The sequence below is a fragment of the Canis lupus genome, chromosome 20 (genome assembly GCF_011100685.1).
Source record: "Canis lupus familiaris isolate Mischka breed German Shepherd chromosome 20, alternate assembly UU_Cfam_GSD_1.0, whole genome shotgun sequence".
Classification (NCBI taxonomy): domain Eukaryota; kingdom Metazoa; phylum Chordata; class Mammalia; order Carnivora; family Canidae; genus Canis; species Canis lupus.
Genome location: NC_049241.1, coordinates 46867823 through 46939911, shown reverse-complemented (window position 1 = coordinate 46939911; position 72089 = coordinate 46867823). Strand labels below are relative to the sequence as shown.

The following is a 72089-nucleotide window of genomic DNA, read 5'->3' as shown; positions in this document are numbered from 1 at the left end:
ACATCTGCTTCCAGCTCCAATATCTGGTCCCACCATTGAGTAATAGTGCAGATCCACAGTAGGTTCTCTTCTTGATCCTCAGATATAAGCTTTTCCACAACCCCACATGGGAATCAGACAGACAGAACGTTTCGTGTGACCCCTTCATTCAGGTGTTGTATGACCTGCACCAACATTTCTCACCTGCATGATAGGGGTATCCATACTCTTGACCCCTTTTGTGCCGTTTGAGATAGCACTGTGCCTACAACACATCCCCCAGATAGATTCAAGGAAACACAGGAATGAGGACTTGATGATTTCCTGAAAGTAATGTGGAGAAGAAGGGAATGCGATTTCCATAAGAAGTCAGGAAGCAACACACCTTTAATATTCTGTATGTTCTTGTCCCAACACGGAGCCCTCTCCTCCCTCTGCTTTTTCCCTCTCCCTCCCTCCCTCCCTCCCTCCCTCCCTCCCTCCCTCCCTCCCTCCCTCCCTCCCTCTTTCTCTTTACTTCACATTGAGACATCCTTCACTCAACTCAGACCAACACAGAAATTTCCTTAGGGTTTACCTTCTCCAAAGACAGCAGGAACTATACAAGAGTCAGTCATATTCTTGGAGAGTAAGAGTTTATTTTCTCTTGTGCATTTGTTATAATAAAAGATAATACTTATACAGTGCTGGACACAGTACCTGATAAGAAAAGCCCCAATGCTGGTGGCATTTATTATTATGATTATTTTTGTTTACCCTTACCGTGGAAGAGGAGTGTCTGCCCTCCTTGCCTATGCAAGAAGAGCCCAGTGTATCAGTGTCTAGACACATCCATATGATGGTCCCCACGGCCTATTAGTAGATAACACATTCTTAGACAAAGCTTATGGGGTGCACTTCATCACATGGTTCAAGAATGAGGGAGGATGATCAAAAGAGCGGCAACCAAATTGAAAGAAAAAAACACCTACGATGCATCTACCACCTATAGATCATCCAACAATACCTATTCAGTATTTTTATATACTAAATTTCTACAACAGTCTTAGGTAGAGTCATTATTATTCCAGTCCTGCTATCATATTTCCTTACCACCAAACAAACATACTATCAGGAGCCTAGGGGACTGAATTTTCTCTGGAAGCTTTTCTTTATGGCATTCTTGAGCTCCTTATTCCTGAGGCTGAAAATGATTGGGCTGAGAAATGGGGTGAAGACTGTATAGGTGGTGGCTATCAGGGTGTTACTGTCCATAGAGCTCCTGGGCTTGAGGTAGATAATGGAGGCAAAACCATAGTGCACAATGACCACAGTGAGGTGGGAGACACACGTGGAGAAGGTCTTGGTTCTGCCCTCAGCAGAGGGGATCCTTAATATGGCAGCCACGATGAAAACATAAGAGAGGACGATGAGGAATAAACAGCCCATCAGAGCTGAGACACACACGAGGATCACACCCAATGTAACCGAGGATGTCTCCTTCCCACAGGCCAACTTTAAGAGGGAAAACACATGGCAGCCAAAATGGTAGATCATATTAGACCCACAGAAGGTGAGGTGAAAAACTATCAGGGTCACCATCATCCCCATGACTGAGCCACTAGCCCAGGTCCAGGACACCAAACGGGCACAGGTGCGGATGCTCATGAGCACGTTGTAGCGTAGGGGGTGGCAGATGGCCACGTAGCGGTCATAACCCATGATCATAAGCAAGAAGGAATGGGTGAAGCCGAACATGAAGGAGAAGAACATCTGGGTGGCACAGGCCACAAAGGTGATGGAGTGGTGGCTGGAGAGCATGTCAACCAGCATGCGGGGGGTGACGGCAACAGTGAACAGAATCTCAGAGGTGGACAGGGCACACAGGAAGAGGTACATGGGCGTGTGCAGGCTGCGCTCACTCCAGACAGTAGCCATGATGAGCAGGTTCCCCAGCAGCGTGAACAGGTACATCAGCAAGTAGAACAGAAAGAAGGCAGGCAGGAGATGCTGTGGGAAGGTGGAGAAGCCCACGAGGATGAATTCAGACACCATGCTATAGTTCTGGCCAGCCACGGATGCTGCATCTGCTGAGATCACAGAGGGAATGAGGGGACCGGCAGAAAGATCATGAATCTATATAACAATATTGTGTTTGAACAATAGGAAATATGTGAAATGGGTAAACATTAGATGCATTGTGTTAGGACTGGGCTGGGTGAATGACAAGGGTACTCACTGTTTCTGCTGTTCTTTAGCATGGAACCGAAAGCTGTGAGCGGTGTTATAAGGAAAGAAAGAGAAAGTAGGTGTGTAACCATTGGAAGGGAAGAGACCTGCTCATCCATCTAGAAAAGGAAAAGAATAAAGACATAACATATCACAGCAAGAGAGAGCACAGAGCTGCAAATATTAGATCCACTTCCAAAAACCAGTTATTTCTCATAGAATTACAACAGTAGTAATCATTCAGAATATGAATTTTAAGTAAGGAAGATACCATTCCCAATAGTGACACAAAGTATAAAGAAACATTCTCTAGCATTTGGTCTGGCAATATCTTTGTACTCAAGAAAATTTGAGCCTCTAATGAACTTTTGTTTGGGTGCATTATCACTCCCCATGTTTACCATCTTAGAAATTAACCCTGAGATTCTCTGAAAATATGCGATTTTAGGTGCAGTCAAGCTGGCTGGCTGGAACACAAGACAATGTTTATATGTACTCAGCCTGTGGCAACACGGGATTTTAGTTGAAGGATATGACAAAAATACATCCTCATCTTCATTGGAAAACTGAGGACCTGATGGTCCCCAGAAAGGATCTCTGGGACGACAGGGTCCTCCCTCACACTTTGGAAGTCTCTGTTATAAAATATCTAGGATTCAATCAATCACATACAGTACTTCCAAATTCAGAAAATTTAACCATTAATAAAAATTTAGAAGTTGATTTGAATACATGGAGAAAAATCTATACTCTCAGATGTGGTCAGCGAATATGGTAATGATGACACTTCTTCCTCAAATTATATCATCAGGCAGCTGCCTTTACAGTTCCAGGGAATCAAGTGTACATTTCACAAAAGTTTCCTTAAATTCCTTCTGAAAAGCAAAGTTACTGCAAAACTATACTACTCTTCTAAAAATGAAGTCAATGGGAGAGAAATGTTCTGGCAGATATAAGACTCATTACAGGCATTATACACATCATAGTCATCTCTCAGTGTGACCCTGAAACAGAAAAGACACTGACCAAATTGATTGGATACTCAGAAAATATCCCTGCATGATTCACAGCTTAACATGTGATAAAGGTGGGAGCACAGATCAAAGGGAATAGGTGGACTGTCTAGGAGTTTGTGGTGGGAAAACTGTCCTTTCATGAAGCAAAGTCAATCTGAACTTCTGCCTAAGACCACACACAAACAAGGATTCCAGGATTCAAGAATGAATTTGAAATAGGACTGAGAAGTTAATAGGAGAAGGTGTAGGAAAATCATTTTGATGACCTAGGAGTGGAGATGACATCTTAAACTTAAGAAGCACAAACACTGGTTGATTGTGAAAGAACAAAAACACCAACACAAAGAGTTTTTGTTCAACGAAAGATACCCTGGATTCAGTTAACAGGAGATGGAAAGGTGGGGAAAGATCATTTTAATGGTCCACAATTGACCAGGGAATGTGATGTAGAAGAAGCCAGTTACCTCTACAAGTAGGAAGCTCAATACAGAAATGAGCAAAGGTGTGAGCAGAGAACTCACAGAGGGTGTAGCACAGGCAAAGAAAACACGCTAATAAGAAAAAAAAAGAGAGGGAGGAAAGGAATGAGAGAAAGAAAGGGAAATGCAGTGGGAATTCAGTGTAGACCTATTCAATGCCCCAAATTAGAAAGTGCCCAGTGCTGATCAGGATCTGGGGAGAAAGCAATATTTGTGCACTGCCTGTGAGAGCCAGGTGGGGAAAATTAACAGTTCATCTGCTAAGTGCACCAGCACAGGGCTCCAGCATCTATCTCCATTGCTCACATCTGTCAGAAGGGACCTATCAGAGGATGGTTCCGTAACTGCCTGTAGTGGAGAAATGGACAAGGCTGCTTGGGCACCATAACTGGGAAGATGGCAGGTCACATGGGCTGGAGCAAACCCTGGAGCCCCAGGTACTAGTTTCATGCACTCGCAGCAGCATAAATGACTCTTTAAAAAAATAATAAATTTATTTTTTTATTGGTGTTCAATTTGCCAACATACAGAATAACACCCAGTGCTCATCCCGTCAAGTGCCCCCCTCAGTGCCCGCCACCCAGTCACCCCCACCCCCCGCCCTCCTCCCCTTCCACCACCTTTAGTTCGTTTCCCAGAGTTAGGAGTCTTCCATGCTCTGTCTCCCTTTCTGATATTTCCTACCTATTTCTTCTCCCTTCCCTTATATTCCCTTTCACTATTATTTATATTCCCCAAATGAATGAGACCATAAATGACTCTTAAAATAATAGTGAGTGAATGAAGCAAAAACCAGATGAGTGCTCTAGCATAATTCTACTTGGGCACATGGAATATAGAGCACCTGAAACTATTCTGGATGATGCTGCAACAGTATATGCATGTCACTATACATTTGTCAAAATCTACAGAATGTGCGACACAGTCAGCTAAAATAACCTGTGGGCTGAGTTCATAATAATGTATCCATATTGGTTCCCAACTGGGACAAATGCACCACAGTAACACAAAAGGTAAAAGAGGAAGCAGTATGCAGGGAAAAGGAGGTATGTGTTTTTCGGTCAACCTAAAACTTTTCTATAAGATCCAAAATTAACCAATTTTCTATGAAAGTAAAAAAGGAAGAAGAGAATTTACAACATACAGATGCACAGAGAAACAACACCTCTCTACAAGAGCATATACCTATCAAAGAGCGTGCTTTCAGTGTGTTAGAATGGTTGTTGAAACTAGAGGGAAACAGGGTGGCATAAATAGCTGCCCCTGGGCCCTGCTTCTCTCCATCTGTGTGGCTCCACCTCCCTCCCCTGCACTGCTCACTTCCCCGGGCTCCTCCTCTGCTCCCACTCCACTTGGGCTTCCAGAGACAATTGTCTAAAACACGCACCCAGTGTGCAGTCATCAGAGCGAGGCTTCAAGTACCAGCTTTTCTGTGTGTTTCTGAGAAAGAAGGTTCCAGCTCTGAGCCTCCTCTCCTTAAATGAAACATGGGAGTAAGCGGAGCCCTGTCTTTAGAAGGTCCACGAGGATTCACAGAAGGGGCCCCATGTTTACCTAATCTGAGTAGTTATCACTGAATTTGACATCTTTTCCAAGGTGCGTGGATGTCATCCATCTGTTCCACGTGACACCAGTTGGCTCCATTCTAAACTCATGGTCTCTGGCCCCAGAGGAGCCCTTACTACCTCTGGTAACCTGACAACACAATTCCAGGAATGGTTGGTCCAACATCCACCCTCTCACCTAGCCCCTGCCTCACCCTTAGAGTCTGTCTTCCCACGTCCTGCTCGGCAGAGTGGCAGCAGTGCTCTGCGCTGGCTCCCCCATCTCCTCTGACAGGTGCAGGAGACAGTTCTGTCTTCTCTGGTGTCACAGAGGATGGCTCACACACAGGGGCTGATGGCTCACACACAGGGGCTGAGCTCACACACAGGTGTGCATCCACTGCACTCACTCTTGTGCCTCCCCACAAGGATACTCTCCAGGTCAGCAAATGCCACCTTCACCTAAGTCAGGACACAATAGCACAGACAAGATACACACCAGGAGCAATATTTTTGATCTTCAGTATTTGTATACATGCTGCATTTGGACCAGATCATTCTCTGGGGATGATGGCTGTCCTGTGCATTTAACAATGGTCAACAGCATCCCTGGCCTCATCCCACCAGATGCCAGTACACCCGTACCCCACCTGAGTCATGACAACCAAAACTGTCTCCAGTGATGTGCACATGTTTCCTGTAGTACATGTTCAGCCTGGGCTAAGAGCCATTGATATAGAGGCTGCAAGGACACTAGGCTAGGTGAAGAACTCAAGACCCAGAGTGGGCACCCTGAGAAGATGTCCCAACAGCCCTAGACTAAGATCCTGTCTTCTGTCCTTTGTCCCACATCCTGTCTCCTCCCCCAGTTTGGGTCTGAATCCCCACGACTGTCGAAGTATTACAACCTACCCTTTGCTTCCTGGTCCCCCTCAGCCTGGGCTGCCTCTTCCAGGAAGCAGCCAGCAGGGAAGAATAGAAAAGCTCTCCTGCCTGATGCTGTCAGCAGCACACAGGGGCAGGTGTGGGGCCAGACCTCAGGGCTCCTGGAACTGATGCTGTGTGCTTTAACCTGGCTGTAGCTTCCCAGCAGGCTGCTCCCCAGGGGATCTCTGGGACACCAACCTGCAAGGGCTGCCCTCAGGGTCTGGAGAGGCCAGAAGGATCATCACAAGGCCTCCAGGGACCTGCTGCCTGTACACCTTCCTCCAACACTCCAACACAGCCAAGGTTCCCTGCTGTCTCTCTCTGCCCAGAGGATTAGAGACTAGGGACTCTCAGTCTTGGGGGAGGTAGAGGTGGATTAGATGCTGGATTAGTCCCCCTTGGGTCAAGGCAGGGTCAGAGGGAAGGCAGGAGCTGAGCATCCCAGAGTGAGAAACCAGGACTCTGCCCTGAGGTCAAGGCAGCTGGAAGGCTTCCCGCAATAAGGGCAGTTTAGAGCTGGGTCTCAGAGAGTGGTGTCTCTTGCTCAATGGAAGTGGCCAAACAGTCCAGTCCCGCCTCTCCTTGTGGTCAGTTCTTCCCTATCCCTGTTGGCCTGGTGGTCCAAGCCAGAGAGCCCACATTAGTCTGTTCATCCTTGGGCTATAACAAAACACTTGGTCTTAGTCCAGTTCCTGAGACACAGCCCCTGAGCCCTTGACTCAGGAGTGATAATAGTGGCTTTTGTATTCTAATGAGATGAGAGGTGGCTGGGAGCCCAGGATAATTTTAGAAAGGAGGCTGCTCACCAGATCTAACAAGGAGTGATTAGGAGGGGAGAGGGACTACAGATCAATATTCAAAACTCATGACCAATGATTTAATCAATTACATCTGTGTAATAAAACCTCTATAAAAAAACTCCCTGAAGATGGAATTCAGAGACCTTAGCAGTTGCTGAACACATGGAGGTGCTAGGAGGGTGGCATGTCCAAAGAGGGCATGGAGATTCCTCACTCCTTCCTCTATACCTTGCAGGATGCATCTCTCTTCTGGCCGTTCCTGAGTTGTCTTTCATAATAAACCTGAGAGAGTAAGTGTGACATTTTCCTGATTTCTGTAACGCATTCTAGTCAAGTATCCAAACTGAAAGAGGGAATTTGGAAATCCTCACATTTGTATCCATTTCAGACAGAAGTGCAAGTACCCTGGGCACCCAATACTTGTGACTGGCATCTCGAGGTAGTAAGTGTCAGTATTGAACAGAATTATAGGACACCAAGGTGGTGTCTGGGTAGCTGGAGATTTGGTCATTGCTTTGGAAAGAACTCATCCACTTGGTGTTTTGAGAGTTAGAAGTAGACACAGCTCACTTCCTGTCTCCCTCTGTCCAGTCAACAACACTGTTCATTCTACCTCTGAAGTCAACCTCAGGATGCCATCCAGGGTGCCCCAACACCTCTCCCCATCTCTTCCTGCATCTGCCCACCTTACCTGCTCTCAGCAGCCTGCATCCCTCACCAGACGGGGCGGGGGTGTCTATACAAACAGGAGTCTGACCATGCTGACTATGACTAAAATGTACCTCTTGGTACAAACACTTTGGAAAACTGTGTGGAGGTATTTATTCAAGCTGAACATAGGTATGCCCTATGAGTTGGTATTTACACAGCTAACTACAGTCCCAACATAACACATAAGTATTAATCCACTAAAAGACAAGGACTACATGTCATAAGAGCACCATTCACAGGAAGCCCCAACAGGAAACATTCTTAACTATGTTCATACAGTGGAATACAGATCTTTCTTCCATGCATTTAAAAAACATTTAGGGGTCCCCATGGCCCTTAGAACAAACTCCTCAAGTGGACACAATGGTCTTGCATGCTCTTGCCCTTCCTACTTGTCTGCCTTCATATTACAGACCTGCCTCAGCCACCTACCCTCTCTAGGGCACACTGAACATATCATTGTGCCAAATGCACCATATCTCTGTCACCCTGAGCCTTTGTTCTGCTCTCCCACCTGTCTGCAAATGTCTCTTCCACCTGCCTATCTCACCTGAAGCATACCTACTCAACCTCCAGATTTTCCTGCAGACACCACCAATTTCAAAGTCTCCTAATCCCAGGTTGTGTCTGTGACCCACACTTAGCTTTTCCAGATCCCTAGGCTGTCCCCAAACACCTGTGACCACTCTGCTATCATCTTGGTTATATGACAGCTTCCCTTAGTGGACCATAGCATAGATAGGAGAGGACAGAGATCTAGCCTTTGGTATTGCTGGATCCCAGCACCTAGAATATTTCCATATAAAATAAGTCTTCAAAACATTTCTTGACTATATGAATGAGTAAATGACGGCAAAGTGCTATGAGGACGTATAGCACTCCTTTCTGTTCATAACCATGGGCAATGATCAGCATGTGGCCATCTGCCACCCAGAGCACCACAACATGCTCATGAGTCCTCATGGCTGTGCCATTGTGTGTTCTGATGTTGGGCTGGTGGCTCAATCATGGGGATGATGGTGACCCTGACAGGTTTTCACCTCACCTTCTGTTGGTCTAATGTGATCCACCATTTTTCCAGCTTCATGCTTTCCCTCCTAAAGTTGGCCTGTGGGAAGGAGACATCATCTGTCACCTTGGGAGTGGCCCTGGTGTGTGTCACAGCCGTGATGGGCTGTTTATGCCTCATTGTCCTCTCCTGTGTCTTCATCGTGCCCATGGTATTTAGGACTCCGTCTGCTGAGGGCAGGCATAAGACCATCTCCACTTGTGTCTCCCACCTCACTGTGGTCATTGTGCAATATGTTTTTGCCTCCACTATCTAGCTCCAGCCCGTGGACCCATTTCTATGGACAGTAACACTCTGATGGCCACCACCTACAGTCTTCACCCCCTTTCTCAGCCCAATGTTTTTCAGCCTTCAATATAAGGAGCTCTAGTATGCCTTAAAGAAATCATCCAGAGAAAATTCGATCTCCTAATCACCTAACAGTTGGAGGAATTATGATGGTGAGGAAATGTGACTGAACTCCTGTGTCCCTCGGACTGTTCCAGGGTTTCAAGTATATGAAAATATCCACACCCACAAGAGATGGTTGCATGCTTGGTGTTTGTTTTCCTCCAAATTGTTTGCCCTCCTTACATGGGATAGTTGTCATGATCTCTTGTTCTTGACCCCGTATGATGAAGTCCATCCCATTAGCTCCATCACAGGACATGTTATCTACCTGAGGACTGGAGGGCAGCATCACGTGGGCTTGTCTTGTTAATGATGCACAGGGTTCCTCTTGAATGGACAAGCAATGGAAGACTTTCCTCTCTTTCACCATAAGGATAAACAAAAATAAGCATAATGGGTTTTTTTGTATATTTTTTATTGGAGTTCGATTTGCCAACATATAGCAAAATACCCAGTGCTCATACCATCAAGTGCCCCCCTCAGTGCCCGTCACCCAGGCACCCCATACCCCGCCCGCTCCCCCTTCCACTACCTCTTATTCATTTCCCAGAGTTAGGTGTCTCTCATGTTTTGTCACCCTCATTGATATTACCCACTCATTTTCTCTCCTTTCCCCTTTATTCCCTTTCACTATTTTTTATATTCCCTGAATGAATGAGACCATATAATGTTTGTCCTTCTCCGATTGGCTTACTTCACTCAGCATAATACCCTCCAGTTCCATCCACGTCAAAGCAAATGGTGGGTATTTGTCCTTTCTTTCTTTCTTTCTTTCTTTCTTTCTTCTGGGAGGGAGGAGGGAGCTTCGTTCTTTAGGGGGAGGAGGGAGGGATCTTTATGTCGGGGAGGGGGAGGGAGGGAGGGGGGGGATGCTTTTTTCTTTCTTGGGATTTATTTCTTTCTTTCTTTCGTCTGGATTTCGTTATTTCTTTCTTTCTTTCTTTTTCTTTCTTCTTTCGCTTCCTTTCCTTTTCTCTTCTTTTTTTTTTAGGTTTTATTTATTCATGCAGGGAGAGAGAGAGAGAGAGAGAGAGAGAGACAGAGACACAGGCAGAGGGAGAAGCAGGCTCCATGCAGGGAGCCCGATGAGGGACTCGAACCCGGGTCTCCAGGATTACGCCCTGGGCTGAAGGTGGCACTAAACCACAGAGCCACCCGGGGTGCCTGATTTGTCATTTCTAATGGCTGAGTAATATTCCATTGTTTATATGGACCACATCTTCTTTATCCATTCATCTTTCAATGGACACCGAGGCTCCTTCCACAGTTTGGCTATTGTGGACACTGCAGCTATAAACATTGGGGTGCAGGTGTCCCGGCGTTTCACTGCATCTGTATCTTTGGGATAAATCTCCAGCAGAAAAATAAGCATAATTTTAAATGCCACAAGCATTGGCCCTTTTCTTATTAAACACTGTATCCAGTGTTTCATAGTACTGTGTTTTAAATTATAATAAAGTATTTGTCTCATAGAAGATGGTTTGTTCTTTATAATTCCTCCCTGATTTGGGAGGGATAGACCCTAAGGGAGGTTTTCTATGTTAAGAGTTTAGAAGGTGAAGGAGAGAGAGAGAAAGAGAACTGTTCATTTAATTGATATGAACAGAAACTGCCTAAAATTGGATATGGGGCAAAATCTGGGAAAGGAATGAAGAAGGACAAGGAGGTTGGTAACAGGGCAATTTTCACAAAAGAAAAGGGAAGAGTCAATGAGAGAGGAAGGGATGAGAGATAGAAGGATAGAGACAGAAATGACAGCTGGAAGGGAGAAGGGGTTCACGCTTGCTTTAGAACTTAAAGGATGGTAAAGAGGTGTTGCTGTCTGACATCTTATGGATATCCTTTACTCTTCCCCCCATATTACTTTCAGGAAAGCATCAATTCTCATTCCTGTGTTTTACTTGAACTTATCTGGGGCATGTATTGTGGGCACAATGATATCTCAAGATGGCACAAGAGAGGTCAAGGTTGTAGGTACCCTTATCATGCAGATGAGATCTGTTGGTGGAGGTTACACAACACATGAGGGAAGGGGTCCCATGGAAATTTAGTTCTGGGTGACTCTGAGGCTGGGGTTTGCAAAAGCATCTGTCTGAGGATCAGGAAGGGGGCCTTGTATGGATCCAAACTATTACTCAAGGTGAGACCAGATATTGGAGTTGGAGGCAGATGTGTTGTTTCGTTAAGGCCACAGGCACTAGTCATCTCAGGAGCATACAAAGACTCTCTGATCAGATGGTCATTAAACAGAGACAACACATAGACCAAAATGTGTTTAATTACATCCCAGAGAGGCATATGTTAATGTGGACTCTCCGGCTTGGACCACCAGGCCAACAGGGATAGGGAAGAACTGACCACAAGGAGAGATGGGGCTGGACTGTTTGGCCACTTCCATTGAGCAAGAGACACCACTCTCTGAGACCCAGCTCTAAACTGCCCTTATTGTGGGAAGCCTTCTAGGGACCTTGACCTCAGGGCAGAGCCCTGGTTTCTCACTCTGGGATGCTCAGCTCTTGCCTTCCCTCTGACCCTACCTTGACCCAAGGGGTACTAATCCAGCATCTAATCCACCCCTATCTCCCCCAAGACTGAGAGTCCCTAGTCTCTAATCCTCTGGGCAGAGAGACAGCAGGGAACCTTGGTTGTGTTGGAGTGTTGGAGGAAGGTGTACAGGCAACAGGTCCCCGGAGGCCCTCTGATGATCTTTCTCCTCTCCAGACCCTGAGGGCAGCCCTTGCAGGTTGATGTCCCAGGGAGCCCCTGGGGAGCAGCCTGCTGGGAAGCTACAGCCAGGTTAAAGCACACAGCATCAGTTCCAGGAGCCCTGAGGTCTGGCCCCACACCTGCCCCTGTGTGCTGCTGACAGCATCAGGCAGGAGAGCTTTTCTATTCTTCCCTGCTGACTGCTTCCTGGAAGAGGCAGCTCAGGCTGAGGAGAACCAGGAGGAACAGGGTAAGTTTTAATATTTGACAGTTGTGGGGAGCAAGGCCGAGACAGGATGGGGACAAGTCCTGGGAGAATGATCATAGGACAGGCTCTTAGATTGGGAGTCTCTTCAGGTAGCGCATTCTGGGTCTTGGGTTCTTCACTCAACCTAGTGTCTTTCGCACCTTCTAAGTCTTCTTGTTGGAGGCTGATTCTGTCCCCTATATAATGTTTGTACATGTGTGGAGGCCCTTTTGGTTTTCACAGCTCTTAGGGAGAGATGGGATGCTACTGGCATCTAGGGGGTGGAGGCTTGAGTTGCTGCTAAAGACTGTCCAATCTGGTATTCATGTGGTTCATTTGTCCCAGTTGGTGAACTAATATAAATTCATTATTATTAACTCAGCTCACAGGTTACATTAGGATTCACGTTCTGTATTGCACTTTCTACACGTTTTGACAGATGTAGAGTGACTTATATATACCATTACAGCATCATCTACAATAGTTCCCAGTGCTCTGTGTTTCATGTACCCAAATGAGTTATGCTAGAGTGTTCATCTGCTTTTGCTTCATTCACTCAAGATCCTTTTACAGGTTTATTTATGCTACTGTGTGTGCATGGAACTGGTGTCTGGCACTCCAGTGTTTGCATCCAGCCCCTGTGACCTGCTCTCTTCCCTGTTATAGTGCCCAAGTAGGCTTGTTTATAACCCCACTACAATGCTACTGAAACATCCTGTGACAGCTCCCTCAGACAGCTGTGAGCATTCAAGATAGATGGTCAGGAGCTCTGTGCTGGTACATATAGCTTGTAAAGTCTATCCTTCTCCATTCTTGGTTCTTGCCAACAGGCCCAAGGCTTAAGTGCTTTCTCCCATATTTTGACCCTCATTGGGCACTCTCTAGTCTAGGGAAATGAATGGGTGTACAGTGAAAGTGCAGGGTCATTTCCTCCACCCTCTCCTTGCCTTAAAACCATCCTTTCATGTGTCTGTGCACCTCCTCCTGTGACTTCTCTGCTCATATCCTTGTCTCATTTCTGTATTGAAGTCTCTCCTCCTTAATATAACTGGTTTCTTATTTATTCTAGACAATATTCCTTGGTCAATTTTCTGCAGTGCAAACCTCAATAACTAAATATTTCAAAGACTCTCCAGTTTAATAACTGACTGGAGAGTTACAACTTACTCAAACAAAAGCACTGTAAGGGGCTCAATAGTTTTTTAGCATAAAGAAATCCCGGGTCAAAATGTGTAAGAGCTGTCTTGTTATAGTTGGTATCACTAATGGTCATGTTATCTTACTTTTTCCTTAAATTGTATGTTTTGCATGATTACTATGGGTGTAATTCTACAGGACATATTATGAGTTTGGGATGTTGATCTAATCTTCTGCAGCTTGAGTTCTATGTTTGCTCAAATATATTCCACCTTCACCCTTTCTTCTTTCTAGGTAGATGATCACATCTCTTCCCTTCTGATCCTGATCATCCTTCTTTTCTTACCATCCTCAAGTACCATTCCAGACTATCAGTTCCCAGCTAATGACCAGCAGAGACAGTGAGTCTTGTTCAACAAGACTTGGCTTGTTCCTGATTCTAAAATTATGCATTGTTAGTTTCCCACTTCATGTACTATTTGCCAGTTTTGTGGTATATATTCTTAGCTAGCCAAAAAAGTCTCAGTCAGTTTTGGGTTGAGAAGAAGCTAACTCTCAAAACAGCAAATGGGTGAGTTCTTTCCAAAGCAATGACCAAATCTCCAGCTACCCAGACACCACCTTGGTGTCCTATAATTCAGCTCAATGCTGACACTAACTACCTCGAGATGCCAGTCACAAGTATTGGGTGCCCAGGGTACCTGCACTTCTGTCTGAAATGGATACAAATGTGAGGATTTCCAAATTCCCCCTTTAAGTTTGGATACTTGACTAGAATGAGTTATAGAAATCAGGAAAATGCCACACTTACTGTCTCAGGTTTATTATGAAAGACAACTCAGGAACAGCCATAAAAGAGATGCATCCTGCAAGGTATAGAGGAAGGAGTGAGGAATCTCCATGCCCTCTCTGGACTTGCCACCCTCTTAGTACCTCCATGGGTTCATCAACTGCTATGATCTCTGAAATCTTTCGTTTAGGAAGTTTTTATGGAGGTTAATACATGGTCATGATTGATTAAATAATTGATCATCACTACTAGAGTATCAATCTGTAACCCCTTTCTCCTCCCTGGTGGTTCCAAGTCTCTGATCACTGCGTGGTAGCTCTGGAGAGCAGCCTCCTTCCTAAAGTTATCCTGGGCTACCAGCCACCACCCAATTCACTAAAAATCAAAAGCCCCTATATAAAACATAGTGAAAGGGATTATAGGGGAAAGGAGAGAAAATGGGTGGGAAAAATTAGAGAGGGTGACAAAACATGAGAGTCTCCTAATTCTGGGAAATGAACAAGGGGTGATGGAAGGGGAGGTGGACAGAGAGATGGGGTAACGGGATGACAGACACTGAAGGGGGCACTTACGAGATGAACACTGGGTGTTATACTATATGTTGGCAAATCAAACTCCAATACAAAATATATGAATATTACATATATATTTAAAAAGCCACTAGTATCACTCCAGAGACAAGGGCTTAAGGGCTGTGTCTCAGGGACTGGACAAAGACCAAATGTGTTATTATAAACCAAGGATGAACAGACTAATGTAGACTCTCTGGCTTGGACCACCAGGCCACCAGGGATAGGGAAAAACTGACCACAGGGAGGGGTGGGGCTGGCCAATTGGCCAGAAGACACTGAACGCTTCCATTGACCAAAAGTCACCACTCTCTGAGACCCAGCTCTAAACTACCCTTATTGTGGGAAGCCTTCCAGATGCCTAGACCTCAGGGCAGAGTCCTGGATTCTGACTCTGGGGTGCTCAGCTCCTGTCCTCCCTCTGACCCTGCCTTGACCCAAGGGGGACTAATCCAGCATCTAATCCAGTCCTGTCTTCACCAAGACTGGGAGTCCCTAGTCCCTAGTCCTCTGGGCAGAGAGAGACAGCAGGGAACCTTGGTTGTGTTGGAGTGTTGGAGGAAGGTATACAGGCAGCAGGTCCCTGGAGGCCTTGTGATGATCCTTCTGGCCTCTCCAGACCCTGAGGGCAGCCCTTGCAGGTTGGTGTCCCAGGGAGCCCCTGGGGAGCAGCCTGCTGGGAAGCTACAGCCAGGTTAAAGCACACAGCATCAGTTCCAGGAGCCCTGAGGTCTGGCCCCACGCCTGCCCCTGTGTGCTGCTGACAGCATCAGGCAGGAGAGCTTTTCTATTCTTCCCTGCTGGCTGCTTCCTGGAAGAGGCAGCCCAGGCTGAGGGGGAACAGGAAGAATAGGGTAGGCTGTAATATTTGACAGTTGTGGAGAGCAAGGCCAAGAGAGGGTGGGGACAGGTCCTGGGAGAAGAATCATAGGACAGGCTCTCAGCCTCGGGCAATTGTTGGGAGTCTTTTCAGGTTGTCCATTTAGGGTCTTCTTCACCCAGCCTAGTGTCCTACTGCTTCTAAATCAGCATTCTTGTTTGGGGCTGAATCTACCTTCTCCCTCCTGAAATGTTTCTATATGCCTGGAGGAACTTTTGGTTGTGACAGCTTATGGAGAGGGAAGAAATTCTACTGGCATCTAGTGGGTTGAGGCCTGGGTGGCTGCTAAAAGTTGTCCAATCTGGTATTCTTGGGGTGCATTTGTCCCAGTTGGTGAACCAATATTGATTCGTTATTATTAACTTGGCTCACAGGTTACATTAGGGTTCACTCTCTTTGTTGCGCATTCTATGAATTTTGACAGCTGTAGAGTGACATGTATGCACCATTAATATCATCCAGAATAGTTTCAGGTGCTGTATTTTTCATGTGCCTAAGTAGAATTATGCTACAGTGTTCATGTGCTTTTGCTTCATTCACTCAAGACCGTTTTACAGGTTTATTTATGCTGCTGTGGGTGCATTGAACTGCTGCCAGGGCTCCAGGGTTTGCTCCAGCCCATGTGACCTGCCATCTTCCCAGTTATGGTGCCCAAGCAGCCTTGTCCATTTCTCCACTACAGGCAGTTACGGAACCATCCTCTGATAGGTCCCTTCTGACAGATGTGAGCAATGGAGATAGATGCTGGAGCCCTGTGCTGGTGCACTTAGCAGATGAACTGTTAATTTTCCCCACCTGGCTCTCACAGGCAGTGCACAAATATTGCTTTCTCCCCAGATCCTGATCAGCACTGGGCACTTTCTAATTTGGGGCATTGAATAGGTCTACACTGAATTCCCACTGCATTTCCCTTTCTTTCTCTCATTCCTTTCCTCCCTCTCTCTTTTTTTTTTCTTATTAGCGTGTTTTCCTTGACTGTGCTACACCCTCTGTGAGTTCTCTGCTCACACCTTTGCTCATTTCTGTATTGAGCTTCCTACTTGTAGAGGTAACTGGCTTCTTCTACATCACATTCCCTGGTCAATTGTGGACCATTAAAATGATCTTTCCCCACCTTTCCATCTCCTGTTAACTGGATCCAGGATATCTTTTGTTGAACAAAAACTCTTTGTGTTGGTGTTTTTGTTCCTTCACAATCAACCAGTGTTTGTGCTTCTTAAGTTTAAGATGTCGTCTCCACTCCTAGGTCATCAAAATGATTCTCCTACACCTTCTCCTATTAACTTCTCAGTCCTATTTCAAATTCATTCTTGAATCCTGGAATCCCTGTTTGTGTGTGGTCTTACGCAGAAGTTCAGATTGACTTTGCTTCATGAAAGGACCAGTTTTCCCACCACAAACTCCTAGACAGTCCACCTTTTCCCTTTGATCTGTGCTCCCACCACCTTTATCACATGTTAAGCTGTGAATCATGCAGGGATATTTTCTGAGTATCCAATCAATTTGATCAGTGTCTTTTTCTTTTTTTTTTTTTAATTTATTTTTTATTGGTGTTCAATTTACTAACATACAGAATAACCCCCAATGCCCGTCACCCATTCACTCCCACCCCCCGCCCTCCTCCCCTTCCACCACCCCTAGTTCGTTTCCCAGAGTTAGCAGTCTTTACGTTCTGTCTCCCTTTCTGATATTTCCCACACATTTCTTCCCCCTTCCCTTATATTCCCTTTCACTATTATTTATATTCCCCAAATGAATGAGAACATATAATGTTTGTCCTTCTCCGACTGGCTTACTTCACTCAGCATGATACCCTCCAGTTCCATCCACGTTGAAGCAAATGGTGGGTATTTGTCATTTCTAATAGCTGAGTAATATTCCATTGTATACATAAACCACATCTTCTTTATCCATTCCTCTTTCGTTGGACACCGAGGCTCCTTCCACAGTTTGGCTATCGTGGCCATTGCTGCTATAAACATCGGGGTGCAGGTGTCCCGGCGTTTCATTGCATTTGTATCTTTGGGGTAAATCCCCAACAGTGCAATTGCTGGGTCGTAGGGCAGGTATATTTTTAACTGTTTGAGGAACCTCCACACAGTTTTCCAGAGTGGCTGCACCAGTTCACATTCCCACCAACAGTGTATGAGGGTTCCCTTTTCTCCGCATCCTCTCCAACATTTGTTGTTTCCTGCCTTGTTAATTTTCCCCATTCTCACTGGTGTGAGGTGGTATCTCATTGTGGTTTTGATTTGTATTTCCCTGATGGCAAGTGATGCGGAGCATTTTCTCATGTGCATGTTGGCCATGTCTATGTCTTCCTCTGTGAGATTTCTGTTCATGTCTTTTGCCCATTTCATGATTGGATTGTTTGTTTCTTTGGTGTTGAGTTTGATAAGTTCTTTATAGATCTTGGAAACTAGCCCTTTATCTGATATGTCATTTGCAAATATCTTCTCCCATTCTGTAGGTTGTCTTTGAGTTTTGTTGACTGTATCCTTTGCTGTGCAAAAGCTTCTTATCTTGATGAAGTCCCAATAGTTCATTTTTGCTTTTGTTTCTTTTGCCTTCGTGGATGTATCTTGCAAGAAGTTACTATGGCCGAGTTCAAAAAGGGTGTTGCCTGTGTTCTTCTCTAGGATTTTGATGGAATCTTGTCTCACATTTAGATCTTTCATCCATTTTGAGTTTATCTTTGTGTATGGTGAAAGAGAGTGGTCTAGTTTCATTCTTCTGCATGTGGATGTCCAATTTTCCCAGCACCATTTATTGAAGAGACTCTCTTTCTTCCAATGGATAGTCTTTCCTCCTTTATCGAATATTAGTTGCCCATAAAGTTCAGGGTCCACTTCTGGATTCTCTATTCTGTTCCACTGATCTATATGTCTGTTTTTGTGCCAGTACCACACTGTCTTGATGACCACAGCTTTGTAGTACAACCTGAAATCTGGCATTGTGATGCCCCCAGATATGGTTTTCTTTTTTAAAATTCCCCTGGCTATTCGGGGTCTTTTCTGATTCCACACAAATCTTAAAATAATTTGTTCTAACTCTCTGAAGAAAGTCCATGGTATTTTGATAGGGATTGCATTAAACGTGTAAATTGCCCTGGGTAACATTGACATTTTCACAATATTAATTCTGCCAATCCATGAGCATGGAATATTTTTCCATCTCTTTGTGTCTTCCTCAATTTCTTTCAGAAGTGTTCTATAGTTTTGAGGGTATAGATCCTTTACATCTTTGGTGAGGTTTATTCCTAGGTATCTTATCATTTGGGTGCAATTGTAAATGGGATTGACTCCTTAATTTCTCTTTCTTCAGTCTCATTGTTAGTGTATAGAAATGCCACTGACTTCTGGGCATTGATTTTGTATCCTGCCACGCTACCGAATTGCTGTATGAGTTCCAGCAATCTTGGGGTGGAGACTTTTGGGTTTTCTATGTAGAGTATCATGTCATCAGCGAAGAGGGAGAGTTTGACTTCTTCTTTGCCAATTTGAATGCCTTTAATGTCTTTTTGTTGTCTGATTGCTGAGGCTAGGACTTCCAGTACTATGTTGAACAGCAGTGGTGAGAGTGGACATCCCTGTCTTGTTCCTGATTTTAGGGGAAAGGCTCCCAGTGCTTCCCCATTGAGAATGATATTTGCTGTGGGCTTTTCATAGATGGCTTTTAAGATGTCGAGGAATGTTCCCTCTATCCCTACACTCTGAAGAGTTTTGATCAGGAATGGATGCTGTATTTTGTCAAATGCTTTCTCTGCATCCAATGAGAAGATCCTATGGTTCTTGGTTTTTCTTTTGCTGATATGATGAATCACATTGATTGTTTTACGATCAGTGTCTTTTTCTGTTCCAGGGTCACAATGAGAGATGACTATGATGTGTATAATGTGTATAATAGGTCTGCATACCTACCATATCATTTCTTTCCTATTGATTCCATTTTTAGAAGAGCAGTATAGTATTGCACTGACCTTATTTTTCTGAAGGACAAGCATTAAGAAAGGCACGTGATGTGATGAGCAGTCAGTGCTATATTATATGTGGCATATTAAAATTTAATTTACAAAAATAAAGAAGGAAAAAAGGAATTTTAGGAAACTTTTATGAAATGTACAATTGATTCTCTGAAACTATGAATGTAGTTGACTGATGATATAATTTGAGGAAGAAGTGTCATCATTACCATATTTGCTGTTGCCATCTAGAGTATGCATTTTTCTCCATGTAATCAAATCCACTTATATTTTTATTAATGGTTAAAATTTCTGAATTTGTAGGTATTTCATGTGATTGAATCCTAGATGCTTTATAACAGAGGCTTCCAAAGTGTGGAAGACTTGTGTGGACAACTCTAGGGCCTCAGAGACTCTTTCTGGGGACCATCAACTCCTCAGTTTTCCAATGAAGGTGAGGATATGTTCCTCAAATGCTTTGACTAAAACCACAAATTACCACAGGGTGAATGAAGGAGTAGATAAACTCTGTTTTGTGTCCCACCCAGTCAGCTTGACTGTATCCAAAACTGAATATTTTCACAGAATCTCAGGGTTAATTGCTAAGATGGTAAACATGGGGAGTGAATAATGTACCCATACAAAAGCCCATTAGAGACTCAAATTTTCTTGAGTACAAAGAAATCGCCGGGCCAAGTGCTTAAGAATTGTTTCTTTATACTTTGTGTCACTATTAAGAAAGGTAACTTCCTTTTTACTTAAAATTCATATTCTGAATGATTACTACTGTTGTAATTCTATGAGAAATAACTGGTTTTTGGACGTGGATCTAATATTTGCAACTCTGTGCTCTCTCTCGCTGTGATATGTTATGTCTTTATTCTTTTCCTTTTCTAGATGGATGAGCAGGTCTCTTCCCTTCCAATGGTTACACACCTACTTTCTCTTTCTTTCCTTATAGCACCGCTCACAGCTTTCAGTTCCATGCTAAAGAACAGCAGAAACAGTGAGTACCCTGGTCATTCTCCCCGTCCTAACTCAATACATCTAAAGTTTACCCATTTCACATATTTCCTATTGTTCAAACACAATATTGTTATATAGATTCATGATCTTTCTGCCGGTCCCCTCATTCCCTCTGTGATCTCAGCAGATGCAGCATCCGTGGCTGGCCAGAACTATAGCATGGTGTCTGAATTCATTCTCGTGGGCTTCTCCACCTTCCCACAGCATCTCCTGCCTGTCTTCTTTCTGTTCTACTTGCTGATGTACCTGTTCACGCTGCTGGGGAACCTGCTCATCATGGCTACTATTTGGAGTGAGCGCAGCCTGCACACGCCCATGTACCTCTTCCTGTGTGCCCTGTCCACCTCTGAGATTCTGTTCACTGTTGCCGTCACCCCCCGCATGCTGGTTGACATGCTCTCCAGCCACCGTTCCATCACCTTTGTGGCCTGTGCCACCCAGATGTTCTTCTCCTTCACGTTTGGCTTCACCCATTCCTTCTTGCTTATGATCATGGGTTATGACCGCTATGTGGCCATCTGCCACCCCCTACGCTACAACGTGCTCATGAGCATCCGCACCTGTGCCCGTTTGGTGTCCTGGACCTGGGCTGGTGGCTCAGTCATGGGGATGATGGTGACCCTGATAGTTTTTCACCTCACCTTCTGTGGGTCTAATGTGATTCATCATTTTCTCTGCCATGTGTTTTCCCTCTTAAAGTTGGCTTGTGGGAATGAGAATTCCTCAGTCACCTTGGGTGTGATCCTTGTGTGTGTCTCAGCTCTGATGGGCTGTTTATTCCTCATCATCCTCTCCTATATCTTCATCGTGGCGGCCATATTGAGGATCCCCTCTGTTGAGGGAAGGCACAAGACCTTCTCCACCTGTGTGTCCCACCTCACTATTGTTATTGTGCACTACAGTTTTGCCTCCATTATCTACCTCAAGCCGAAGGGCCCCCATTCTATGGACAGTAACACCCTGATGGCCACCACCTATACAGTCTTTACCCCGTTTCTCAGCCCAATCATTTTCAGCCTCAGGAATAAGGAGCTCAAGAATGCCATAAAGAAAAGCTTCCAGAGAAAATTCAGTCCCTTACGCTCCTGATGGCCAGTTTGGTGGTGAGGAATATGATAGAATGACTTGTGGGAATTAAGTCTACTCCTATGGACATAAGAAAATAAGGTATTGTTGGATGCATCCAGGTGTTGGAGATATGCTAGGTATTTGTTTTATCTAATTTGTTTTCTCCTCTCTTGCATAAGATTTAGTTATCACAGTCTCTTATTTAAGATCCGTTGTGATGAGCTCCATCCCATACCTGTGTCTAAGACTGTGTTATCTACTTATGGGCCAGAAAGGAGCATCACAGGAATGTGTACGGCCACTGATCCAAATCATTGACCTTACTTCCTGCACCGTAAGATAAACAGAAATAAGCATAATAAATGCCCCCTCATTGGGGCTTTTCTTTCAGGCATTTCCAGTGTTTTATAATTACCCTTTAATATGAAAATGTACAAGTAAATAAATTATTTGTCTCCAAGAAGGTAGTTGACTCTGTCTAGTTCCTTCTGTCTTTGGATGTGATAGACCTTGAGAGAATGTTTCTGTTGATCTGAGTTGAGTGAAGGATGTCAGAATATGAAGCGAAGAGAAAGAGAGAGAAAAGGATTGGAGGGGGCAAGTATAGGGCAGGAGAGGGTTCAATGTTAGAATACAAAAAGAGAGAATGTTAAAAATGTGTTGCTATCTGACATCTTCGAGAAATGCTTTCCCTTTTTCCTCTTTCCTCCCATTACTTTCGGTAAAACATTAATTTCTCATTCCTGTGTTTTACTTGAATCTATATGGGGGATGTGTTGGAGGGCACAGTGCTATCTCAAGATAGCATAAAAAGTAGTCAGGGTATGCTTACCCTCTTTAATAGATGAGAAATGTTGGTGGATGTTACACATGAATGAAGGAGTCACATGCAACTTTAGATCTGTCTGAGTCCCATGCTGGAGGTCAGCAAAACCACATGTCTGAACATCCAAGAAGAGGGCCTTCCATTGGTGTAGGGTCATACTCTAAGGTGTGACCAGATATTTGGGCCGCAGGCAGAAAATATTTTATCATAATAAATGTAAGAATGGCTATCACATATGAGTGCTTGCTGTTTACCAAATGCTGTGGGAAAGATATCCTGTGTATTTGTTCACTCTTCTAAGATTCAAAATAAACTATTATTTTTGCACTTTTAGATATGACCCACATCTATTACTATCCACATTTTTGAAATGCAGAAAATGCAAACCTGAGAGATTATTTGTCCGCAGCCACACAGCCCTGAAGTGCTGAAGCAGGAATCTATTACAATCTGCATTTGTGTGCAGTTGGTGATCAGGAATGCACCTCTCTCAAGCGCCTGCAGAGAGAAATATGGTTGTTACTGAGAGGAGGGTTGTCATTAGAAGGAATAGACAACTTTCGGGGAAGAGGGCAGGTACAGCCTGTGCACACAGCCGTTTCACACAGCCAGGGAGAAACACTGACTCCAGAGGAGTTACAGAGACACTTTGTCACATCAACACTGCAATGAGACCCTGGGGTTCCATTTCATTATTTTACAATTATTTGTGTTAATGACTCATGCCAATCCGTCCTACCTGAGATGCCCTTATCCAGAACCTGTGACTATGTTCCCTTCCCTGGCCAAAGGGACTGCATGCAGATGAGATGCAGTTCAGGATCTGAGACAAGAGGTTACCCTGGATCACCCAGATGGGCCTGCTATGATTGCAAGTGTCCTTATAAAAGGGGGCAAGAGAGGTCACTCACAGAGAGAATAGGGGTTGTGACACTGGAAGGAGGGATTGGAGTAGCTGAAGCAGGAACCCTGGGCCAAGGAATGCCTGCTGACTTACAGCTGGGAAACCAGGAGACAGATTCTTCCCTAAATCCCCAAAATGACGCAGCCCCGCTCACATGTACACTCACACCTGGTGACCCTGACTTTGGCTTCTGGCCTTCAACATGGAAGAGGAAAGACGTGTGTGGTTTTAAGTCACTGGTTTATGTGGTTTGTTACAGCAGCCCTAGAAAACTGACTCCTGAAATGGCATCCTGTCATTATATGTTATGTGGTTTCATGATGAAATTCATTTTAAGCCAGATTCTTAGGCCATTCTTTTTTATGGAGAAGACGTAGGGGATTGAGATTGCTCAAGAGAAGGGTTGAGTATCTTTGGTAATCCGTTAGCAGAGGTGAAGGAGTCCCAACAGCCTGGCTGCAGGATGCTTGTTGACAGCAAGGTCCTCGGGTGTATAGCTGCAGGGTACCCAGCCCAGGGCCTGGGGAGCCCATCCTTCACATGTACTTATGACTCATATATGCTGAGTCCTTCACTTCTATGAAATATGTAGCAAGTTGCTAAGTTTGCCAGGAGGAAAAAAATGTAAAATTACAGCTCTTGACACTCTTAGAGCATTTTGCAGCCTTCACATGGTGCGGAGATCTTGCTATCTGCACTTCATTGCGGTTTATATGAATCATTTTTGAATAGCATGATTACTGTACAGTACACATTGGTACTCCAGTCCCCCGTAAATCTCCCCATTAAGTTGTAAGCTCCTCAGAGGCAAGGACTGTGTCTTGCTTACCTTTGTAGCCTACTATGCTACTATGCTTGTTCTAATGCTATTATAATATATTACATATTATATATAGTATGCTAGAATTGTATTGTTCCACTATATAAAATGTAATATATATTAAGTTATATATAGCATGTATTATATACTATGATACTATATATATAGTATATGTAATATATAATATACCATATTAATATGGTAGATATGTTAATAAGGCATATAATATATAATATACCGCATATATTTTATATATATTGATATAAGTTATATACCAATATATAAATATAATTTTTTTTGTGACATAAAGATTGTTTTTTTTATTTTTTTTATTGGTGTTCAATTTACTAACATACAGAATAACACCCAGTGCCCGTCACCCATTCACTCCCACCCCCCGCCCTCCTCCCCTTCTACCACCCCTAGTTCGTTTCCCAGAGTTAGCAGTCTTTACGTTCTGTCTCCCTTTCTGATATTTCCCACACATTTCTTCTCCCTTCCCTTATTTTCCCTTTCACTATTATTTATATTCCCCAAATGAATGAGAACATATAATGTTTGTCCTTCTCCGACTGACTTACTTCACTCAGCATAATACCCTCCAGTTCCATCCACGTTGAAGAAAATGGTGGGTATTTGTCATTTCTAATAGCTGAGTAATATTCCATTGTATACATAAACCACATCTTCTTTATCCATTCATCTTTCGTTGGACACCGAGGCTCCTTCCACAGTTTGGCTATCGTGGCCATTGCTGCTAGAAACATCGGGGTGCAGGTGTCCCGGCGTTTCATTGCATTTGTATCTTTGGGGTAAATCCCCAACAGTGCAATTGTTGGGTCGTAGGGCAGGTATATTTTTAACTGTTTGAGGAACCTCCACACAGTTTTCCAGAGTGGCTGCACCAGTTCACATTCCCACCAACAGTGTAAGAGGGTTCCCTTTTCTCCGCATCCTCTCCAACATTTGTTGTTTCCTGCCTTGTTAATTTTCCCCATTCTCACTGGTGTGAGGTGGTATCTCATTGTAGTTTTGATTTGTATTTCCCTGATGGCAAGTGATGCAGAGCATTTTCTCATATGCATGTTGGCCATGTCTATGTCTTCCTCTGTGAGATTTCTGTTCATGTCTTTTGCCCATTTCATGATTGGATTGTTTGTTTCTTTGGTGTTGAGTTTAATAAGTTCTTTATAGATCTTGGAAACTAGCCCTTTATCTGATATGTCATTTGCAAATATCTTCTCCCATTCTGTAGGTTGTCTTTGAGTTTTGTTGACTGTATCCTTTGCTGTGCAAAAGCTTCTTATCTTGATGAAGTCCCAATAGTTCATTTTTGCTTTTGTTTCTTTTGCCTTCGTGGATGTATCTTGCAAGAAGTTACTATGGCCGAGTTCAAAAAGGTTGTTGCCTGTGTTCTCCTCTAGGATTTTGATGGAATCTTGTCTCACATTTAGATCTTTCATCCATTTTGAGTTTATCTTTGTGTATGGTGAAAGAGAGTGGTCTAGTTTCATTCTTCTGCATGTGGATGTCCAATTTTCCCAGCACCATTTATTGAAGAGACTGTCTTTCTTCCAATGGATAGTCTTTCCTCCTTTATCGAATATTAGTTGCCCATAAAGTTCAGGGTCCACTTCTGGATTCTCTATTCTGTTCCACTGATCTATGTGTCTGTTTTTGTGCCAGTACCACACTGTCTTGATGACCACAGCTTTGTAGTACAACCTGAAATCTGGCATTGTGATGCCCCAGATATGGTTTTCTTTTTTAAAATTCCCCTGGCTATTCGGGGTCTTTTCTGATTCCACACAAATCTTAAAATAATTTGTTCTAACTCTCTGAAGAAAGTCCATGGTATTTTGATAGGGATTGCATTAAACGTGTATATTGCCCTGGGTAACATTGACATTTTCACAATATTAATTCTGCCAATCCATGAGCATGGAATATTTTTCCATCTCTTTGTGTCTTCCTCAATTTCTTTCAGAAGTGTTCTATAGTTTTGAGGGTATAGATCCTTTACATCTTTGGTGAGGTTTATTCCTAGGTATCTTATGCATTTGGGTGCAATTGTAAATGGGATTGACTCCTTAATTTCTCTTTCTTCAGTCTCATTGTTAGTGTATAGAAATGCCACTGACTTCTGGGCATTGATTTTGTATCCTGCCACGCTACCGAATTGCTGTATGAGTTCTAGCAATCTTGGGGTGGAGACTTTTGGGTTTTCTATGTAGAGTATCATGTCATCGGCGAAGAGGGAGAGTTTGACTTCTTCTTTGCCAATTTGAATGCCTTTAATGTCTTTTTGTTGTCTGATTGCTGAGGCTAGGACTTCCAGTACTATATAAATATAATTAATATCATTCTCTAGTACAATGTATTATAATAGTGATAAATAAATAATAAATTGATATATATGAATATATTATGTGTATATTATTACATACATGTATATTATTACATATTATATTTGATAATAATTTATTACATTGAATTTTTATAAAACATAGTTGTTATATATAATTTAATTATTATAAATGCAATGATAATATATAATTATTAATATAACATACAATAGTGACACAGTATATATTTTCATAATGAGTATAATTAAATATTAATGTGATTATAATATGTAATATAATACTAATATTATGAAATATAATACATTGCATATAATATTACATTATAATATCAGTAGATATAGAGACTTATAGGAAGAATCAGGAACCAAAACAATATTATTTGTGGCTTTTTTGAGCAGTGCTTTAAAACCATTTCTCCTATTTATTTAACTCATGCAGATAACATGGTAGAGTTTTGTACAAAAAGGAAGAAAACCACCACGTAATACTTACTAAGGCTTGCACACAGCTCAGAGTTGATGCAAGCCTACTGGACATAGTGATGTGAGATTTGCATTATCCTTTCAAAGATGAGATGTCAACCAGCACCAGATCGTTCCAATTCAAATTTTTGATTAGAGATCGCAATAAAAATTTTTTAAGGAAAGACTAGGTTTGTTTTTTGTGAATTTTCCATTCTTCCTTAGAAAAGTGGCTGGAGGCACTGACAAGCTCTGAAGCAAGATTCAACCTGGGTGTGGGTGAACACAGACCCTGAGCTCCTTCCACTGGGATTTTAAAATAGTAGTTATAATAATTATTAATATTATTTTGAATCCTTGCAGGGAGCCTGTTTCTTCTTCTGCCTGTGTCTCTGCCTCTCTCTCTGTGTGTCTCTCATGACTAAATAAATAAAATCTTAAAAAGAAAAAGAAATCATCCAGAGAAAATTCAATCCCCTAATCTCCTGACAACTGGAGGTGATACAATGGTGAGGAAATGTGACAAAACTGCTGTGTCCCTAGAACTGTTCTAGGGTTTCAAGTATATGAAAACAGACACATCCACAGGAGATGGATGCATGCTTGGTATTTGTTTTTCTCCAATTAGTTTGCCCTCCTTGCATGGGATCTAGTGGTTCTGATCTCTTGTTCTTGACCCCGTGTGATGAAGTCCATCCTATCTACCTGGGGACTGGAGGGCAGCATCATGTGGGTATGTCTTGTTAATGATGCACAGGGTTCCTCTTGAATGGGCAAACAATGGAAAACTTTCCTCTCTTCCACCATAAGGATAAACAAAAATAGCATAATATCAAATGCCACATGCATTGGCCCTTTTTAAATCAAACACTGTATCCAGTATTTCATAATATTGTCTTCTAAATTATAGCAAAGCACAAAAGAAAATAAAGTATTTGCCTCAGAAGATGGTTTATTGTTCATAATTCCTTCCTGCTTTGGGAGGGATAGACCCTAAGGGAGGTTTTCTATGTTAAGAGTTTAGAAGTTGAAGGAGAGAGAGAGGAAGAGAACTAGTGGGATGGAGTCCTTTTAATTGATATGAACAGAAACTGCCTAAAATTGGATATGGGGCAAAATCTGGGAAAGGAATGAAGAAGGACAAGGAGGTTGGTAACAGGGCAATTTTCACAAAAGAATAGGGAAGAGACAATGAGAGAAGAAGGGATGAGAGATAGAAGGATAGAGACAGAAATGACAGCTGGAAGGGAGAAAGGGTTCACGCTTGTTTTAGAACTTAAAGGATGGTAAAGAGGTGTTGCTGTCTGACATCTTATGGATATCCTTTACTCTTCCCCCCATATTACTTTCAGGAAAGCATCAATTCTCATTCCTGTGTTTTACTTGAACTTATCTGGGGCATGTATTGTGGGCACAATGATATTTCAAGATGGCACAAGAGAGGTCAAGGTTGTAGGTACCCCTATCGTGCAGATGAGATCTGTTGGTGGAGGTTACACAACACATGAAGGTAGGGGTCCCATGGAAATTTAGTTCTGAGTGACTCCCAGGCTGGGGTTTGGGAAGGCATCTGTCTGAGGATCAGGAAAGGGGGCCCTCTGTGGATCCAAACTATTACTCAAAGGTGAGACCAGATATTGGAGTTGGAGGCAGATGTGTTGTTTTGTTAAGGCCACAGGCACTAGTCATCTCAGGAGCATACAAAGACTCTCTGATCAGATGGTCATTAAACAGAGACAACACATAGACCAAAATGTGTTTAATTACATCCCAGAGAGGCATATGTTAATGTGGACTCTCCGGCTTGGACCACCAGGCCAACAGGGATAGGGAAGAACTGACCACAAGGAGAGGTAGGGCTGGACTGTTTGGTCACTTCCATTGAGCAAGAGACACCACTCTCTGAGACCCAGCTCTAAACTGCCCTTATTGTGGGAAGCCTTCTAGCGGCTTTGACCCCTGGGCAGAGTCCTGGTTTCTCACTCTGGGATGCTCAGCTCCTGCCTTCCCTTTGACCCTACTTTGACCCAAAGGGGATTAATCCAGCATCTAATTCACCCCTATCTTCCCCAAGACTGGGAGTCCCAGTCCTCAGTGGGGGCTGGGGCTCTCTGGGCAGAGCGAGACAGCAGGGAACCTTGGTTGTGTTGGAGTGTTGGAGGAAGGAGTAGAGGCAGCAGGTCCCTGGAGGCCCTCTGATGATCCTCCTGGCCCCTCCAGACCCTGAGGGCAACTCTTGCAGGTTGGTGTCCCAGGGAGCCCCTGGGGAGCAGCCTGCTGGGAAGCTACAGCCAGGTTAAAGCACACAGCATCAGTTCCAGGAGCCCTGAGGTCTGGCCCCACACCTGCCCCTGTGTGCTGCTGACAGCATCAGGCAGGAGAGCTTCTTCTGTTCTCCCCCACTGGCTGCTTCCTGGAACAGGCAGCCCAGGCTGAGGGGACCAGGAGGCTACAGGGTAGGTGGCAATACTTGGAGTTGTGGGGAGCAAGGCCCATCTCAGGATGGGGACAGGGTTTAGAAGAAGGGTCACTAGACAAGCTCTCAGCCTTGGGCAGCTGCTGTGTGTGGGGGAGGTGGGAGTGGGGTCTTCTCAGGTTGTGCATTCTGGGGCTTGGATTCTTCACCCAGCCTACTGCCCTTTGAATCTTCTAAGTCAGCATTCTTGTTTGGGCCTGAATCTGTCCCCGCTCTCCTGAAGTGTTTCTATATGTGTGGAGGAACTTTTGGATGTCACATCTCATGGAGAGGGAAGGGATGCTACTGGCATCTGGTGGGTTGAGGCCTGCTAAAGGTTGTCCAATCTGGTATCGGTGTGGTGCATTTGTCCCAGTTGGTAAACCAGTTAATTATTATTAACTCAGCCCACAGGTTACATTAGGAGTTCACTGTCTGTGTTGCATAATCTGTGGGTTTGGACAAATGTATAGTGACATGTAGATACTGTTACAGCATCATCCAGAATAATTTCAGGTGCTCTAGTTGTCATGTGCCCAAATGGAATTACCCTGGAGTGTTCATCTGCTTTTGCTTCATTCACTGAAGATCATTTTACAGGTTCATTTATGCTGCCATGTGTGCATTGAACTGCTGCCTGGGGCTCTGCTGTTTGCATTCAGCCCACGTGACTTGCCCTCTTCCCAATTTCGATTCCCAGACAGGCTTGTCCATTTCCCCACTACAGGCAATGCTACAGAACCATCCTCCGACTTGCTCCCTTCAGACAGGTGGGACAATGGAGATAGATGGTCCCAAGCACATGTCTGGTGCACACAGCCCATATGGTCTATGCTTCTCCATTCTCGGTTCTCACCAGCATCCCTGAGAAGTGCTTTCTCCACATATTTCCACCTGCATTGGGCATTTTCTAATCCAGGGAAATGAAGAGGTATATAGTGAAAGTCAAGGGTCGTTTCCTCAGCTCTTTCCTTACCTGAAAACCATCCTTTCACGTGTCTGTGTGCCTCCTTCTGTGAGTTTTCTGCTCATGTCCTTGGCTCATTTCTGTATTGAGGTCTCCTTAGTGTTACTGGTTTCATATTTATTTTAGATAGTATTCCCAGGACACTTTTCAGCAACACAAATGCTCTTTTCCTAATTTCCACATACCTGTTCATGGATCTGGGACATCCTTTTTTGATCAAATTCTTTGGGGAAGTTCATTTCTGTTTCATTTTCCAATCAGTAACATTTACTAGTGAGAATGGCATCAGCTCTTACAGAAGATATGCTTATAAAATTCAAATGCTTTCTTTATATACAAACCTTCATATATATATGAATGACATATATATAAAACCTTCATATACCCATTTCTTGTCTTTTTATTTATTTATTTATTTAAAATTTTTTTCTTGTCTTTTTAAAATCACCTTCCCATCTGTGTTTTTGAGGTTTGCTTAAAAGTACTTCATCACTCTTAGTTCACAAAGTTGTTCTCCTGCACCTTCTCCTACATACCTCATATTCCCTTCTATGGGTGAAATCCATCTGGATTCTACCTTTGTGTACAATCACAAACTCAGGTTTACACCGTTTCACAAAATCACCATTTTCCCACCACAAACCAGTAAACAATCCATTTTTTCTGTTTGATTGTGCTGCCACCTTTACCACTTATTGGGTTTTGAATTAGGCAGGGATATCTCTGAGGCATCCAACCAGCGTTATCCAGTATCATACATATGATACATGTTTGTTCTAGGCTCATAATTGTTTTTTTTTTGAAGATTTTATTTATTTGACAGAGAGAGAGTAAGAGAGCACAAGCAGGGGAGAAGCAGGAGTTACTGAGCAGCGAGCTGGACCCCAGCACCGTGGTATCATGACCCCAGCGTAAGGCTGACACACTTAACCAACTGCGCCACCCAGACATCCCTAGGCTCACAATTTTTAAAATTATTCTGAGTCTATAAGTGAGTCTCAATATGAGGATAGATATCTTTGTATCTCTCTTGTGTATTCCATTTTTATTTATTATTTATTTATTTATTTATTTATTTATTTATTTATTTATTTATCAAATTTATTTATTTGAGAGAGAGAGAGTGTGTGTGTGCATGAGTGGGCGAGGTGCAGAGGGAAGGAGACAAGCACAACCCAGATACCCCTTAAATTTAACTTCTTAAATTGTTTATTTATTTATTTATTTACTTATTTATTTATGATAGTCACACAGAGAGAGAGAGAGGCAGAGACATAGGCAGAGGGAGAAGCAGGCCCCATGCACCGGGAGCCCGACGTGGGATTCGATCCCGGGACTCCAGGATCCCGCCCTGGGCCAAAGGCAGGCGCCAAACCGCTGCGCCACCCAGGGATCCCCAAATTGTTTTTTTTTTAAGATTTTATTTATTTATTCATGAAAGACAGAGAGAGGTGAAGACATAACAGAGGGAGAAGCAGGCTCCCTGCAAGGAGCCCGATGTGGGACTCGATCCCAGGACCCCAGGACACGCCCTGAGCCGAAGGCAGTGGCTCAACTGCTGAGCCACCCAGACGTCCCTAACTTCTTAAATTGTAAATGCAGTTGCACTGGGTATAATTTGGAGGAAGAACTGACATAATTGTTACATTAACTCATCCCATCCAAGAGAGCACATTGGCTTTCATGTTTTTCATGTATCCAGACCGTCTTCTACATATCTATCAGTGGTAAAACTTCTATCCTTGGAGATATTGCATGTGTTTGGCTAATTCCTAGATATTTTATAACAGAGGTTTTCAAAGTGTGATATGAGGACCCTGGGGTCCCAGAGACCCTTTCTAGGGGCCATTAGGTCCTCACTTTTCCAATGAAGGTGAGGCTGTGTTTTTGTCATATGTTCAACTAAAAACTGCATATAGCCACAGGCTGAATGAAGGAATAGATACAGACATTGTCTTGTGTCCCACCCAGCCAGCATTGGACAAACTTGTTAAAATATAAAACAAAGCCACACTCTCACTAAATGAGTTTTTTAAATGCAGTTACTTTCTGGGGTGCCTGGGTGGCTCAGTCGGTTAAGTGTCTACCTTCAGCTCAGGTCTAGTTCTGGGTGTCCTAGGATTGAGCCCCCTGCTCAGTGCAGAGCTTGCTTCTCCTTCTCCCTCCGCCTGTCACTCCCTCTGCTTGTACTCTCTCTCTCTGTGTCAAACAAACAAATAAAATCTTTTAAAAGATGGAATTACTTTCCTAAAATGTTAATTATATTGACATTACACTGTTCCTTTAGGTTGAATCAAATGTTGGTTATTGTTCTGTAAAATGTGTTAATAACTAAATATTTTCAAAAAATCTGTTTTAATTCTAATACGGTAAGAATGGAGTGTTATAACTTATTCAAACAAAAGCTTTCTAGTGGACTCAATAGTTTTCTAGCATAAAGAAATCCTGAAGCCAGGGGCTCCTGGATAGCTCAGTTGGTTAAGTGTCTGCCTTTGGCTCAGATCATGATCCCTGGGATTGAACCCCACGTTGGACTCCCAGTTCAGTGGGGAGTCTGTTTCTCCCTCTCCCTCTGCCCTTCCCCAAATCAGGCTGTCTCTCATTCTCTCACTCAAATAAATAAATAAACAAAAGTCTTTGTTAAAAAGGAAAAGAAAAGAAAAATCCTCAGGCCAAAATATTTGAGAGCTGTCTCCTTATAGTTTGTGTCACTAATGGTAATGTTATCTTACTTTTTCCTTAAATTCTATGTTTTGCATGATTATTGTTGGTATAATTCTATGAGAAATGCTATGAGTTTGGGAAGATGATCTAGTCTTCTTCAGCTTGTGTTCTTTCTTTGTTTTAATATATTGTGCCTTCATTCTTTTACTTTTCTAGATAGGTGATCACGCCTCTTCCCTTCCAATCCAGATACTCCTTCTTTTTATATCTTTCCTCAAGTACTGTTCCAGGCTTTCAGTGCCCACCTAATGAGCAGCAGAGACAGTGAGTGGCCTTGCTTATTCCTGATTCTGAAATAATGCATTGATAAATTCCCACATCATATACTATTTGATAGTTTTGTAGTATATATTCTTAGTTAAGAAAGTCTCAGTCGGTTTCAGGTTTAGAAAAAGCTTTTTAAAAATCTTTAAGGGTTCCCTGGGTGGCTCAGTGGTTGAGCGTCTGCCTTTGGCTCAGGGTGTGATCCCGGAGTCCCGGGATCGAGTCCCACATTGGGCTCCCTGCATGGAGCCTGCTTCTCCCTCTGCCTGTGTCTCTGCCTCTCTGTGTCTCTCATGAATAAATAAATAAAATCCTTTAAAAAAATCTTTAAGATATATACATATATTAATCATCATGCTATTTATCTAAAATAATACAATGTTACATGTCAATTATCTATCAACTTTCAAATCATAAATAGGAACTGAAATTTGGTAATCCAGGATTGCTGCCTGGATTGATATAATTCATGGCATTTCCTTTTTGGTTTATTCATGTGACTAATCACATGTAGGTTTTATGACACTGTCTCATCCTTGTCCTTCATGGAATAAATCATGTATCTTCATATCCTTTCTGGCCTCAGCAGATGCAGCTTCCGTGGCTGGTCAGAACTATAGCATGGTGTCTGAATTCATCCTCGTGGGCTTCTCCACCTTCCCACAGCATCTCCTGCCTGCCTTCTTTCTGTTCTACTTGCTGATGTACCTGTTCACGCTGCTGGGGAACCTGCTCATCATGGCTACTGTCTGGAGTGAGCGCAGCCTGCACACGCCCATGTACCTCTTCCTGTGTGCCCTGTCCATCTCTGAGATTCTGTTCACTGTTACCCTCACCCCCCGCATGCTGGTTGACATGCTCTCCAGCCACCGCTCCATCACCTTTGTGGCCTGTGCCACCCAGATGTTCTTCTCCTTCACGTTTGGCTTCACCCATTCCTTCTTGCTCATGATCATGGGCTATGACCGCTACGTGGCCATCTGCCACCCCCTGCGCTACAACGTGCTCATGAGCCCCCGTGGATGTGCCCACCTCGTGTCCTGGACCTGGGCTGGTGGCTCAGTCATGGGGATGATGGTGACCCTGATAGTTTTTCATCTCACCTTCTGTGGGTCTAACGTGATCCACCATTTTGCTTGCCATGTGCTTTCCCTCCTACAGTTGGCCTGTGGGAAGGAGACATTCTCTGTCACCTTGGGAGTGATTCTGGTGTGTGTCTCAGCTCTGATGGGCTGCTTATCCCTCATCGTCCTCTCTTATGTCTTCATCGTGGCTGCCATCTTGAGGATCCCGTCTGCTGAGGGCAGACACAAGACCTTCTCCACCTGTGTGTCCCACCTCACTGTGGTCATTGTGCACTATGGTTTTGCCTCCATTATCTACCTCAAGCCCAAGGGCCCCCATTCTACGGACAGTAACACTCTAATGGCCACCACCTATATAGTCTTCACCCCGTTTCTCAGCCCAATCATTTTCAGCCTCAGGAATAAGGAGCTCAAGAATGCCATAAAGAAAAGCTTCCAGAGAAAATTCAGTCCCCTTAGCTCCTGACAGCTAGAGGAAATATTGTGGTGAGGAAATATGACAGAAGTGCTGCGAATAATAAGGACTCATTCCATAGGAGTTTTGTAGGGATCAGTATATGAAAATACTGCATAGGTATTGCTGGATGCATCCATAGGTGTTGGAGCAGGCTAGGTATTTGTTTTTCTACCATGGTTTTCCTCACTCTTGCATAGGTTCTAGCAATCATTATCTCTTATTCTTGACCCCATGTGATGAACCCCCTCATATTACTTCTTTCTAAGAATGTGTTATCTACCTATGGACTGGTAGGGGCATCACATGGATGTGTCTGGGCACTAATGTCAATGGTTCTTCTTGAGTGGAGAAGCAAAGAAGGACCTTCCTCTCTGCCATGAAAAGAATAAACAAAAATAAGCATAATAATAAATAGCACCATAGGGCACCTGGGTGACTCAGTGGTTGAGCCTCTGTGTTTGGCTCAGGTCAATACAAGTCCCAGGGGTCCTGGGATTGCATTGCTCATCAGGCTCCCCACAGGGGACCTACTTCTCCCTCTGCCTGTGTCTCTGCCTCTCTCTCTGTGTCTTTCATGATTAAATAAATAAAAATCTTTTTAAAAAATAATAAATACCACCAACATTGAGGCTTTTCTTATCAGGCACTGTGTCCAATGTTTTATTTTTATTTTATTTCATTTTTTTATTGGAGTTCAATTTGCCAACGTATAGCATAACACCCAGTGCTAATCCCATCATGTGTCCAGTGTTTTATAAGTATTATCTTTTAATTATAACAAATGCACAAAAGAACATAAACTATTTGTCTCCAAGGAGATGGTTGACTGTTTATAGTTTCGCACTGTCTTTGAAGGAGATAGACCCTAGGCAGTTTTCAATGTTGATATGAGTTGAGTGACAGATGTCTAAAATGCAAAGTGGAGAAAGAGAGAGACAGAGGAACAGAGACAGAGATGGGGTAGGGGAGAAGGTTCAGTGTTTACCTAAGAACATACAGAATGTTAAAAGGGTATCGCATTCTGATAACTTATGGAAATTCTTTTTCCTATTGCCTCACATTACTTTCAGTAAAACATCAATTTCTCGTTCCTGTGTTTTACTTGACTCTATATGGGGGATGTGTTGTTGGAGGGTACAGTGCTATGTGAAGATGGCACAGAGAGAGATGGCTATGTGAAGATCACACCCTTAATGCAGATGAGAAATGTTGGTATGAAGGAGTCGCATGGAGATCTGTCTGACTCCAATCCTGAGGTTCTGGAAACTATACACACACACACACACACACACACACACACACACATATATATATACAAATGTATGCATATACACATGTGCATACATACACACATACAAATATACACATATATGTGTATACATATGTGTATATATGTTTATGTGTATATATACGTATGTGTGTGTGTGTGTATAAATAAATATATGGTTTCCAGAACCTTAGGATTTGAGTCAGACAGATCTCCATGCGACTCCTTCATTCCAACATTTCTCATCTACATTGTATACATCTGTATATGTGTGTATATATATATATATATATATATATATGTATATATATATGTATATGTAAGTATAAATTCTTACTAAAAGTTGTGGCCAGATATTTGAGTTGCAAGCAGCATATGTTCTATAATAATAAACCTAAGAATGGCTATCACATATGAGGGCCTGCTGTTTGCCAAATGTTGTGGGAAGGGTTTCCTGTGCACTCACTTTTCTACCCTCAAATTATTATTTCTGCACATTTAGATATGACCCACATCTATTACTATTCACATTTTTGAAAAGTAGAAAATGCAAGAGATTATTTGTCCCCAGCCACAGTGTCCTGAAGTGCTGAAGCAGGAATCTATTACAATCTGCATGTGTGTGCAGTTGGTGATCAGGAATGCACCTCTCTCTCCCGTGCCTGCAGAGAGAAGTGTGGTTGTGACCAGGAGGAGAGGGCTGTCATTACAAGGAATAGACACCTTTCAGGGAAGAGGGCAGGTACAGCCTGGGCACACAGCTCTTTCACACAGCCAGAGAGAAACACTGACTCCAGAGGAGTTACAGAGACACTTTGTACACATCAACACTGACAATGAGACCCTGGGGTTCCATTTTATTATTTTACAATTATTGGTGTTAATGACTCATGCCAATCTGTTCTACCTGAGATGCCCTTATCCAGAGCCTGTGACTATGTTCCTTTTCCTGGTCAAAGGGACTGCATGCAGATGAGATGTACTTAAGGGTCTGAGACAGCCACAAGCAATAAACAGATGAATTCAAAACATATTGTAACATTAAATATGTTATATGACATATACACACCCGTGTATATATATATATACACAAGTATATGTTTACACATCCATCCTGATAGTTCTCTTTCTCTGAGGAACTCATTTCCCCCTTAGGACTGCTTTTGCTGCATCCCAAAGATTTTGAACGGTTGTATCTTCATTCTCATTAGTTTCCATGAATCTTTTTAATTCTTCCTTAATTTCCTGGTTGACCCTTTTATCTTTTAGCAGGATGGTCCTTAACCTCCACGTGTTTGAGGTCCTTCCAAACTTCTTGTTGTGATTTAGTTCTAATTTCAAGGCATTATGGTCTGAGAATATGCAGGGGACAATCCCAATCTTTTGGTATCAGTTCAGACCCGATTTGTGACCCAATATGTGGTCTATTCTGGAGAAAGTTCCATGTGCGCTTGAGAAGAATGTGTATTCAGTTGAGTTTGGATGTAAAGTTCCGTAGATATCTGTGAAATCCATCTGGTCCAGTGTATCATTTAAAGCTCTCGTTTCTTTGGAGATGTTGTGCTTAGAAGACCTATCGAGTATAGAAAGAGCTAGATTGAAGTCACCAAGTATAAGTGTATTATTATCTAAGTATTTCTTCACTTTGGTTAATAATTGATTTATATATATATTTGGCAGCTCCCACATTCGGGGCATATATATTGAGGATTGCTAAGTCCTCTTGTTGAATAGATCCTTTAAGTATGATATAGTGTCCCTCTTCATCTCTCACTACAGTCTTTGGGGGTAAATTTTAGTTTATCGGATATAAGGATGGCTACCCCTGCTTTTTTTTGAGGACCATTCGAATGGTAAATGGTTCTCCAACCTTTTATTTTCAGGCTGTAGGTGTCCTTCTGTCTAAAATGAGTCTCTTGTAGACAGCAAATAGATGGGTCCTGCTTTTTTATCCAGTCTGAAACCCTGCGCCTTTTGATGGGGTCATTAAGCCCGTTCACATTCAGAGTTACTATTGAGAGATATGAGTTTAGTGTCATCATGATATCTATTCAGTCCTTGTTTTTGTGGACTGTTCCACTGAACTTCTTCTTAAAGGGGAATTTTAAGAGTCCCCCTTAAAATTTCTTGCAGAGCTGGTTTGGAGGTCACATATTCTTTTAGTTGCTGCCTGTCTTGGAAGCTCTTTATCTCTCCTTCCATTTTGAATGAGAGCCTTGCTGGATAAAGTATTCTAGGTTGCATGTTCTTCTCATTTAGGACCCTGAATATATCCTGCCAGCCCTTTCTGGCCTGCCAGGTCTCTGTGGAGAGGTCTGCTGTTACCCTAATACTCCTCCCCATAAAAGTCAGGGATTTCTTGTCTCTTGCTGCTTTAAGGATCTTCTCTTTATCTTTGGAATTTGCAAGCTTCACAATTAAATGTCGAGGTGTTGAAAGGTTTTTATTGATTTTAGGGGGGGGATCTCTCTATTTCCTGGATCTGAATGCCTGTTTCCCTTCCCAGATTAGGAAAGTTTTCAGCTAGAATTTGTTCAAATACATATTCTGGCCCTCTGTCCCTTTCGGCGCCCTCGGGAACCCCAATTAAACGTAGGTTTTTCTTTCTCTCTGAGGAACTCAAATACAAAAAAACTCAAAAGGTAAAACGCCTTGTAGAAATGTCCCCTTTCCAGCTAAAGAGATGAGTTCCAGATCTCCGGATCCCTGGTGGGTTTTGCTTCATGTAAGTTTCTCCACCAGGTCAGGCCCCTGCAATTCAGCGTTCTCTCTGACGATGTGCGTGTCCATGTATCCTTGTAATGCAGAAGCCTCATCACTCAGGAGTTTTAGCATCTCCTCTGACTCATGCAGTCCACACGGAGCACGGAGAATGTTCCTGGTGCCCTCCAGTTTCTAGTCTACCGAGTTTGTTGGGTGGAGACCATAGGCCCTGGGCTGGGTGCCCTACAGCTATACAGTCATGTGTGTCCTCACATCACACCTGAGGGCTTTGCAGCCAATGAGCAAATCCTGCAGCCGGGCTGTTGGGACTCCTTCACCTCTGCTAATGGATTTCCAAAGATACTCAGCCCTTCCCTTAAGGAATCTCAATGCCCTAAGTCTTCTCCAAAGAAGAATGGCCTAAGAATCTGGCTTGAAATGAATTTTGTCATGAAATCACATAACATATAATGACAGGATGCCATTTCAGGAGTCAGTTTTCTAGGGCTGCTGTAAGCACATAAACCAGTGATTTAAAACCATACACATCTCTCCTCCTCCATGTTGGAGGCCAGAAGCCAAAGTCAGGGTCACCAGGTGTGAGTCAATGTGTGAGCAGGGCTGTGTCCTTTGGGGGAATCAGGGGAGAATCTGTCTCCTGCTTTCCCAGCAGTGAGAGTCAGCAGGCATTCCTTGGCTCAAGTTCCCGCCTCAGTTACTCCAATCCCTCCTTCCTGTGTCACAACCCCTAGACTTCTCTCTGAGTCTTAACCCTCTTGCCCCCTTTTATAAGGACACTTGCAATCATAGCAGGCCCATCTGGGTGATCCTGGGTAACCTCCTGTCTCAGATCCTGAACTGCATCTCATCTGCAGGCAGATGCATTTCAAAAATGTGAACAATTTGGGTGCTTGGGTGGCTCTTTTGGTTAAGCATCCCACTCTTCATTTAGGCTCAGGTCACGATCTTAGGGTCCTGGGATCGAGCACCACATAGGGTCTGCTTGAGATTCTCTCTCTCCTTCTTCCTCTCCCCATCCTGCTCACTCTCTTTCTCTCTCTCTCTCACTCTCTCAAAAAAATGTGAGAAGTAATAGATGTGGGTAATAAATGTGGAAAAGTAATACTTTATTTTGGGTCTTAGAAGAATGAATGCATAGGAAACCTTTCCTACATTTGGCAAGCAGCAGGCACTCACATATGATAGTAATTCTTACATTTTTGTTATAAAAACGTCTTTTTCTGGCAACTCAATTATCTGGCCACAACTTTGAATATTAACTTACCCAACAAAAGTCCCCCTTCCTGGATCCTGAGACATATGGTTTTCTGAACCCCAGCATGGTAGTCAAACAGACCTAAAGTTGTATGTGACCCCTTCATTTACATGTTGTATGACCTCCACCAACATTTCTCATCTATTAAAGGGGGTACCCACACCCTTGACCTCTCTTTTTGCCATCTTGAGATAGCATTGTGTCCTCCAAGACGTGCTCCAAATAGATTACATAAAACACAGGAATGAGAATTGATACTTTATTGAAAGCAACGTAGGGAAAAAGGGAAAAGGATTTCCATAAGATGTCAGAAAGCAACACACATTTAACATTCTGTATGTTCTTACCTCAGGACTAAACCCTCCTTGCCACCCTATCTCTCTCCTTTTCTCCATGTCACATTCTGACATCCATCACTCAACCAAGTTCAACATAGAAACATCCTTCAGGTCTATCTGTCCCAAGGGCAGAAGGAACTATTACATTCAACCATCTCCTTGGAGAAAAATAGTTAATTTTCTTTCTGCATTTGTTGTAATTCAGAGAACATTTATAAAAACACTGGACACAGTGCCTGGTGAGAAAAGCCCCAGTGCTGGTGGCATTTATTATTATGTTACCTTTATGTATGTTATGGTAAAGGCAGGTGAGAGTCCTCCCTTGCTTGTCTATTGAGGAAGAACTCTCTTCATCAATGCCTGCACATGCATGTGACTCTTTCTACCAGCCCATAGAGAAATAACACATTGTTGGAAAGAGGTAATGGGATGGTGTTAATCACAAAGGGTCAAAAATAAGAGATGATGATTGCTAGAGCCTATGCAAGAGAGAGGGGACAAACATATGGAAAAACTAATATGTAGCCTGCTCCAACACCTATGGATGCATCCAACAATACCTATTTAGTATTTCATATATTGAATACCTACAACAGTCCCCTGGAGATGATCATACCCCCAGTCATGTATCATATTCTTCATCACCAAACTGGCCATCAGGAACTTAGGGGACTGAATTTTCTCTGGAAGCTTTTCTTTATGGCATTCTTGAGCTCCTTATTCCTGAGGCTGAAAATGATTGGGCTGAGAAACGGGGTGAAGACTGTATATGTGGTGGCCATCAGGGTGTTACTGTCCATAGAATGGGGGCCCTTGGGCTTGAGGTAGATAATGGAGGCAAAACCATAGTGCACAATAACAATAGTGAGGTGGGACACACAGGTAGAGAATGTCTTGTGTCTGCCCTCAGCAGAGGGGATCCTCAATATGGCGGCCACAATGAAGATGTAGGAGAGGACGATGAGGAATAAGCAGCCCATCAGAGCTGAGACACACACCAGAATCACACTCAAGGTGACAGAGGAATTCTCATTCCCACAAGACAACTTTAGGAGGGAAAGCACATGGCAGAAAAAATGATGAATCACATTAGACTTACAGAAGGTGAGATGAAAAACTATCAGGGTCACCATCATCCCCATGACTGAGCCACCAGCCCAGGTCCAGGACACCAAACAGGCACAGGTGCGGGTGCTCATGAGCATGTTGTAGCGCAGGGGGTGGCAGATGGCTACATAGCGGTCATAGCCCATGATCATGAGCAAGAAGGAATGGGTGAAGCCAAACGTGAAGGAGAAGAACATCTGGGTGGCACAGTCCATAAAAGTGATGGAGTGGTGGCTGGAGAGCATGTCAACCAGCATGCGGGGGGTGATGGCAACAGTGAAGAGAATCTCAGAGATGGACAGGGCACACAGGAAGAGGTACATGGGCGTGTGCAGGCTGCGCTCACTCCAGACAGTAGCCATGATGAGCAGGTTCCCCAGCAGCGTGAACAGGTACATCAGCAAGTAGAACAGAAAAAAGGCAGGCAAGAGATGCTGTGGGAAGGTGGAGAAGCCCACGAGGATGAATTCAGACACCATGCTATAGTTCTGACCAGCCACGGATGCTGCATCTGCTGAGGCCAGAAAGAATATGAAGATACATGGTTAATTCCATGAAGGACAAGGATGAGACAGTATCAGAAAACCTACATGTGATTAGTCACATGAATAAACCAAAAAGGAAATTCTATGTAATTATATCATTCAGGCAGCAATCCGGATTGCTAAAGTCAACGTCTATTTATGATTTTACAAATTTATATATAATTAACACAAAACATCGTATTGCTTTATATATGTAACATACTAATTGACATATGTACATGTCTTGAAGATTTTCTTAAAGATTTATTTATTTATTTATTTGTTTGACAAAGAGAGGAGAAAGAGATCACACAAACACAGGGAGAGGCAGGCAGGCAGAGGGAGAGGGAGAAACAAGTTCCCCCCTGAACAGAGAGCCTGATGTGGGGCTTGATCCCAGGACCCTGGGATCATGACCTGGGCCAAAGACAGATGCTAACCCACTGAGCCATCCAGGAATCCCTTGAAGATTTTTTTAAAAATTTATTTATTCATGATAGACAGAGAGAGAGAGAGAGAGGCAGAGACACAGGAGTGCCGGGACCTCGACACGGGACTCAATCTGGGTACTCGATCTGAGGACTCCAGGATCGGACCCTGGGCCAAAGGCAGGCACTAAACCACTGAGCCACCCAGGGATCCCCTCCTTGAAGATTTTTAAAAAGCTTCTTCTCAACCCGAAACTAACTGAAGCTTTTTTGGCTAGCTAAGAATATATACCACAAAACTGGCAAATAGTACATGAAGTGGGAAACTAACAATGCATTATATTAGAATCAGGAACAAGCCAAGCTTACTCACTGTCTCTGCTGGTCATTAGCTGGGAACTGATAGCCTGGAGTGCTACTTGAGGATGGTAAGAAAAGAAGGATGATCAGGATCAGAAGGGAAGAGATGTGATCATCTACCTAGAAAGGTAAAAGGATAAAGGTGGAATATATTTGAGCAAACATAGAACTCAAGCTGCAGAAGATTAGATCAACATCCCAAACTCATAATATGTCCTGTAGAATTACACCCATAGTAATCATGCAAAACATACAATTTAAGGAAAAAGTAAGATAACATGACCATTAGTGATACCAACTATAACAAGACAGCTCTTACACATTTTGACCCGGGATTTCTTTATGCTAAAAAACTATTGAGCCCCTTACAGTGCTTTTGTTTGAGTAAGTTGTAACTCTCCAGTCAGTTATTAAAACTGAGATTCTTGGTGTGGTTTATGTATACAATGGAATATTACTCAGCCATTAGAAACGACAAATACCCACCGTTTGCTTCAATGTGGATGGAACTGGAGGGTATTATGCTGAGTGAAATAAGTCAATCAGAGAAGGACAAACATTATATGTTCTCATTCATTTGGGGAATATAAATAATAGTGAAAGGGAATATAAGGGAAGGGAGAAGAAATGTGTGGGAAATATTAGAAAGGGAGACAGAACATAAAGACTCCTAACTCTGGGAAACGAACTAGGGGTGGTGGAAGGGGAGGAGGGCGGGGGTGGGGGTGAATGGGTGATGGGCACTGAGGGGGCGCTTGACAGGATGAGCACTGGGTGTTATTCTGTATGTTGGTAAATTGAACACGAATAAAAAATAAATTTATTATAAAAAATAAAACTGAGATTCTTTGAAATATTTAGTTATTGAGCTTTGCACTGCAGAAAATTGACCAAGAAATATTATCTAGAATAAATAAGAAACCAGTTATATTAAGGAGGAGAGACTTCAATACAGAAATGACACAAGGATATGAGCAGAGAAGTCACAGGAGGAGGTGCACAGACACATGAAAGGATGGTTTTAAGGCAAGGAGAGGGTGGAGGAAATGACCCTGCACTTTCACTGTACACCCATTCATTTCCCTAGACTAGAGAGTGCCCAATGCAGGTCAAAATATAGAAGAAAGCACTTAAGCCTTGGGCCTGTTGGAAAGAAGAGAGAATGGAGAAGGATAGACTTTACAAGCTATATGTACCAGCACAGAGCTCCTGACCATCTATTTTGAATGCTCACAGCTGTCTGAGGGAGCTGTCACAGGATGTTTCAGTAGCATTGTAGTGGGGTTATGAACAAGCTTAGTTGGGGACTATAACAGGGAAGAGAGCAGGTCACAGGGGCTGGATGCAAACACTGGAGTGCCAGACACCAGTTCCATGCACACACAGTAGCATAAATAAACCTGTAAAAGGATCTTGAGTGAATGAAGCAAAAGCAGATGAACACTCTAGCATAACTCATTTGGGTACATGAAACACAGAGCACTGGAAACTATTGTAGATGATGGTGTAACGGTGTATATAAGTCACTCTATATCTGTCAAAACTCATAGAAAGTGCAATACAGAACGTGAATCCTAATGTAACCTGTGAGCTGAGTTAATAATAATGAATTTATATTAGTTCACCAACTGGGACAAATGAACCACATGAATACCAGATTGGACAGTCTTTAGCAGCAACTCAAGCCTCCACCCCCTAGATGCCAGTAGCATCCCATCTCTCCCTAAGAGCTGTGAAAACCAAAAGGGCCTCCACACGTGTACAAACATTATATAGGGGACAGAATCAGCCTCCAACAAGAAGACTTAGAAGGTGCAAAAGACACTAGGTTGAGTGAAGAACCCAAGACCCAGAATGCACTACCTGAAGATACTCCCAATCTGAGAGCTTGTCCTATGATCATTCTTCCAGGACTTGTCCCCATCCTGTCTTGGCCTTGCTCCCCACAACTGTCAAATATTATAACCTACCCTGTTCCTCCTGGTCCCCCCTCAGCCTGGGCTGCCTCTTCCAGGAAGCAGCCAGCAGGGAAGAATAGAAAAACTCTCCTGCCTGATGCTGTCAGCAGCACACAGGGGCAGGTGTGGGGTCAGACCTCAGGGCTCCTAGAACTGATGCTGTGTGCTTTAACCTGGCTGTGGCTTCCCAGCAGGCTGCTCCCAAGGGGCTCCCTGGGACACCAACCTGCAAGGCTGCCCTCAGGGTCTGGAGAGGCCAGAAAGATCATCAGAGGGTCTCCAGGGACCTACTGCCTGTACACCTTCCTCCAACACTCCAACACAACCAAGGTTCCCTGCTGTCTCTCTCTCTGCCCAGAGGACTAGAGACTAGGGACTCTCTGTCTTGGGGGAGATAGGGGTGGATTAGATGCTGGATTAGTACCCCTTGGGTCAAGGTAGGGTCAAGGGAAGGCAGGAGCTGAGCATCCCAGAGTGAGAAACCAGGGCTCTGCCCTGAGGTCAAGGTCCCTAGAAGGCTTCCCACAATAAGGGCAGTTTAGAGCTGGGTCTCAGAGAGTGGTGTCTCTTGCTCAATGGAAGTGGCCAAACAGTCCAGCCCCACCTCTCCTTGTGGTCAGTTCTTCCCTATCCCTGTTGGCCTGGTGGTCCAAGCCGGAGAGTCCACATTAACATATGCCTCTCTGGGATGTAATTAAACACATTTTGGTCTATGTGTTGTCTCTGTTTAATGACCATCTGATCAGAGAGTCTTTGTATGCTCCTGAGATGACTAGTGCCTGTGGCCTTAATGAAACAACACATCTGCCTCCAACTCCAATATCTGGTCTCACCTTTGAGTAATAGTTTGGATCCACACAAGGCCCCCTTCCTGATCCTCAGACAGATGCTTTTGCAAACCCCAGCCTCGGAGTCACCCAGAACTAAATTTCCATGGGACCCCTACCCTCATGTGTTGTGTAAACTCCACCAACAGATCTCATCTGCATGATAGGGGTACCTACAACCTTGACCTCTCTTGTGCCATCTTGAGATATCATTGTGCCCACAATACATGCCCCAGATAAGTTCAAGTAAAACACAGGAATGAGAATTAAAACTTTCCTGAAAGTAATATGGGGGGAAGAGTAAAGGATATCCATAAGATGTCAGACAGCAACACCTCTTTACCATCCTTTAAGTTCTAAAGCAAGTGTGAACCCCTTCTCCCTTCCAGCTGTCATTTCTGTCTCTATCCTTCTATCTCTCATCCCTTCCTCTCTCATTGACTCTTCCCTTTCCTTTGTGAAAATTGCCCTGTTACCAACCTCCTTGTCCTTCTTCATTCCTTTCCCAGGTTTTGCCCCATATCCAAATGTATGCAGTTTCTGTCGTATCAATTAAAAGGACTCCATCCCACTAGTTCTCTTCCTCTCTCTCTCCTTCAACTTCTAAACTCTTAACATAGAAAACCTCCCTTAGGGTCTATCTCTCAAAGCAGGGAGGAATTATAAAGAATAAACCATGGTCTATGAGACAAATACTTTATTATAATTTAAAACACAATACTATGAAATCCTGGATACAGTGCTTGATAAGAAAAGGGCCAATGTGGCATTTAATATTATGCTATTTTTGTTTATCCTTATGGTGGAAGAGAGGAAAGTCTTCCATTGTTTGCCCATTCAAGAGGAACCCTGTGCATCATTAACAAGACACACCCACATGATGGTGCCCTCCAATCCCCAGGTAGATAATATGTTCTGTGATGCAGCTAATAGGATGGACTTCATCACACGGGGTCAAGAACAAGAGATCAGAACCACTAGATCCCATGCAAGGAGGGCAAACTAATTGGAGAAAAACAAATATCAGGCATGCATCCATCTCCTGTGGATGTGTCTGTTTTCATATACTTGAAACCCATAGAACAGTTCTAGGGACACAGCAGTTTTGTCATATTTCCTCACCATTGTATTACCTCCAGCTGTCAGGAGATTAGGGGATTGAATTTTCTCCGGATGATTTCTTTTTCTTTTTAAGATTTTATTTATTTATTCATGAGAGACACACAGAGAGAGGCAGAGACACAGGCAGAGGAAGAAACAGGCTCCCTGCAAGGATTCAAAATAATATTAATAATAAATAAATAAATAAAACTCTATGTTTTATAAAAATTCAATATAATAAATGATTATCAAATATAATATGTAATAATATACATGTATGTAATAATAAAGCCCTTCTTACCCTCGCTATATGTAATGCACTCTAATACTTCCTATTCTATTCTGTTCTGTTTCATTTTTCTAAAAACTTATGGTCCGAATCCACTAAATTTATTTCATAGACCCGCTAGTGCGCCAGTGACCTGCATTTTTTAACATATTCTACAGACTTCTTCATGTGCAATGTAACTGTATACAAGATTGCTAGAACTGATCTTCTGAAGGTTATATGCCTTTAAAATTTGTATAGATGTTGGCCTGTTAGTGAATGGGTGACAGGCACTGGGGGTTATACACATAATATTTTCATATATAACAATATATTATTATATATTTATCACTATTATAATATAATTGTGCTATAGAATGATATTAATTATATTTGTATATTGATATATAATTTATATCATAGCATATATAAAATATATGCAGTATATTATATATTATATGCCTTTTTAACATATGTACCATATTAATATGGTATATTATATGTTACATATACTATATATAGTATTATAGTATATAATACATACTATATATAACTTAATATATATCACATTTTATATAGTGGAACAATACAATTATAGCATAGTATAATATGTAATATATTGTAATAGCATTAGAACAAGCATAGTAGCATAGTAGGCTACAATGGTAAGCAAGACAGAGTCCTTGCCCCTGAGGAGCTTACAATCTAATGGGGAGATTTACGGGGGACTAGAGTACCATGTGAAGGCTGCAAAATGCTTTAAGAGTGTCAAGAGCTGTGATTTTACATTTTTTTCCTCCTGTCAAACTTAGCAACTTGCCACATATTCCATAGAAGTGAAGGTCTCAGCATATATGAGTCATAAGTACATGTGAAGGATGGGCTCTCCAGGCCCTGGGCTGGGTACCCTGCAGCTATACACTGGAGGACCTTGCTACCAATGAGCAAATCCTGCAGCTGGGCTGTTGGGACTCCTTCACCTCTGCTAACAGATTTCCAAAGATACTCAGCCCTTCTCTTGAGCAATCTCAATGCCCTAAGTCTTCTCCATAAAGAAGAATGGCCTAAGAATCTGGCTTGAAATGAATTTCATCATGAAACCACATACATATAATGACAGGATGCCATTTCAGGAGTCAGTTTTCTAGGGCTGCTGTAACAAAGCACATAAACCACTTTGGCCAGAAGCCAAAGTCAGGGTCACCAGGTGTGAGTCAATGTGTGAGCAGGGCTGCATCCTTTGGAGGATCCAGGGGAGAATTTGTCTCCTGCTTTCCCAGCTGGGAGAGTCAGCAGGCATTCCTTGGCTCAAGGTTCCCACCTCAGCTACTGCAATCCCTCCTTTCAGTGTTCACAACCTCTATTTCTCTGTGTCTGATCCTTCCTGCCTCCTTTTATAAGGACACTTGCAATCATAGCAGGCCCATCTGGGTGATCCAGGGTAACCTCCCGTCTCAGATCCTGAACTGCATCTCATCTGCTTGCAGTCCCTTTGGCCAGGGAAGGGAACATGGTCACAGGTTCTGGATAAGGGCATCTCAGGTAGGACGGATTGGCATGAGTCATTAACACCAATAATTGTAAAATAATGAAATGGAACCCCAGGGTCTCAATGTCAGTGTTGATGTGACAAAGTGTCTCTGTAACTCCTCTGGAGTCAATGTTTCTCCCTGGCTGTGTGAAACCGCTGTGTGCACAGGCTGTACCTGCCCTCTTCCCCGAAAGTTGTCTATTCCTTCTAATGACAACCCTCTCCTCTCAGTAACAACCATATTTCTCTCTGCAGGCGCTTGAGAGAGGTGCATTCCTGATCACCAACTGCACACAAATGCAGATTGTAATAGATTCCTGCTTCAGCACTTCAGGGCTGTGTGGCTGCGGACAAATAATCTCTCAGGTTTGCATTTTCTGCATTTCAAAAATGTGGATAGTAATAGATGTGGGTCATATCTAAATGTGCAAAAATAATAGTTTATTTTGAATCTTAGAAGAGTGAACGAATACACAGGATATCTTTCCCACAGCATTTGGTAAACAGCAAGCACTCATATGTGATAGCCATTCTTACATTTATTACAATAAAATATTTTCTGCCTGCAGCCCAAATATCTGGCCACACCTTAGAGTATGACCCTACACCAATGGAAGGCCCTCTTCTTGGATGTTCAGACATGTGGGTTGCTGAACTCCAGCATGGGACTCAGACAGATCTAAAGTTGCATGTGACTCCTTCATTCATGTGTAACATCCACCAACATTTCTCATCTATTAAACAGGGTATGCATACCCTGACTACTTTTTATGCTATCTTGAGATAGCACTGTGCCCTCCAACACATCCCCCATATAGATTCAAGTAAAACACAGGAATGAGAAATTAATGTTTACTGAAAGTAATGGGAAGAAAGAGGAAAAAAGGAAAAGCATTTCCAGAAGATGTCAGATAGCAACACACTTTTAACATTCTCTGTTTTTGTATCCTAACATTGAACCCTCTCCTGCCCTATACTTGCCCCCTCCAATCCCTTTCTCTCTCTTTCTCTTCGCTTCATATTCTGACATCCTTCACTCAACTCAGATCAACAGAAACATTCTCTTAGGGTCTATCACATCCAAAGACAGAAGGAACTAGACAGAGTCAACTACCTTCCTGGAGACAAATAATTTATTTACTTGTTGTACATTTTCATATTAAAGGGTAATTATAAAACACTGGAAATGCCTGAAAGAAAAGCCCCAATGCAGGTGGCATTTATTATGCTTATTTCTGTTTATCTTATGGTGAAGGAGGCAAAGTCTTCTCTTGCTTCTCCAATCAGGTAGAATGATTGGGATCAGTGGCCATACACATTCATGTGATGCTCCTTTCTGGCCCATAGGTAGATAGCACATTCTTAGACACAGGTATGGGATGCAGATCATCACATGGGATCTTAAGAGATTATGATCACTAGATCTTACGCAAGAAAGAGGAAAACAAATTGGAGAAAAACAAATACCTAGCATATCCCCAAAACCTGCATGCATCCAACAATACCTATATTTTCAAAGTCCATGGGAGTAGACTTTATTATCACCAGCCATTCTATCATATTCCTCACCACCAAACTGGCTATCAGGAGTTTAGGGGACTGAATTTTCTCTGGAAGCTTTTCTTTATGGCATTTTTGAGCTCCTTATTCCTGAGGCTAAAAATGATTGGGCTGAGAAACGGGGTGAAGACTGTATAGGTGGTGGCCATCAGAGTGTTACTGTCCATAGAATGAGAGCCCTTGGGCTTGAGGTAGATAATGGAGGCAAAACTGTAGTGCACAATAACAATAGTGAGGTGAGACACACAGGTTGAAAAGGTCTTGTGTCTGCCCTCAGCAGAGGGGATCCTCAATATGGCGGCCACAATGAAGATGTAGGAGAGGATGATGAGGAATAAACAGCCCATCAGAGCTGAGACACACATGAGGATCACACCCAAGGTGACAGACGAATTCTCATTCCCGCAAGCCAACTTTAAGAGGGAAAACACATGGCAGACAAAATGGTGAATCACATTAGATCCACAGAAGGTGAGGTGAAAAACTATCAGAGTCACCATCATCCCCATGACTGAGCCACCAGCCCAGGTCCAGGACACCAAACGGGCACAGGTGCGGATGCTCATGAGCATGTAGTATCGCAGGGGGTGGCAGATGGCCACATAGCGGTCATAGCCCATGATCATGAGCAAGAAGGAATGGGTGAAGCCAAATGTGAAGGAAAAGAACATCTGGGTGGCACAGGCCACAAAGGTGATGGAACGGTGGCTGGAAAGCATGTCAACCAGCATGCGGGGGGTGACGGCAACAGTGAACAGAATCTCAGAGGTGGACAGGGCACACAGGAAGAAGTACATGGGTGTGTGCAGGCTGTGCTCACTCCAGATAGTAGCCATGATGAGCAGGTTCCCCAACAGCGTGAACAGGTACATCAGCAAGTAGAACAGAAAGAAGGCAGGCAGGAGATGCTGTGGGAAGGTGGAGAAGCCCACGAGGATGAATTCAGACACGATGCTATAGTTCTGGCCAGCCACGGATGCTGCATCTGCTGAGATCACAGAGGGAATGAGGGGACCGGCAGAAAGATCATGAATCTATATAACAATATTGTGTTTGAACAATAGGAAATATGTGAAATGGGTAAATATTAGATGCATTGTGTTAGGACTGGGCTGGGTGAATGACAAGGGTACTCACTGTTTCTACTGTTCTTTAGCATGGAACTGAAAGCTGTGAGCAGTGCTATATGGAAAGAAAAAAGAAAGAAGGCATGTAACCATTGGAAGGGAAGAGACCCTCTCATCCATCCAGAAAAGGAAAAGAATAAAGACATAAGACATCACAGGAAGAGAGAGCACAGAGCTGCAAATATTAGATCCACTTCCAAAAACCAGTTATTTCTCATAGAATTACAACAGTAGTAATCATTCAGAATATGAATTTTAAGTATAAAGTAAGATACCATTCCCAACAGTGACACCAAGTAGAAAGAAACAATTCTCAAGCGCTTGGTCCGGCGATTTCTTTGTACTCAAGAAAATTTGAGCCTCTAATGGACTTTTGTATGGGTGCATTATTCACTCCCCATGTTTATCATCTTTGAAATTAACACTGAGATTCTGTAAAAATATTCAGTTTTGGATACAGTCAAGCTGACTGGATGGGACACGAGACAGAGTTTATCTATTCCTTCATTCACCCTGTGGCAATTTGTGGTTTTACTCTAAGCATTTGAGGAATATATCCTCACCTTCATTGGAAAACTGAGGAGTTGATGGTCCCCAGAAAGGGTCTCTGTGGCCCTAGAGTTGTCCATCACACTTAGGAAGCCTCTGTTGTAAAATATATAGGATTCAATCACATGCAATACCTACAAATTCAGAAATTTTTACCATTATTAAAAATATAAGTAGATTTGAATACATGGAGAAAAATCTATACTCTCAGCTGGCATCAGTAAATATGGTAATGATGACACTTCTTCCTCAAATTATATCATCAGTCAACTACATTTATAGTTTCAGGGAATCAACTGTACATTTCATAAAAGTTTCCTTAAATTCCTTTTTCTTGTTTATTTATTTTTAAATTAAATTTCAATATGCCGCATATAGTATAACACCGAGTGTCATCGCGTGCCCTCCTTATGCTTGTCCTTCAGAAAAATAAGGTCAGTGCAAAACTATACTACTCTTCTAAAAATGGAATCAATAGGAAAGAAATGATATGGTATGCATGCAGACCTATTATAGACATAATGTGTATAATACACATCATAGTCATCTTTAAGTGTGACCCTGGAACAAAGACACTGATCAAATTGATTGGATACCTCAGAAAATATCCCTGCATGATTCACAGCTTAACATGTGATAAAGGTGGGACCACAGATCAAAGGGAAAAGGTGGACTGTCTAGGAGTTTGTGGTGGGAAAACTGGTCCTTTCATGAAGCAAAGTCCATCTGAACTTCTGTCTAAGACCACACACAAACAGGGATTCCAGGATTCAAGAATGAATTTGAAATAGAATTGAAAAGTTAATAGGAGAAGAAGGTGTAGGAGAATCATTTTGATGACCTAGGAGTGGAGACGACATCTTAAATTTAAGAAGCACAAACACTGGTTGATTGTGAAGGAACAAAAACACCAACACAAACAGTTTTGTTCAACAAAAGATATCCTGGATCCAGTTAACAGGAGATGGAAAGGTGGGGAAAGATCATTTTAATGGTCCACAATTGACCAGGGAATGTGATGTAGAAGAGGCCAGTTACCTCTACAAGTAGGAAGCTCAATACAGAAATGAGCAAAGGTGTGAGCAGAGAACTCACAGAGGGTGTAGCACAGGCAAAAGAAAACACACTAAAAAGAAAAAAAAAAGTGCAATTGCTGGGTCGTAGGGCAGATCTATTTTTAACTCTTTGAGGAACCTCCACACAGTTTTCCAGAGTGGCGGCACCAGTTCACATTCCCACCAACAGTGTAAGAGGGTTCCCTTATCTCCACATCCTCTCCAACATTTGTGGTTTCCTGCCTTGTTAATTTTCCCCATTCTCACTGGTATGAGGGAGTGTCTCATGGTGATTTTGATTTGTATTTCCCTGATGGCAAGTGATGCAGAGCATTTTCTCATGTGCATGTTGGCCATGTCTATGTCTTCCTCTGTGAGATTTCTGCTCATTTCTTTTGCCCATTTCATGATTGGATTATTTGTTTCTTTGCTGTTGAGTTTAATAAGTTCCTTATAGATCTTGGAAACTAGCCCTTTATCTGATACGTCATTTGCAAATATCTTCTCTCATTCTGTAGGTTGTCTTTGAGTTTTGTTGACTGTATCCTTTGCTGTGCAAAAGCTTCTTATCTTGATGAAGTCCCAATAGTTCATTTTTGCTTTTGTTTCTTTTGCCTTCGTGGATGTATCTTGCAAGAAGTTACTATGGCCGAGTTCAAAAAGGGTGTTGCCTGTGTTCTTCTCTAGGATTTTGATGGAATCTTGTCTCACATTTAGATGTGAGACATTGTGATGCCCTCAGCTATGGTTTTCTTTGTTAAAATTCCCCTGGCTATTCAGGGTCTTTTCTGATTCCACACAAATCTTAAAATAATTTGTTCCAACTCTCTGAAGAAAGTCCATGGTATTTTGATAGGGATTGCATTAAACGTATAAATTGCCCTGGGTAACATTGACAAGGAGCCTTGGTGTCCATCAAAAGATGAATGGATAAAGAACATGTGGTTTATGTATGCAATGGAATATTACTCAGCCATTAGAAATGACAAATACCCACCATTTGCTTCGACGTGGATGGAACTGGAAGGTATTATGCTGAGTGAAATAAGTCAATCGGAGAAGGACAAACATTATATGGTTTCATTCATTTGGGGAATATAAATAATAGTGAAAGGAAATAGAGGGGAAGGGAGAAGAAATGGATAGGAAATATCAGAAAGGGAGACAGAACACGGAAGACTCCTAACTCTGGGAATCGAACTAGGGGTGGTGGAAGGGGAGAAGGGCGGGGGGTGGGGGTGACTGGGTGGCGGGCACTGAGGGGGGCACTTGACGGGATGAGCGCTGGGTGTTATTCTGTATGTTGGCAGATTGAACACCAATAAAAAAAAATAGTGAAAGGGAATAAAGGGGAAAGGAGAAAAAATAAGTGGTAAATATCAGAAAGGGAGACAGAACATGAAAGACTCCTAACTCTGGGAAACGAACTGGGGGGAGGGGTGGAAGGGGAAGTGGGTGGGTGGTGGGGGTGACTGGGTGGCGGGCACTGAGGGGGGCACTTGACAGGATGAGCACCGGGTGTTATTCTGTATGTTGACAAATTGAACAGCAATAAAAAATAAATTTATTAAAAAGAAAAAGAAATAGAAAAAAAAGAGAGGGAGGAAAGGAATGAGAGAAAGAAAGGGAAATGCAGTGGGAATTCAGTGTAACCTATTCAGTGCCTCAAATTAGAAAGTGCCCAGTGCTGATCAGGATCTGGGGAGAAAGCAATATTTGTGCACTGCCTGTGAGAGCCAGGTGGGGAAAATTAACAGTTCATCTGCTAAGTGCACCAGCCCAGGGCTCCAGCATCTATCTCCATTGCTCACATCTGTCACAAGGGACCTATCAGAGGATGGTTCTGTAAATTTGCCTGTAGTGGAGAAATGGACAAGCCTGCTTGGGCACCATAACTGGGAAGATAGTAGGTCACATGGGCTGGAGCAAACCCTGGAGCCCTAGGCAGCAGTTCAATGCACCCACAGCAGCATAAATAAACCTGTAAAACAGTCTTGAGTGAATGAAGCAAAAGCACATGAACACTGTACTACTACTTAGGCACATGAAAAATACAGCACCTGAAACTATTCTGGATGATATTGTAATCGTGCACACATGTCATTCTACATCTGTCAAAACTCATAGAATGTGCAACAAAGAGAGTGAACCCTAATGTAACTTGTGAGCCAAGTTAATAATAACGAATCAATATTTGTTCACCAATTAGGACAAATGCACCACAAGAATACCAGATTGGACAACTTTTAGCAGCCACCCAGGGCTCAACCCACTAGATGCCAGGAGCATTTCTTCCCTCTCCATAAGCTGTCACAACCAAAAGTTCCTCCAGGCATATAGAAACATTTCAGGAGGGAGAAGGTAGATTCAGCCCCAAACAAGAATGCTGATTTATTTTTTGGTCATTTATTATTTTATTTTATTTATTTTATTTTATTTTATTTTATTTTATTTTATTTTATTTTATTTTATTTTTTAATAAATTTATTTTTTATTGGTGTTCAATTTACCAACATACAGAATAACACCCAGTGCTCATCCCGTCAAGTGCCCCCCTCAGTGCCCGTCAACCATTCACCCCCACCCCCCGCCCTCCTCCCCTTCCACCACCCCTAGTTCGATTCCCAGAGTTAGGAGTCTTTATGTTCTGTCTCCTTTTCTGATATTTCCTACACACTTCTTCTCCCTTCCCTTATATTCCCTTTCACTATTATTTATATTCTCCAAATGAATGAGAACATATAATGTTTGTCCTTCTCCGATTGACTTCACTCAGCATAATACCCAATGCTGATTTAGAAGCAGTAAGGACACTAGGCTGGGTGAAGAATCCAAGAACAACCTAAAAGACTCCCAAAAATTGTCCGAGGCTGAGAGCCTGTCCTATGATTCTTCTCCCAGGCCTGTCCCCATCCTTTCTTGGCCTTGCTCCCCACAACTGTCAAATATTACAACCTACCCTGTTCCTCCTGGTCCCCCTCAGCCTGGGCTGCCTCCTCCAGGAAGTAGCCAGCAGGGAAGAATAGAAAAGCTCTCCTGTGATGCTGTCAGCAGCACACAGGGGCAGGTGTGGGGCCAGACCTCAGGGCTCCTGGAACTGATGCTGTGTGCTTTAACCTGGCTGTAGCTTCCCAGCAGGCTGCTCCCCAGGGGCTCCCTGGGACACCAACCTGCAAGGGCTGCCCTCAGGGTCTGGAGAGGCAAGAAGGATCATCACAAGCCCTCCAGGGCCTGCTGCCTGTACACCTTCCTCCAACACTCCAACACAACCAAGGCTCCCTGCTATCTTTCTCTGCCCAGAGGACTAGGGACTAGGGACTCCCAGTCTTAGTGGAGACAGGACTGAATTGATTAGATGCTGGATTAGTCCCCCTTGGGTCAAGACAGGGTCAGAGGGAACACAGGAGCTGAGCATCCCAGAGTGAGAATCCAGGGCCTTGTCTTGGGGTCAAAGCAGGTGGAGGCTTCTCACAATAAGGGCAGTTTATTTTTATTTTATTTTTTTAATAAATTTATTTTTTATTGGTGTTCAATTTACCAACATACAGAATAACACCCAGTGTTCATCCCGTCAAGTGCCCCCCTCAGTTCCCGCCACCCAGTCCCCCCACCCCCCGCCCTCCTCCCCTTCCACCACCCCTAGTTCGTTTTCCAGAGTTAGGAGTCTTTATGTTCTGTCTCCCTTTCTGATATTTCCCACACATTTCTTCTCCCTTCCCTTATATTCCCTTTCACTATTGTTTATATTCAATAAGGGCAGTTTAGAGCTGGGTCTCAGAGAGTGGTGTCTTTTGGTCAATGGAAGTGTTCAGTGTCTTCTGGCCAATTAGCCAGCCCCACCCCTCCTTGTGGTCAGTTATATATATATATATTTGATTTGCCAACATATAGTTTAACACCCAGTGCTCATCTCGTAAGTGCCCCCCTCAGTGCCTGTCACGCTGTCACCCCATCTCTCCGCCCACCTCCCCTTCCACCACCCCTTGTTCATTTCCCAGAATTAGGAGTCTCTCATGTTTTGTCTCTAATTTTTTTCTCTAATTTTTCCCACCCATTTTCTCTCCTTTCCTCTAAAATCCCTTTCAGTATGTTTTATAGAGTGGCTTTTGATTGCTAGTGAATTGGGTGGTGGCTGGTAGCACAGGATAATTTTAGGAAGGAGGCTGCTCACCAGAGCTACCAAGCAGTGTTTAGAGACTTGGAACCATCAGGGGCGAGAGAGGGGTTACAGACTGATACTCTAGTAGTGATAATCAATTATTTAATCAATCATGTCCATGTATTAACCTCCATAAAAACTTCCGGAATGATGGAATTCAGAGATCTTAGCAGTTGATGAACCCATGAAGGTACTAGGAGGGTGGCAAGTCCAGAGAGGGCATGGAGATTCCTCACTCCTTCCTCTATACCTTGCAGGATACATCTCTTTTTGGCTGCTCCTGAGTTGTGTCTTTCATAATAAACCTGAGAGAGTGAGTGTGGCATTTTCCTGATTTCTATAACTCATTCTAGTCAAGTATCCAAACTTAAAGGGGGAATTTGGAAATCCTCACATTTGTATCCATTTCAGACAGAAGTGCAAGTACCCTGGGCACCCAATACTTGCGACTGGCATCTCGAGGTAGTAAGTGTCAGTATTGAACAGAATTATAGGACACCAAGGTGGTGTCTGGGTAGCTGGAGATTTGGTCATTGCTTTGGAAAGAACTCACCCATTTGGTGTTTTGAGAGTTAGAAGTAGACACAGCTCACTTCCTGTCTCCCTCTGTCCAGTCAACAACACTGTTCATTCTACCTCTGAAGTCAACCTCAGGATGCCATCCAGGGTGCCCCAACACCTCTCCCCATCTCTTCCTGCATCTGCCCACCTTATCTGCTCTCAGCAGCCTGCATCCCTCACCAGACCGGGGGAGGGGGTGTCTCTACAAACAGGAGTCTGACCATGCTGATTATGACTAAAATGTACCTCTTGGTACAAACACTTTGGAAAACTGTGTGGAGGTATTTATTCAAGCTGAACATAGGTATGCCCTATGAGTTGGTATTTACACAGCTAACTACAGTCCCAACATAACACATAAGTATTAATCTACTAAAAGACATGTACTATATGTCATTAGAACACTATTCACAGGAAGCCCCACCAGGAAACATTCTTGACTATGTTCATATAATGGAATACAGATCTTTCTTCTATGCATTTAAAAAACATTTAGGGGGGATCCCTTGGTGGCTCAGCAGTTTAGCGCCTGCCTTTGGCCCAGGGCGTGATCCTGGAGTCCTGGGATCGAGTCCTGCGTCGGGCTCCCTGCATGGAGCCTGCTTCTCCCTCTGCCTGTGTCTCTGCCTCTCCTTCTCTCTCTCTCTATCATGAATAAATAAATAAAATCTTAAAAAAAATTTGGGGGTCCCCATGGCCCTTAGAACAAACTCCTCAAGTGGACACAATGGTCTTGCATGCTCTTGCCCTTCCTACTTGTCTGCCTTCACATTACAGACCTCCCCCAACCACCTACACTCTCTGGGGCACACTGAACATACCATTGTGCCAAATGCACCATATCTCTGTCACCCTGAGCCTTTGTTCTACTCTCCCGCCTGTCTGCAAATGTCTCTTCCACCTGCCTGTCTCACCTGAAGCATACCTACTCAACCTCCAGATTTTCCTGCAGACACCACCAATTTCAAAGTCTCCTAATCCCAGGTTGTGTCTGTGACCCACACTTAGCTTTTCCAGATCCCTAGGCTGTCCCCAAACACCTGTGACCACTCTGCTATCATCTTGGTTATATGACAGCTTCCCTCAGTGGACCATAGCATAGATAGGAGAGGACAGAGATCTAGCCTTTGGTATTGCTGGATCCCAGCACCTAGAATATTTCCATATAAAATAAGTCTTCAAAAAAATTTCTTGACTATATGAATGAGTAAATGAAGGCAAAGTGCTTTGAGGACGTATAGCACTCCTTTCTGTTCATAACCATGGGCAATGATCAGCATGTGGCCATCTGCCACCCAGAGCACCACAACATGCTCATGAGTCCCTATGGCTGTGCCATTGTGTGTTCTGATGTTGGGCTGGTGGCTCAATCATGGGGAAGATGGTGACCGTGACAGGTTTTCACCTCACCTTCTGTGGGTCTAATGTGATCCACCATTTTTCCAGCCTCATGCTTGGCCTGTGGGAAGGAGACATCATCTGTCACCTTGAGAGGGGTCCTGGTGTGTGTCACAGCTCTGATGGGCTGTTTATGCCTCATTGCCTCCATGGTATTGAGGATCTCGTCTGCTGAGGGCAGGCATAAGACCATCTCCACTTGTGTCTCCCACCTCACTGTGGTCATTGTGCAATATGTTTTTGCCTCCACTATCTAGTTTCAGCCCGTGGACCCATTTCTATGGACAGTAACACTCTGATGGCCACCACCTACAGTCTTCACCCCCTTTCTCAGCCCAATCATTTTCAGCCTTCAGTATAAGGAGCTCAAAAATGTCATAAAGAAATCATCCAGGGACACCTGTGTGGCTCAGTGACGGAGTGTCTGCCTTCAGCTCAGGGCGTGATCCCTAGTTCATGCTATGTACCAAAATTAATTCAAAATCCATCAAAGACCTAAATGTAAGAGCTAAAACTATCATGTTCTTAGAGGAAAACATTGCTAGGAATCTCCATCACCTTGGATTAAGTAATCATTTCTTACACATTACACCCAAACCATTAGCAACAAAAGAATCCAATACATAAATTGGATGTCATCAGAACTAAAATCTTCTGTACTGCAAAGAATAACAGCAAGAGAGTGAAAAGACAACTCATAGAACGTGAGATAATATATGAGACTCACATATCTGATAAGGGCCTTGTAACTAGAAACTATAAAGAATAATTTCAACTTAGCAAAAAGACAAACAAAAAATTGGTGAAATGCAGAGCATTTTCTCATGTGCATGTTGGCCATGTCTATGTCTTCCTCTGTGAGATTTCTCTTCATGTCTTTTGCCCATTTCATTATTGGATTGTTTGTTTCTTTGGTGTTGAGTTTAATAAGTTCTTTATAGATCTTGGAAACTAGCCCTTTATCTGATACATCATTTGCAAATATCTTCTCCCATTCTGTAGGTTGTCTTTTACTTTTGTTGACTGTATCCTTTGCTGCACAAAATCTTCTTATCTTGATGAAGTCCCAATAGTTCATTTTTGCTTTTGTTTTTGTTTCTTTTGCCTTCGTGGATGTATCTTGCAAGAAGTTACTGTGGCCGAGTTCAAAAAGGGTGTTGCCTCTATTCTCCTCTAGGATTTTGATGGAATCTTGTCTCACATTTAGATCTTTCATCCATTTTGAGTTTATCTTTGTGTATGGTGCAAGAGAGTGGTCTAGTTTCATTCTTCTGCAGGTGGATGTCCAATTTTCCCAGCACCATTTATTGAAGAGACTGTCTTTCCTCCAGTGGATAGTCTTTCCTCCTTTATCGAATATTAGTTGACCATAAAGTTGAGGGTCCACTTCTGGATTCTCTATTCTGTTCCATTGATCTATGTGTCTGTTTTTGTGCCAGTACCACACTGTCTTGATGACCACAGCTTTGTAGTACAACCTGAAATCTGGCATTGTGATGCCCCCAGCTATGGTTTTCTTTTTCAAAATTCCCCTGGCTATTCAGGGTCTTTTCTGATTCCACACAAATCTTAAAATAATTTGTTCTAACTCTCTGAAGAAAGTCCATGGTATTTTGATAGGGATTGCATTAAACGTGTAAATTGCCCTGGGTAACATTGACATTTTCACAATATTAATTCTACCAATCCATGAGCATGGAATTTGCCATCAGGGAAATACAAATCAAAACCACAATGAGATACCACCTCACACCAGTGAGAATGGGGAAAATTAACAAGGCAGGAAACCACAAATGTTGGAGAGGATGCGGAGAAAAGGGAACCCTCTTACACTGTTGGTGGGAATGTGAACTGGTGCAGCCACTCTGGAAAACTGTGTGGAGGTTCCTCAAAGAGTTAAAAATAGACCTGCCCTATGACCCAGCAATTGCACTGTTGGGGATTTACCCCAAAGATACAGATGCAATGAAACGCCGGGACACCTGCACCCCGATGTTTCTAGCAGCAATGTCCACAATAGCCGAACTGTGGAAGGAGCCTCGGTGTCCATCGAAAGATGAATGGATAAAGAAGATGTGGTTTATGTATACAATGGAATATTACTCAGCCATTAGAAATGACAAATACCCACCATTTGCTTCAACATGGATGGAACTGGAGGGTATTATGCTGAGTGAAGTAAGTCAATCGGAGAAGTACAAACAGTGTATGTTCTCATTCATTTGGGGAATATAAATAATAGTGAAAGGGAATATAAGGGAAGGCAGAAGAAATGTGTGGGAAATATCAGAAAGGGAGACAGAACATGGAAGACTCCTAACTCTGGGAAACGAACTAGGGGTGGTGGAAGGGGAGGAGTGTGGGGGTGGGGGTGAATGGGTGACGGGCACTGAGGGGGCACTTGACGGGATGAGCACTGGGTGTTATTCTGTATGTTGGTAAATTGAACCCCAATAAAAAATAAATTTATTTAAAAAAATTGGTGAAATGTTTCAACAGCACTTCTCCAAGAACACATAGAAATGGCCAACAAGCATGTGATGAGATGCACAATATCATTTCTTATTAGAGAAATTCAAATCAAAACTACCATGAGATGCCACTTCTTACCACTAAGATACAGGACAGGTAATAACAAATGTTGGCAAAGATGTGGAGAAATTTGAACCCTACTACACTGCTAGTGGGGATATATAAGGGTGCAGCCACTTTGGAAAAGAGTATGGAACTTTCTTTAAATGATAGGCCAGTTCAAATGGATACTTTAGGGTAAAAAGTAATTCAATCGGCCACCTGCGTGTGGACCATCATGACTGTGCAATTTTCTGCGTATCCCATTGGCCACTGGTCCCTATAAAGCTGCTACGCCTCTTAGTCTCGGGGTCCAAGTCCCTGCTCCGCTGTGTTGGGTATACTTGGACCCAAGCTCGAGCTTGTAATAAACCCTTGTGTGTTTGAAAAAAAAAAAATTAAACATAAAGTTACCCTTGAATCCAAAAAATCCACTCCTTAGTATACATGCAACAGTATGAAACCATATATTCAAGAAAAATGTGTACTCAAATGTGTACTCAAAATGTTTCTAGTGGCATTATTCAACATAGCAAAAAGTAGAAACACTGAGAAGTTCAGTAATAGACAGATGAAATACAGTATGTCCCATTATCAATAGCCAAACTATGGAGAGAGCCCCAATGTCCATCGAGTGATGAATGGATATATATATATATATATATATCACATCATTACTCAGCCATCAAAAAAATGAAATCTTGGGGAATCCCTGGGTGGCTCAGCAGTTCGGCGCCTGCCTTTGGCCCGGGGCATGATCCCAGGATCGGGTCCCGCATCGGGCTCCCTTGGTGGAGCCTGCTTCTCTCTCTGCCTGTGTCTCTGCCTCTCTCTCTCTCTCTCTCTCTCTCTCTCTATGTCTACCATGAATGAATGAATAAATAAATAAATCTTTAAAAAAAATGAAATCTTGTTATTTGTAACAGTGTAGATGGACCCAGAGGGTATTGTGCTAAGCAAAATAAATCACTCAGAGAAAGACTGATGCCATATGATTTCACTCATATATGGAATTTAAAAAACAAAACAGATGAACATATGGAAGGGGGGGATAAAGGAGAGAGGGAAACTGCCATAAGAGACTCTTAATGATGGAGAACAAACTGAAGGTTGATGGAGGGAAGTGAGTGAGAAGTGGGCTAGATAGGTGATGAATATTAAGGAGCGTACTTGTGATGGGCACTGGGTGTCGTATTTAAGCAATGAACCTCTGAATTCTATTCCAGAAACCAATATTACACTGAATCTTAACTAACTAGAATTTAAATTAAAAAAAAAGAAATACAATATGTCCATACAATGGAATAGTATTTGACAATAAAAATGAATGGGCCTCACACATCTACAACATGATGGAACCTTGAACACATTGTGCTAAGTGAAAGAACTCAGTCAAAAAGACAACCTGATGTATAATTACATTTATGTGAAATATCCAGAACAAGCAAAGTGAAATGAGTAAGTCACAGGAATGATGAAACGTACAGCATAGGGAATGTAGTCAATGGTATTTGTAATAGTATTGTGTGGGGTCAAATCACTATATTGTATAATTGAAACTAATCTAACATCGTGTGGCAACAATACTTCAATTAAAAAATTTTTAAACAATATTTTCTGAGAAAAAAAGTGGTTTCCTAGGGCTGGGGGTTATGGGAGTTGGGGAAGAAATGGGGACTGAATGGGTAGAGGTTACTTTTTTGGGTGACAAAAATGTTTCAAATTGATTGTGATGATGATCACATAACTCTGAATATACTAAAGACCACCTGAATTGTGTACTTTAAACAGGCAAATTATATGAAATTATATGGCATGTGGATTATATCTTGATAAAACTGTTTGATTATAAATAAAACTAATATCCAAGACACAAACCAAGGGAGAAAAAAGAAGTAAAGTTCACATTTATTGAGCACCTGCTATGTCATGGGTGTTGTTTCAAAAACTTTTTTTTTTATTGGTGTTCAATTTGCCAACATATAGCATAACACCCAGTGCTCATCCCATCAAGTGCCCCCCTCAGTGCTTGTCACCCAGTCACCCCCACTCCCCGCACACCTCCCTTTCCACCATCCCTTGTTCGTTCACTTTTTACCAATCTTACTAGGTAGTCATTGTTCACCCCATTGTACAGATGAGGGTATGGTCATCCTTCTACCTTATTCTAAGACCACCCCCACACTGGCCACTTAGATGCTGGAGGGATAGAGTTTACTGAGGAAGGTCTTCTTCATGGCGATCTTCAGCTCCTTATTCCTGAGACTGAAGATGATGGGGCTGAGGAAGGGCGTGAGGACCGTATAGGTGATGGCCATCAAGGTGTTGCCTTCCTGGGAGTGCAGACCCTTGGGCTTGAGGTAGATAACAGAGGCAAAGCCATAGTGCACAATGACCACTATAAGGTGGGACGCACAGGTGGAGAAGGCTTTGTGCCTGCCCTCAGCAGAGGGGATCCTCAAGATGGCAGCCACGATAAAGGCATAGGAGAGGAGGATGAGGAGAAAGCAGCCCAGCAGGGCGGTGATGCACACCAGCCCCACGCCCAGGGCCACTATTGGTACATCAGTTCCACAGGCCAGCTTCAAGAGAGGGGGCACATGACATAAAAAATGGTGGATCTCATTGGGTCCACAGAAAGTGAGGTGGAAAACAGCTGTGGCCACCACCAGCCCTATGATCGAGCCACCAGCCCAGGACCAGGCCACCAGGTAGGTGCAGCCACGGGGGCTCATGAGCACATTGTAGCGCAGAGGGTGGCAGATGGCCACATAGCGGTCGTAGCCCATGACCGTGAGCAGGAAGGAGTGGGTGAAGCCGAACGTGAAAGAGAAGAACATCTGGCTGGTACAGGCTGCAAAGGCGATGGTGCGGCGGGTGGAGAGCAGGTCTGCCAGCAGGCGCGGGGTGATGGCCAAGGTGTAGAGGATCTCGGAGATGGACAGGGCGCACAGGAAGAGGTACATGGGCGTGTGCAGGCCGCGCTCGCTCCAGACAGTGGCCATGATGAGCAGGTTCCCCAGCAGCGTGAACAGGTACATGAGCAGGAACAGCAGGAAGAAGGCAGGCAGGAGATGGGGCGGGAAGGTGGAGAAGCCCACGAGGATGAATTCAGACACAGAGCTGTGGTTTAGGCCCAAGGTGGCAGCCATCCCTGAGTGGGGAGAGAGTGAAGGTGGCCCGGTGGGCAGGAGCTCCGGGTCTGCGCTGAGCCCAGCCCTGGAGGACTTCCTGGGGTGGGGGGGTCCCCACTCTGGGCCAGTTCCTCTGCCACTCGCTGCTCATGATGACTGTCAGCGCTCCTCAGAGCTGCTTGAGGTTCAGGGAAGATTATGCGCTTCAAGGGCACAGTGTAGCCCTGGCGATTAGCAAGAATGTGGTAAAAAATAATACTGGTGATAAGAATTACAACTACTGTTATTACTATTATTGATTCCATATACAACCACCTGACTTTCCTGCCTTTGAGCATGTTAATCACTCCATGTTTCTCTCCATCTCTGTGATTCCAAATCCTTCCTGAATTTTAAGTCCGAGCTACTCCCTAATTGCTATCTTCAGCTGTTGGTCACCTCTCTTGCGTGACGTAGAGAGGATACAGGCTCTGGTTAATTTTCAGCATTACCCCTTACTAGCTCACTGGGAACATGGGATAATAATGCTTATTCCACAGGGCTGTCGTGGCACTAGGCGAGGTGACGCACATTCAGCTCTTAGCTACTCTTGCTGTTGTGTGGTCTAACATGAGTGAGTCGCTCACAAGGATGTGGCAGTGACGGGCATCACCAGAGTCTGACCCCAGCTGGGCACTCTATCTCTGGTATTTACCAGTGCCATTCTCTGAATCTCCTTCCCTCTCCCTGAGCCCTACCTACTCTCCTATCCCCAAACTCCTCCTTCATGGAGCAACCAAGGCTCGCAGCTGTGGGTTCTCTCATGTTCTTCCCTAAGGGGCAACAGATTCACATCTGCCCTGGCTCCCTGTGAGGACAGCTCTCCTAAGCATCTGCTTCGTCAGGTGCTGCTTCTCTGTCTCTCTGTCTTCCTCTCTCTGCCACCAACAGACTTGCAAAAAAGCAACACCTTGGGGCACCTGGGTGGCTTCGTAGTTAAGCATCTGCCTTCAGGCCCAGGATCCTGGGATTAAGCCCTGCATCTGTCATGATCTCAGGATCCTGGGGATTGAGCCCTGTGTCCAGGTTTCTTGCTCAGCAAGGAGTTGGCTTCCCCGTCTCCCTCTTCCTCTCTCTACTCATGTTCTCTCTCTCTCTCTCAAATAAATAAATAAAATATTTTTTAAAATGCAACATCTTCTTTTAAAATGCAGAATGGGTCAACAGATGAATGGATAAACAAAAAGTGGTATAATCATATAATAGAATATCATTTAGGTATACAAGATCATGAAGTACTGACACACGCTACGACACAGATAAACCTTAAAGAGATTAAGCTGAGTGAAAGAAGCTAGCCACAAAGACCACGTAATGTATGATTTCATTTATTTGAAATATCCAGAATAGATAAATGGATCAAAGCAGAAAGCAGGGGACACTGCGGTGGCTCAGTGTTTGAGCATCTGCCTTTAGCTCAGGGTGTGTTCCCAGGGTCCTGGGGTCAAGTCCTGCATCAGGCTTGATGCAGAGGCTCTCTGCCTCTCTCTATGTGTCTCTCATGAATAAATAAATAAAATCTTCATTTTAATAAGTCTTTTTAAAAAAACAGGAAGCAGATCAGCAGTTGCCAGGGAATAGGAGTAGGGTAGAATGGAGAGTAACTATTAATGGGTTAGCAGATTTCCTTCTAGGGTGGTGAAATATCTTGGAACTAAACAGAGGTGTTGGTGGCACAACATTATGAATGTTTAAATGACACTGCATTGTGCCATTTAAAATGGCAAGGATGTAGAGAAATTGGAACTCTAGTGCAATTACAACTCTAGTGATTGTACAGTGGTGCAACAGCTACGGAAAATAGTATGAATGGTCCCCCCAAAATTAAAAATAGAACAACCTATGACTCAGCCATCCTACTTCTGGATCTATATGCAAAAGTGGCGAAAGCAGGGCCTCAAAGACATATTTGCACACTGGTCACAACATCAAGAGTCACAATAGCCCAAGAGATAGAAACAACCCAAATAGCCACTGATGGATGAATGGATAAACAAGATGTGATATATCCATACAATGGAATATCATTCAGCCTTAAAAGGAAGGCAATCCTGTCACATGCTACAACACATGAACCTTGAGAACATTATGCTATGTGGAATCAGCCAGTCCCCAAAGAGGAGGAATCTTGTATGATCCCACTTATGTGAGGTATCTAAAGTAGTCAAGTTCATAGAAACAGAAAGTAGAATGAAGGCTGCCAAGGACTACAGGGAGTGAGAAATGGGGAGTTTCGTTTAATGGGTATAGAGTTTCTGTTTTGCAAGACTGAAAGAGTTCTTGAAATCTATTACACAACACTGTGAGTATACTTGAAACCACTGAACTGCATACTTAAAAATGGTGAAGATAATAAATTTTATGTCATGTGTTTTTTGCACAACAAAGTATGAAGATGTGCTACAACATGAGTGAACCTTGAAAATATTATGCTATGTGGGGGCAGGGGGGGGAAGCCAGGCACGAAAGGTCGTCTGAACCAAAGGGTCTGACTCCATCAACATGAAATACCTAAAATATGCAAATTCATAGGCACAACAAGCAGACTAGGGGTGGGGGAGGGGTTGGGTATGGATGGGGGTGTTGGTGGTGATGGGGAAGTGACTACTAATGAAGGCAGTGTTTCCTTTTAGGGTGATGAACATATTTTCCAACTAGAAAGGGTGATGGTTGCACAGTATTGTGAAAGCACTAAACGCCATTGATTTGTACACTTCAAAATGGTTAATTCTATGCTATGTGAATATTGCCTCCTCCCTTTTTTTAGAAAGCGAAATGAGCCTGTCCTCGGGCCTCTCTCCCTCTGCGATGTCTCTTCCCCTGGTTCGCATGCAGCCCAGCCTGTCCCCAGAAAGGGAGAGAGTGAGTGCCCAGTGCCAGAGGGGAGGTCCGGGAGGAAGAGCAACCCCGACACCTGCTCTTAACCCTTCCCGCTGCTTCCAGGGCAGCCGCCGAGCCTCCGCCCAGGCGTGTGTGAGAGCAGAAGAGGAGGCACCTCAGCACTGCTCCATTCTGGGGTGGGCGGCCTCCAGTTCTTGCAGACTGGGACCTGGGGGCCCCTTTGTCTCACAGACACCTGCATATGGATGTGTTTCCACACTTCTACATCCCTGCATTCCGCTCCCCCCCCCCCGCCCCCACGCGCGCAGCGGCCTAGAGCTCCCACACCAGCGATGCACACAGAGGCCGGCGTGCACCTGCGGCCGCCTTAGGGCCCGCGCGCTCACACAGATGCAGAGATCCCGCCGCGGGGACAGACTCACTCGACCACAGCCACATCTGCAGGCGCACGCAGACGTAGCTCTCACAGCAGGACGCAGCAGAAGCGGGAAGACCACGAATAACGCCTGTGTCCCAGACAGACAACCTTCACCCTAAGATCTGCGGCGACAGCCAGGAAGCGCACGGGAGGCGCGTGGACCAGGAGCCCGAGGGCACGATTCCCGATTCCGGAATTAGAGGCCTCTGCTCAGGCATTGTTTGCTTCACACTTCCTTCGGGCCGGGTTCTGGGTCCCAAGATCCACCCCAATACTATTACCTACAGTCCTTCCCCACATCCCGCGCGCGCGCGCATCACCTCCTCCAGGAAGGCAGCCAGGGGCTCACACTCGCCTCTGTTGGCGGCTGCGAGGAGCGCTCTTGGGGCGTCGCAGAGGAAGCCCTGGGTCCCCTCACTCACACTCAACACCGGGAGCTCAGAAGTGGGGTGGGCAGGGCGGGAGGTGCACCTGCACTTTATCTAGCTCTACTCCAGTGGCATTCCAAAGGCTTCCCAGAGGAGGCGGGCGGGCGGAGGTTGCAGGCGGGGCCATCCTCAGGGGCCGAGTCAGGCAGCGGCCTTAGGGAGACTTCCAGAAACTTCTCTGAGATTAGCCCACAGCAATACATGCAGCCTCCAAATCTTCCCTGAGGCCTCCCAGCTGGGCTGTAGAGGATGGTTAAGTCAGAAGACAGAGGTGACAGGACTGCCTCTAACTGGGCAGGGGAAGGGATACAAAAGGAGGCTGGTGCCCCTCCCCTTACTCTCTGAGCATACTTCTTTGCTCTTACCCAGGGTGGATTATGGACACTCCGTTCCCAAAGCTCAAGCTCCATCCACACCCCACAAACAGGCTCCCCTGGGCCATCCCAGAGAGGACAGCAAAGGTTCCCAGAGTTTTGGTGGGGGAAACCCTGGGTCCCAGCCCCTGGGAGTGGGTCCAGAAGAGGGGCTGATGTCCCGCCTCTGCAGAAACAGAGATGCCCCGCCAGAGATGGGATGTCAAAAACATGGCCCTGCTCTGGGCCCAGGCTGCACCAGGCTGAGGACTGAGGAGGGATGGAGGAGGCAGTGCCAACCCATCACAGCCATCGGCAGCCAGGCTTGTCTTGTTCTAGGGCCACAATGCAGCTCAGTGCCCACTGTCCCAGCTTCTAGTGGCTGCCAATTCCCTTGACTGCATCATTCAAATCTCTTCTTGTGTCTTCACACTAACTTCTCCTTGTGTCTGTATGTGTTCTCCTCTCCTTATAAGGACACCAGTCATTAGACACGAGCATTTAGGAGCGCAACACCCAGGGTGATTTCATCTTGACATCCTTATCTGATTACACCTATAAAGACCCTATTTCCAAACAAGGTTATGTTCTGAGGTTCCAAGTGGACATGCATTTCTGAGTGACACTATTTTAATCCACTACAACATCTCTTCTGATTTCGTTCTCTGCTTCTGTTCTGAGCTCTCCACCTGCTTCCTACACAACATCAGAGGGATCCTGCTAAACAAACCAAATTACTTCCTCCCCACATGCTTAGAACCAGTTCCCTAGTCCCAGACGCCTCGCTGCAGCCAAAAGTCTGGTCCTTATTAGCTTCTCCAGTTTTCTTTCTTGGCTCCCTCTCCCTATTCCAACAACAAACCCTCACTTTGTCTCTCTAGGGTAAAATGAGATGTGAACATTTTCAATTTTGTGAGTGTACCAGACCTCTCATCCCCAGGTTCCACTGCATCCCTCATGCCCCACTCCCATCTGCTCCAACCAACCAGTCTCAGGTCATATGCCATCACCTCCAGGAACCTATTCTGCATCCTGCACCCTTGACTTGGCCAGGTGCCTCTCTAACTCCTAGCTTGCCCTGAAGTCCCCCATCACATGGTGCTGCCATCACCAGGTTGTGGGTTTGTGTTTCCCACTGGACTTCTACAGACCTCCTGAGGGCAGAGATGGCATCTCACTGGTCGCATGCCATGTTCCCAGCACCTGGAATGGTAAATATTAAATGGAAAATTAAATATTCAATAACAATACATTAAAGAAAAAAGTGGAGGAAGGACATGCATTGTGCTGCGAGACCCTACAGTGCAGGCAGGAAAGGAGGGAAGTGGCATCTGAGCTGAACTCTGAAGGATGAACAGGATCTGCACACGGCATCAGGCATCAGGGAGGGACTGGCAGGCAGTGGAACCGGCATGAGCAAACGCATGGAGAAGTGTCCAGAATGGGGTCCGAGGAGGCTGGAAAGTCAGACAGGGCCAGCAGAAGACCCAGAATGTGGGGGCAATCTGGGGGTTTCCTGGCACCACTCAAATCAGGAAACGACATTCAGAGAAATGGACGTCCAACCAAGGAATGAATTCAGGACAAGGAGAAATATCATTTGTTGCTGCTTCTGGGTGCCCAGAGAGGTCAGGGTTTTAGGCTAAGGTCACAGGAGGGGGTCAATACCAAGCCAGGAGATGGAGAGGAGCCCAAGGTCTCAGCTCAGCTGCATCTTGCAGCCCTGCCTGGAGGGGCTGCTGTAACTCTGGACAAGTGGCTTGGCCTCCCTGAGCCTCAGTTTTTCTTGAACTATGGGCACCATGCTTTCCTTTGTCTCGCAGGTATTTCTTGTAGACCTACTATGTGCCAAATTGTGTGTGGCCCCCAGAGACAAAATGACCAATAACCAAGGTCCCTCGAACCACAGCCTTGTAGCTTTGCTCAGCTGTTCTGCCAAGCAGGACCCATGCATTTCTGGGTCTCTGCACTGGGTCTGACCCAGGAGTGACCAAGAGATATTTTCCAAGTCATTTCCTTCCCGACATCCATCAGCCCCCAATGGGGCCAGAATCTGTGTTCACAGCTGTGGGCGGAGAGATGGGTCAGACCCAGGCCGTCCCCAAGAGTAATGTTCTGCACCTGCTTTCCTCACTGGCACCGCACCCCTGGCCCAGGGCGTGTGGGGCAGGTTCCCCCAAGTCTCCCATCTGATCCCAGACACAGGAACGTGGCAGTACTCTCCAGTGTTAGTGGCAAATTAATTGTCAGTGGATTTCCTTTTTGGATCTTTTTACCTTGATGGGTTTCAGGGAAGTCAACAGGACTGTAGCGTCCCAGAAATCTGCTGCACCTCCATGGCATTTAGCTCCCAGGATCTGAGTGACTTCAGCACTCGCCCATCTCCCCACTCCTTGCCTGGTTGCTCTTAGAGGTGGCACTCAGGTCCAGTCACTTTCCATCTCTCGCACCAACTAGGAACACCATGAATATTTGTAGGACAAAATTCCCACTATGGATTGGACAGTTAAGTCAAGTTGAAAAACTCTTCAACCCGCTGGTCATTGTCTTGTTTAAGAAGTGCCCCCTCATTTTGCTAGGCAGCTGTGTGATGGTGCATGGAGGGAGGAAGCCTCATGCTTGATCTGGTCTCTTTGATAACTGGGTAAAGTCGGAACAGGCCACACGAGTTGGTTAGTTTGATAAGCATGACCAGTCTCGGTACTGTGTGCCAGATAACTCTTATCTCCAGATGAAAGGAAGTCCAGCCCCAGCTAGCATGTATCCAACAGCTGTATATGCAACGTCTGAGCCCTTCTCTGGGGAGCCCCCAGTGACCAGGACTGACATGCCTGCTCCTGTGGACATGACAGTTAGAGGGGAGAAGGTGAATGACAGATAACTGAATTTAGGCAAGAATATGAGATGTGTGAAGAAGAGAAGGTGGTAGGCTAAGGAAATAGGGCAGATTGAGGGGGTTTTGTGGAGAAGGGGACATTTTAGCTGAGACTTTCCCCTCTAGTGGTAGAGTGTGAGGCAGAGGGAATGGCATGTGCCAGAGACCTGAGGTGGGAAGATGATTATCCATTTAAGGAACAGAAGAAAGCCAATGTGACAGGGGGCTTGGATAGGAAAGGAGGCAGTGAATAGTTCAAGATGGTTTAAAGGTGATCAGGGATCCAAACAAAAGGACCCTATCCCATTACCCTAACTGATAGTACTCACCTACATGACATACTGGCTATGATACACACACAAGGGTAGGTGGATTCCTGTGACGTCAGTCACATAGTCACACCTGAAAAGTGAATTTAGGGATGAGCCATTCATATTTCAGAAGGATTTTGCAGCTCACATACTTTCTGTAGTGTTGTAATGAAGGATGAGTTTATT

At 43.8% G+C, this 72089-nt stretch overlaps 6 protein-coding genes and 2 pseudogenes across 6 annotated transcripts; 4 read left to right on the top strand and 4 right to left on the bottom strand.

Annotated features, from left to right (window-relative positions):
• Positions 1-1089: 1089 nt before the first annotated feature.
• Positions 1090-2013, bottom strand: OR10H1E (olfactory receptor family 10 subfamily H member 1E). The gene is given in 1 exon segment (NM_001389200.1): positions 1090-2013. A coding segment is annotated over 1 exon segment (924 nt).
• Positions 8562-9145, top strand: OR10BI1P (olfactory receptor family 10 subfamily BI member 1, pseudogene; annotated as a pseudogene).
• On the top strand, positions 20599-21528 carry OR10H4C (olfactory receptor family 10 subfamily H member 4C). Its single transcript, NM_001388650.1, is given in 1 exon segment — positions 20599-21528. A coding segment is annotated over 1 exon segment (930 nt).
• A 12372-nt stretch (positions 21529-33900) lies between these two features.
• LOC484858 (olfactory receptor 10H3) lies at positions 33901-34845 on the top strand. Its single transcript, XM_038565306.1, has one exon. The coding sequence runs from the start codon at positions 33916-33918 to the stop codon at positions 34843-34845; it is 930 nt and encodes a 309-aa protein (XP_038421234.1). The 5' UTR covers positions 33901-33915.
• A 6231-nt stretch (positions 34846-41076) lies between these two features.
• Positions 41077-42006, bottom strand: OR10H4D (olfactory receptor family 10 subfamily H member 4D). The gene is given in 1 exon segment (NM_001388928.1): positions 41077-42006. A coding segment is annotated over 1 exon segment (930 nt).
• Positions 42007-50107: 8101 nt separating this feature from the next.
• On the bottom strand, positions 50108-50956 carry OR10H4F (olfactory receptor family 10 subfamily H member 4F). The gene is given in 1 exon segment (NM_001388927.1): positions 50108-50956. A coding segment is annotated over 1 exon segment (849 nt).
• Positions 50957-57158: 6202 nt separating this feature from the next.
• On the top strand, positions 57159-59349 carry cOR10H11P (annotated as a pseudogene).
• Positions 59350-63696: 4347 nt separating this feature from the next.
• On the bottom strand, positions 63697-64656 carry OR10H2 (olfactory receptor family 10 subfamily H member 2). Its single transcript, NM_001388648.1, is given in 1 exon segment — positions 63697-64656. A coding segment is annotated over 1 exon segment (960 nt).
• Between the last annotated feature and the right edge of the window lie 7433 nt (positions 64657-72089).

Bases quoted from the DNA above. Each gene is read 5' to 3' on its own strand.
- LOC484858 (XM_038565306.1), top strand. From the start codon at position 33,916: ATGGTGTCTGAATTCATCCTCGTGGGCTTCTCCACCTTCCCACAGCAT.